At 34.6% G+C, this 62,821-nt stretch overlaps 3 protein-coding genes across 3 annotated transcripts in view; 2 read left to right on the top strand and 1 right to left on the bottom strand.

Moving 5' to 3' along the window:
* The first annotated feature begins 7,575 nt into the window (after nt 1-7,575).
* Nucleotides 7,576-20,009, top strand: LOC142344231 (hydroxyacylglutathione hydrolase, mitochondrial-like). The gene is made up of 4 exons (XM_075395784.1): nt 7,576-7,932; nt 16,057-16,271; nt 17,160-17,258; nt 19,763-20,009. The coding sequence occupies exons 1-4, from the start codon at nt 7,614-7,616 to the stop codon at nt 19,931-19,933; spliced, it is 804 nt and encodes a 267-aa protein (XP_075251899.1). The 5' UTR covers nt 7,576-7,613; the 3' UTR covers nt 19,934-20,009.
* A 4,657-nt stretch (nt 20,010-24,666) lies between these two features.
* Nucleotides 24,667-34,733, top strand: LOC142344230 (mediator of RNA polymerase II transcription subunit 7-B-like). Its single transcript, XM_075395783.1, has 3 exons — nt 24,667-24,985; nt 33,639-33,864; nt 34,356-34,733. Exons 1-3 carry the CDS (start codon nt 24,759-24,761, stop codon nt 34,653-34,655), a joined length of 753 nt encoding a protein of 250 aa, XP_075251898.1. The 5' UTR covers nt 24,667-24,758; the 3' UTR covers nt 34,656-34,733.
* A 21,220-nt stretch (nt 34,734-55,953) lies between these two features.
* The window catches only part of LOC142344886 (uncharacterized), an 11,959-nt gene continuing 5,091 nt past the window's right edge, over nt 55,954-62,821 (bottom strand). The window contains exons 2-3 of the mRNA XM_075396929.1: nt 61,093-61,247; nt 55,954-56,437 (exon numbers count right to left, since the gene is read on the bottom strand). Of these exons, the coding sequence (XP_075253044.1) occupies nt 56,226-56,437; nt 61,093-61,247 (367 nt within the window). The 3' untranslated portion in view covers nt 55,954-56,225. The remainder of the gene's footprint in view (nt 56,438-61,092; nt 61,248-62,821) is intronic.

Genomic DNA, 62,821 nt, shown 5'->3' with positions numbered 1-62,821 from the left:
GAGTCCACTATTTTTTTTATCGAATTCATTGAAACTGCCAACCAATTTAGATCAATTTTTGACACTTAGAAAAATAAGGCTGTCGTCAATTTTTAATTGCTCTGGAACGAAGTTCATAGCCCTTATTGTAAACGTGTGTGTCTTTTTTATGCAAAATTTTCGCTTGACGGTTTTGACTTTTCGAGTGACTTTTACGCCCTTGACTTTTTGCGTTTCGCGTGATCTAAACTTCTCTCTCAATCACAATTTCAAGCAGCTGAACTCAATTGGCGGCAATTTAGTTCTAAAAGTCAAATGAAAAGTGCGCCGAAACTGGTGCCATTTTCACTCAATAGTGGTATATGTTAACCTCTAATGTGGTTATTTGAAGCCCACCATTGAACTTCTTGGTCCCAATCGCATCTTGGTTTCAATCTCATCGTCGGTCAGTGGGGGTCAACAGTGGCTGTTTTCCGGTAGCTTGCCGGCTAACTTCGGGTTATCATACAGCGATGAAATCCTTCTGTCAATTTTTTACAATGCGTTGTTATAGTTCATTTTTTCTCATTTTAAGCTTTTATGGAGTTGTTGATCTGTTACTTCGATTAGATACAGAGTCTTGGCTCCATGTTTTTTGTACAGTGTTAACATTTTCTCTCTAGTTTTAGTCAGTCTATATTTTTTGCATCTCCCTAGTGTTGAATGATTTTCTAGTGTTCATTAATAGCCGCCCTCATCTTCTCAGCCGGCTATTATTGCGGACGTATTTTTTTTTTTACTTCGTCAAACTTTTTTTCGCTTTACCATTTTGCCGCTTTTTCGACATATTGCGTGAAATCTTTTTGACTTCTCTAGGCTAGTTTATCTCTTCTCTCATTCTGCTAAAAGTGAATTTAAACATCAGTTGCTAAGCAAAGCATTTCAAAATGAACAGAGTCGGTATAAAAAATTGAAGTCAGAAGTAGAAACGGGATAAACCCATAAAGCCCAATTTTAGATGCCCGCTATTTGAACGTCGTTCCTATAAGTCTTAGTTACCATCTCTAATGCTTATTGGTATTGACAGTAGCCCCTGTAGCCTCTCTCTAAGAAACAGAAGTATGTTCAACTACGAAATGCCATCAAAATAAATCGGACTTAAAAAATATTTTTGTACAAAAATCTTTTTTTTTTTCAATATATTCTATTCGTTCAATCCCAATCATGCTTATTGGAATCAACGGCGGCTATTTTCCGGCAATCTGCCGGGTATGTTTCCAAATTTAATTTGTAGTCATACGTTAATTGTAACCAATTAGAACTCGGTGGGTAAATTTTTGATCGGGTCTTTTCTAGTGTTGTTCAACAATATTTTAGTTGTCACAGGTTTTTACCTGCGTACGAATCTTGCTTCTATTAAAACTCTCCCACCCTTCTTTGAGAGCATTTGGCCTGATGCTATTCGGTTGTTTCTTTGGGATAAAACATCATCTATGAAACTATGTTAATTGTTCGATGTCTTGATTGGAATCGATAACTGTTTCTGGTATCTAGTGAGTAAAAGTAAAATAAAAGGTCGGAACGTTGTTCGAATGCATATTTATGAGAGATCTCGTTACTTTGAGGCTAGGAACGATACACGAGCTTATATCGGCTTATTTTCTGAAATTTGGAATTAATGTTATATTTTTTGTTTCAGGTTTGTTAAAAGATAATTTCAGGGAGAAATTCTTTTTCATTAGTCAGGCTATCTCGTATCCAAAAGCAAATTCCTGACTAATTTTTAGAAAGGCAATTTTTGGTCATGTGGACATCATACAGATAAAAGCCGAAATAGGTACTTTTGAATCGTCAGCAGTCTTTTTGAAGGTACATCGAAATTTTCCCCCATGCAATTTATTTGGACGAAGGTGTCTATTCTCGCTGAATCTGTGTCGTGCTGTTTAGCACTGCAAGTTGAGTTAGAAATCCATTTTTCCAAAGTTATTTAACTGTGCACAATTTCCGGAAATTATTGAACGTTTCGATTGGCATTTCTCAAACAAAATGGTAGCCATGTGCCCGGTAAATAATATATGCCATCGTTTAAAATGATGTTAATATTGTCACCGATCTATCTAGAGCTTTCAAATTTCATTTCCGCCATACATTGGATAGATTTGCGTTATACAAAAAGATGAATTTTTTGAAAAAATCTTGGATCAATAAAGAATGTCAAAAACAAACAAAGAAAAAAACCAACTCTTCAAAAAATGGATCAAACACCCATCCACGGAAAATCGGGATAAATATAAAACACAGAGAAACGTCTGTGATAAGACAATCAGAAATGCAAACACATGCTGTAAACTTACAGCGGATGATTTCAATGATTTGTTCTCAATAATAGGTGAAAAATTGGCTAATAAATTTGGAGAAAATTTAATCCAATTGGAGAAAATTTAATCTATTTGGAGAAAATCAAATCTAATAGAAATGAAAAAAACATTTGTTTTTAACCCCGTGATGGTTAACGAAACTTCAACTGCAATTAAAAATTTGAAGAACAGCGAAAGCGTTGATCATGATGGGATAAGCAACATAACACTGAAACAAGCACTATCCGTAATAAGTCAACCACTAACGGAAGTTTTCAATCAATGCTACTCTGAAGAACACTATCCAGAGGCTCTTAAAGTCGCACGCGTAATTCCAATTCCTAAAAACGGCTCAGTTAATGATCCGAGTAATTGTAGACCTATCAGTTTACTACCATCTGTAGACAAGGTTTCTGAGAAATTTTTACTCAACGGAATGATGTCTTTCCTGTGCAAAAACAAAATACTTAGTGAAAAACAATGCGGATTTCGGCCAATACATTCAATTGTTCATGCCTTGATAGATTCTACTGAAAAATTGCGCAAAAACATGGATGATAAACTAACAAATCAGGCCTGTTTTATTGATCTAAGCAAATCTTTTGATACTATTATGCATGAGAGGCTGATATCTAAAATAGAGTTTTGTGGTTTTCGAGGGAAATTTCTGAATCTTATCAAAAGCTATCTAGCAAACAGATACAAGTTCGTTGAACTTGATAGGTGTTGGTCTGAGAAAAAGATGGTAAAATATGGTGTTCCACAGGGATCCGTTTTGGGACTTTTGTTATCTACATAAATGATTTGCCCGCAAATATCGGTGACGCTGACTCAGTCCTCTATGCAGACGATACTACAATTTTTAGTAGCAAAAAAGATGAATTTCTAAACTCGCTCAAACAAAGTGAAGAATGGTTTCGCTAAAATGCATTAAGCATTAATCCAGAAAATTGTAATTTGGTTTCTTTTGGCAACAATGAACTCTCTAAAATTATCCATGCATTACAAAAAATTGAAAACATCCTGGAAACAAAATGCTTGGTTATTATTATTGATAAAAATCTTACCTTTAAGAAAGTCGCTAACAAGTTGCGAATATTCAATGGCTTACTATACAAAACCAATTTCACCAAAAGGCAGCTTTTGATGTTTTATGATGCATATGCTAAATCAATTATCGAATACGGATCTTTGATTTATAGCAGTCCCTCGAAAAGTGACTTAGAGACAATACACATAATACAAAAACGGATTTTAAGAACAATTCTAAGGAAAAAGTTTTGTGATTGGACACAAGAGGAAGTTATCAAATACAAAATCTATCTATTCCGTGTACGAACTCTATGCAGACACTTTTTTCAGGAAGTTTTTAAACAGATTAGGGACGACTTACTTATGAAACTATTAGATTTAGATGAAATGCATTATGTTAGAAAAACGAGATGAACAGCTGCCAATATTTTAGCAACCATTAGTTTTAGAACTAAAAAGTGGAAAAATCACTCACGCGAAAACTTACGATAGGTTACAACTTTTTAATGAGTAATAAGTTAATTCCCCCAAACGTCAAAAAATAACACAACCCCAATTTAAAAGTCTTTTCAAGAACTTCACAGTTAATTTTATCTTCGATAATAGAACTATTTTTGATTTGCTTTTTTAAGATGTCACCCAAAATCAATTTAGTTATTCTGGGATCCCCGCTTGATGAGTGGAACAACTCTTCGGTGATCCCTCCAGTTGTTAAATCTGAAGTTATTGTAAATTTATAATTTATTGTTACTTTTATACAACAGCTGTTACTTAAATAAAAAAAAATTTCCAAAACTCAAATTCAAATAAATTTCACCTAACAGATTTATTATGGAAACTTTAGGGTTTTTCTTTTTCGTCTTTATCTGAAATTGTCTTCGAGAAAACATGAAAAATAATTTATATATGACTGAAATTTTCAGTCGAATTTTGCATCACTTTAGCAAAACGTTGAGATTAATTAAAGATCCATACACTACCCATGAAGCAAAAAACCATAAATTGTCCGTAATTTCAAGTATGAATTCAAACAAAAATGAAAGCTTTCATTTAAATGAATGAGATTAGTTTTCGTTAGAAATTACCTGAAATCGAGGTTTACGGCTAGCCGAGAAATGTAGCAAAATTTTGCTCTGGTTACAATGTGAAACACTGTCAAGCCATTATGTTTCATATAAATTTTCAAGTTTTTTCGTTCAAGTTTTCAAATTTTTGAAAACGTGATACAATAATGTACCCTTTCAGCCTAGCAAGTAAGTTTTTTTGTTACTAACGTTTGAAATTCATTGAGTTATTAGATTGGCAGAGCAACTATGACTTCACAATTTTTCAAAGTTATTGGTGTTTTTTCCATACATTAGAATAGTCTTTTTCGAAAATGTGACATTTTTCTATCCTAACCAAATTTTTTTTTCTGAATTTCTATGAAACTCAAGAGTTTTTCAGTTAAAATAAATTTTCAAAAGCATGGAATTTTTTTGGTTAAGCATTCGAGTAAGTTCTGGGAATATGTATTTTTTTAAAAATCTCCTTTAATATCTAGAGAAATGTGATAGAAATATGCCTGAAATAGGTGTTGCTGATCACAAATAGATAATAATGTTCCTATCATGTGGTGTAAAAACAGCAATTGAAATTTCGTAGTTGGCTTTTCTTGTCAGTTTCTAAAATCTGTATTTTTTTCAAAAGTTTTGCTTATTGACTTTAAGTGATGGATTCTTATGACAGCCAATTTGTTTCCGTCAAAGTTGATTTTTCTATTCCTTATACTGTTTAATTGCTCTCAAACGGAATTTTGTAGCAATTATATTAGTCTTGTGTTTTTATGCGATGTTTTGCTGGGCCAATTTTTTGTGTGACCCTTTTGACTTTTCATCCTCAAAAATTAGATAATCAGCAGCGCGCGTCCGGAGGGCATTAAGTGCTCCGAGAGCCTCCAAGCTTACTAGACTCTGAGTATGCGATCAACCGAACATCTTTTGGAGATGGAGTGAAGGGGGTTCTTAGAGTTTGACACCCCCCCCCCCCCCCCACACACGGTTGTAGAATTGAGGATGTCACAACTGGCTGCAAACTTTATTTCGGCGAGATGTGACATGTCGTTTTGTTTATACATTTTCTTAACGATAGATTTTTCCTTTAAGCGTTGAAATTTTCGTTAAATTACACGTTTTTCGTTTTTGCTTCAAAGATTTTCTGTGAGTCAGCTCGATCTATTTGTTGTCACATTTTTGATCGAAAATTTACCAATCAGTCTATGCAGATTACTTAGTTCTAGTCTCATGTAATATTGAAAATAGAAAATTTCAATTGTTGTTTGCCATTGTCGTTTTCTGAATGACTAACATTTGAGATCGCAACGCAATCTCTCTGTTTTACCTCCTCAAAACTTACCTATTCATCTTAATGTTGTAAAAAAAAATGAGCTGAAAAGTGCTGATGGCAACTAACCGAACAATAGTTGCCAGCTGACATAAACGAGCCTCCTTGTTCAAGACTAGTGTGAGAACTATAAATGTTAAAATAATGAAAAAATCAAGCTCCTGAAAATTTTGGGGTTATAAAATTTCAACAAAAAGTTTTTACATCCTGATAAACAGAATGATCTTAGTTATAAAATGGGTAGGAAAACACATAAGAGTTGCCGTCCGGTTTCAAGGTCAAATGGCGGAAGACTTTCCGGATGTTTCGGAATTCTATTCGTCTGCTGTCGATCCTTCAGAATTTGAGAGAGCACAAGCGCAAATTAACAAATCAAACTCAGAACCTGAAAGTGAGGGGGGTCTGAACAACGCAGCTACTTCGTTAGACCCACAACTCGATATAACTTCAGCAGAGGTATCGTGGGAAAGATGCATAGCTCAGAAACAAACAGTTTTACCATGCCCGAATGCAGTCTTGAATGTGAATATTGTAGACATTGAAAGCGAAGCTGAACTATTTGCGGAATCCTTAACAAAAGAAGTAGAAAAGCAGAAAGCAGCCGAATTTTCAACCACAAAATTAGATAAAGAACGGAAAAAGAAACAAGAAGAACTTCGGCAATCGAAAAGAGATGAACGAAGAGTGAAGTATGAAAACTACAATTTGCTCATTTCTAATGTCAAAAGGAGAGGACCTCAAGCAGTACTTAGCAAGGCTTTAAAATCGCACCGGAAAGTTTGTGTGGTGACCCGATCTTTTAAAGGGATCCGCGGCTTTTGCGTGGGATTTCTACTAGCTTATGATCGTTACTGCAACATTTGTTTGATTGACGTTTGCGAAGTTTGGAGAACACCTTTATACGGTGATGCGTTTTATAAAGAGGAGCCTCTCAGTGTTTCGTTGCTGAAAAACTTGTTTTTGAAAAAAGAGCAAAGCTCTACAGGAAGACGGGAATTGCCTCTGAGATTACAGAAGCGAAATGTACGGCAGCTGTTCATCAATGGAAGTAATGTCGTTTTAGTTACTTTTTTGTCTCCTTGAAATAAATACTCAGGAATATATTTATTTTTATGAAGTGATTTGAGTTTATCCCATTATACTCCCCCCCCCCCCCCACTGGAAGTTAATGGGCAGGAAACATAAGTCCTTGCACACACCCCATGCAATTATCGTATTACTCTAATAAGGGGCTATAATTTCGCGCGTGTTAGTGTGTGTGAGGGGTCTATGTTACGAAATACGCAGTTTTTACAAAAATCTGAAAATAATTGTCAAACAATTAAAAGCTTTGTGAATTTTTTTTAATGAGAAAGAATGAGTTGTCATATTCAATCCATTCTAATTGACAGTGCACACATATGTAATGCATTGAGTTCGCGACAACTACATCAGAATACTTCTATTTCACTTTGAGTTTCGATCGATTTTAGCATCAACAAAAATTGTGTTGTCTAAAACGATAATGGTGAGCAGATTATTCTCAATAAAAGTTATCCAACCAATGTTGGGATGCAAGTTTTGAAGTCGGTTATGATCACAATTAATCTAGTTGCTCCCTTTGGATCAAATAAGCAAACTTTATTCGAGATCATAATTGGTCACCGTTTTCGATAGGTAAAAAAAACAGGCAGTTAAGTGAAGAGTGAGCTATCAATATCGACGTTTTGATCCGAAGTCGGTGCTTTCCGATAAGGCTATCAGTACCCATCACAACTAACACATGACGGTATCTGGCGACGTTATATGAACATTATGGTCTAGTATATAAGTACACATATAACCTAGATTAAACGGATAGGTTCAAGATGTGGATAGGAGAGGTTGACTTTTTAAGATCGTTTTATGATCAAAAAATTTGTTCGAAGTATGTCTATGCGGGTGAATTTCGTGCCTGCTTTGCAAGACAACCTTATGTATCTTCTGTACGACCAGTCAACAAAGCAGGTAGCAGCCATAGACCCGGTGGAACCCGAGAAACTGGCTCAGTCCATTGAGCCTGGATACAAACTGGTGAGTGCATTGACTACACATCACCACTGGGATCACTCAGGGGGCAATGAGAAGTTCTCACAAATGTTTCCTGGCATTCCTTTTTATGGCGGAGATGATCGGATCCCAGCACTCAGTCACAAAGTGAAACATGATGACGTGTTAAACGTAGGTGAGTTCTGTCGTGAATATAAATTGTGAATAATTTTCACCTGTTTGATTCATTGTCACATTTGGAACAGAATTGCGCATTCATAAACACCAAATTCATAATCATATGCCAATGTTTCCAACTACGACAAAGGATGTGAATTTTGTCTTTAGGTCGTTCAATAATCACCAATAACGCGTTGAGCAAGTTATTAATTGCTCTCGAACGAAGTTTGAAGCAATTATTGTAAACGTGTTGGTCTTTTTTTATGCAAAATTTGTGTTTGACGCTTTTGCGTTTTTGTTCTAGAATATTCTTTGACTTCTCGAGTGACTTTCTCACACTTTAGTTCTTTATCAGTGACCTAAGTTGCGCTCATTCTGAAGCTACACTCCCAAAATTAAAGTGCACTCGCCTGTCGTTCGAGAGCAATTCATCCTGTGTTTGTCGGTTTCTGTTAATTTTTGGAGGCCTTTGATCGTACTTAAGGAAAAACCCTTAAAATATTTGTTTACTTCTTGCGATTGTGAGCGAAAGGAAATCAAGAGGTATTGCACCTGAGTGGTTAAGATGTTGTGTTTAATATATTTACCATCTAACGGTAATCTTTGAGGGCACTATTTCGGTATAATATATTTTTTTCTACTTCTTTTGTATTTTTCATTTCGTATTTCAATTTGTGAACCCCTATCTGTAATGGATTATTAGAACAATTATTCGGCAAAGTCTCTTTCAGATTTAAGAATTTAGATGTTTTATCTTTCTAACAATTATTATGGTCCTGTTGATTTTTTGTGGTTTTTGATCTGAATAGCTCTCATTCGTAATATAATCGATTGAGTTTAATTACTAGCAGCAATTGATGGCCTGCAGTTTGAGTTTAATATAATTGATTGAGTTTAATTACTAGCAGCAATTGATGGCCTGCAGTAAATTGTAGTCGATTTCAACTCGTTTAGGCCGCACAGGATACAATGGTAATTAAAAACGCTTACACACTTACTTAAACGTGCGAAATGAAATCAAATTTGCACTCGACAGCTTGACTTCTTGATTTTTGAGTGACATATATTGCACTCATTCAGAAATAAGGTCTGTTGCTAAAACCAAGCCGATTGGAAGATCGGCTGTGACAAATCTTTGATAGCTGAGTGGTTAATGCTTCCGTCTCACCCAGGATGTCGGGGCTGGGAAACCCTCAGTAGTCGGAGGTTTTTGCACCCATAAAAGACTATCTAGGCTAATGCCGCCTCTGAATTAATTTGCCCCGCCTGTCGTTGGAGAGCAGGCGGGGCAAATTAATTTTTTCTTGAAATTAGTCGGTTTATGTTCTTAAGAATCAATGAATTTGAATTGTATAAGGCCCAGTTTTTTATTTCTCTATTCACATCCTTTGATCATTTTGAGGTTAAAATGTAGTAGTTATCTTGACCAGTCCGAATCAACAGAAAGTGACTGTTTTTTTTCGGAGTAAATTTTTTGTTTCACTCTAAGTCGTAAATATAGTGAGAAAGCAGTGTTCAAACAAAAATTTTTCTAGATTGCAGTTATGTGCGGCATTTTGTGACATGTTTAAATTTGTTTTTAATTTTGTGAACATTTCCTAATTGTTTTTCGAAGCTGTTCTTTGTTATTTCTAGGTTTAGTTTCCTTTGAAATTCTGAGCTGTTTTCTGTCACGCTTATTTGTTCTGTCACGCTCACGTTAAATTAGTTTTTCGTTCACTCATTCAGGCAATTTGTTGATTGAATTGCTTTTGGCGTGACTTTCTACGCTTATTGGAGAGAGTTTGTTATCGTCTGCGTGAATTTTTGTGCGATCACTTATGACTTACGTTACTCTCGAAATGACTTTTCCAATAGGCGAATTGTGGTTTGCTGTACGAGGCAAAACAATTGTCCCAAACCCAGCGTTTGCTTCAATAAAGTTCAAACAAATATTTAACGAGTCGGAGTCTCAAAATGTAGCGTTGTGGTTGCGTTTCGAAATACCAATGAGGAGAACAAACCTACTGAAACAAAATTATAGAAGAATTCGTCTTGTTGTAAATGAAAAAGACGTGATTCCTAAGCTCTCCTCAAATAGTTGACCGTTAATGTGAATTGTCAACAGCTGACATAAACACCCGAAATTAAAGCAGTCAAAAGTGATTTTTAGATTGAGGAAAATCATCACGCGTGACCAAAAACTTTTTTGCGTTCATGATAAAATTGGAAAAAATCTTGAAATCGGAGAAAAGCGTACGAAGTCAAAACCGTGTATAAATTATGGGCTGGTGAATTCGGAGGACGTACCAATGTATAGAAATTGAAGTGATTAATCAGAGGCAAGAGAGATAAAATAATACAAATTTAGTTGAACTAATAGCCTCGTAGATTAAAAAGGCAGCTGATTATCATAACACAAATAAGTAATTGAACAAATTTAGTATTAGACATGCAAAATTAATTCAAATTAACTAATTTATTTTGGGGCTTATTTGAGACAATCTCTGCCCAAAAAGAATTAGGGAATTTTATGCCTCCCTCATACAAGTAACTTGTTATTTCTTTGAACTGTACAAACATTTTTCTGCAGAGTTGATGATTCACCCTACGCAAGTCAAAGCAGTTCCAGTTTAGATTCTTGGTTTTGTCAAGGTGTTATTTAAGGTGTTCCGAAAGTTCGGGTTGCTTTCCTGAACTTCGCTGTTCCAAGTTCAATTCAAATTTTGGCACTTAGTGGTTCTCATTGTAACTGGACGGTCGATTAAGCACCACGTTTCTAAGTTCAGCTTTCGAAAAATTCTCGGCTTAATAAAAAAGTTTGCGATCCAACTGATTCTTGATTGTTTTTATTGTCGGTAAACGCAGGCATGACTTCCATTTCTTGTTTTAAAAAATTTGAGAATTTATATTACCAACTTTTATCTAAAAATCTGACTTGGACTTATAAAAAATTGTCAAATCCATCTGTTGCATTTTTCGGGAAATGCCTAAAGTGTAATGGAACCAGCAACCTAAATGAGTTGAATTTGAAAAGAAGTTTCTGGATATTTTTGATAAATTTCTTGGGTCTTCGAGCCAGGATTTGCCCATGTACCTGGGCATGGGTTCCGTAAATAACACATATTTGTGAGAATGGAGCAGGTGCTGTTTAAAAGGTATCGTTCCCATTGATACCAATATCAGTGGTAAGTATAACAAATCCAGGTTCATGGTTATGTAAAAAATTAGTCATCTAACAATTTCGTCATAATTCTCGATGAAAACCTCGTCGAAAGTCTTGAGTATTGGTGGCAAAGTTTTTTTTAGAAACAGAGTGCCCCTGAGATTTTTGTAACGAGGTGTAGCAATATCGGTGACTTCATCAAGATTATTTTCATAAGTTTCTTTCTAAGCGTTCGTTGGGCTTTGTTCAGTATCACTAAAAAGTTCATATGTAATTTTTCTTATTTTTTTAATTTGTATGGGAAAGTTATAATGGTAATCGGAAACCCTAATGATACTTCAATGTCACGAGCTCCTAATATTTGGCTATACAGCCGTGTTCTTTGCAAATGAAATAGGCAACGTTTTAAATGTCTTTTCTATACTTGAAACTGTTTTTCTCATTTTCTAAAATTCTATTCTTTTGATCTTGACTGTGTTCACTGAAATAGATAAATTGACCGCTATTTGGTTGGATTAATGAATGATTCAGTCATGAGTTTGCTCAGTGACTCACGTTGGATTTTTGCCTTGATCAAAACGAAAAACTTGAACAATCGTAAAAGCAATTTAAGAATAAGACAGCCTGAGTAATGGCGGTTTGAAAAGATGTGTTTTTTTATAAAAATATTGGCTCTTTACCAAAAACGAGTGGGACAAATGTTGAAGTTAAATAGAAGTTTCAAACTTAAAAATTGGCAAGCCGAACAATCTATTCCATTTTCAGAAAGTCAAACTTAGATTAAAAAGTTAATTCTAACAAAATACGCACGAATGTTCCAGAAAATTCAAAAGTACCGGAAGCACTGTCGCAAAAACATAATTATTGGAAATCTTAGTGTTAAATTTGATTATAGGATGTATTCCTATTTGCAATTATTATTAATCAAATATTTGTAACTATTAGTTACGATCAAAACTCGATGTCCTTATTTAAAAAAAAACACTCAATAACAGAATTAAAATGGAATCAGATAAAACCTTAACTACACATATGAACCAGTACTTCATTAGATACGATATGAGACTCGGTAACGCATCGACAAGGACGAGCAAAAGGGGCAAAGTTCAAAGAATACGCTTTAAATTGAACAAGAAAGCAGTGTTGCAACCCTTAAAACCATGAGCTATTCATGAAGAACATTAAATATATTCAATTGCGCAATTTGTCAAAGCCAATTGAGCCGACCCTTTATTTGATAACTTGGCAAAACGAAACAAAAAACAGCAATTGGAAAATATCCAAAAATCACACTTATGAAAATGCGCCATGCTACAGCCAAGAAAGCCTTAGCTGAAAAAAATAAAACAATTGTTAAGATTGGATATTCGTGACTAAGCTATAAAATTATTATTTAGCAAAGATTAAGCTAAAAATGTTACAGAAATAATTCAAAGTGGCCAAGCTCAAAAATCCACTGATTTTTCAAACAATATTTTTCAAAAATTCAAATGAACCATAACCTTTCAGCTTAGAACAAAAAGAGATCAACTTGCAACTGCTCAGGAAGCCAATTGTGCTTTTTATTAGTTAGATCGAATTGTAAGACGACGAGAAAAACAACAAATACAGACAGAACACAAAAAATATTTTAATAGTTTTTCGAAACCACAGTGTTGAAGCCATTAAATCTATGACTTTGAAAACCGTTCAAAAACTTGAAATTGACAAATACGGGTTTGAATTTTTTGCTTGGTTCTCCTTCAATTTTAAATGCGTCTTCGTTTTAAAGACTTTGTGAAAAAGTCAACAAAAACATTTTTAAGTTGATAGGACATTGGTCAAAATATAACTCACAGCAGAAATATTGTTTGGAGCAGCAGAAATTTGCACGCGACTAAGTGACTACCGTTAGCTACAAATCGAAATCACTAAACCGAATAATTTAAACCTCCGCAGAAGTAATTAAGGCTTTCGATTGTTAAGTACATGCCGTACGATTAAAAAAACGAACGAAAATTAGAGGCAAAAACAAAAAATGCTGATAACTTTTCGAGAGAACTGTTTCGCAGCCGTTAAAAATATTGAAAATTTTATTTGCGCATTCTCACAATGCCAATTGATGTTTCGTCAGTTTGATTTATTGAAGAGAGAACAATCTCAAATATAGGCAAAGAAGAGAAGATCACAAATGTTTAATAAAATTTTGTGAGAAAGCCAAGAAACGACTAATTAACTATAAAACGACTATAAAGAGTATAATTTACTATAAAGAGTAACTTACTTTACTTGTAATAAGTTTTGCACTGTCTATATTGAGACTGAGCTACATGTGGACAGAAATATTATTGCCAAACTTCAATATTTCACTGACAGTTTCTTAAGAAAATATTTAAAGTCATAACAGGCATTAGATGATAATTGAATGCTTTAAGATTGAAAGCTTTAAGCTTTAGATAACGATTGAAACTCGGCTTTACCAGATTAATCAAGTTTTTAGGATTTTTCCGCAAAGGACAATAATTTGGCCACAAACATCTTGACGAAAAAGTTTCCTTGGCAACACCGAATTTTGGGCTGGAATAATAAGTTTATCCAATTGAAGTTTTTTTTGAAGACAGCTTAGAAAACATAATTCTGTATCGCTAATTTAATTTTGAAGACAGCTTAGAAATTATAAATCTGTATCGCTAATTTAATTTCGGTCTCATTCTTTTTATTGTTTTTAATAGCCGCGAAGCGATAGTGGTTATTAGTGGGGACATAGTGTTTTTTACAATTCAAAGAATTTGAATTGTATTGGGGCGCTGTATTTTTAAGATGTGTTCACACATTTTTCAATGACTTTGATCTTTCAAAACGGGATAAACAGGTAAAGACCAACGGGCAGTAAGTTTCATTAGAGGCCCAAGGAGGGCTTTAGTAGTCATTCAAATGCTTAGAGTGGTACAGCTGCTGGGATGGCCTTAATTGAAGGTTAAAAGGTCGTTTTTAGGAGTTTTTGGGCTCAAAATGCTGCAATTTTTCATGTTTTTTTGTGATTTTTTTTAGTTTTTTGTTTGATTAGTCTTAGGTTGAAGTTTTTAAAAGTTGACGAAGGCTTTTTCAAGACAAATTAACCTTTTATGACTATTTTACGAGCTATATATGTTTTGATATTACAAACACAAACACGCAAAATGATACTAATTTTTGCTATTTTTTTCAAGTTTTTTGAGAATTTTTGTCATTTTTTGAGTTTCTTCAGCTTCAGGGGCCAAGGAATCTCCTTTGAGGTTTGATAATAGGGCACTGCATAGTTTCTAGTAACAATGGATTGGTTTTCAACATTTTAATGTCTCAAATTTTTGCACATTTTTGATAAAATTTGCAATTTTTTTCAAGGTTTTCTGAAGTTTTTGTCAGTTTTTTGTATTTGTCCATTCTCAAGTACCAAAAAAGCTATTCCACGGTCTGATGAAAGTTATTGCATGGTTGTTAGTTTCAATGGATTTGTTTTCAACAATTTAACCTTTCGAAATTTCTTGACAAAATTTGCAATTTTTAGTCAGTTTTTCTCACCTCAGTAGCCAGCTAACCTCGTCCAAGGTTTGATAGTATGTTATTAAATAGTTTCTAGGGTGGCAAGTGATTGGTTTTCTACATTTTATTTGAAAGAATTTCTATTTTTTGAAATTTGAAATTTTGTCTAAAAATTATTGCATATCGGTCTTTGAGCCCATGAATTTTTGAAGGCTTGGAATTGGGTTACGGGATGGCGTCTAATAACCTCTAGATACACTGAAACGATTCTGAAGATTTTAATATCACGATTTTCCGTAACATTTCATTAAAATTTGCAATTGATTTCTTTTTTTGAATTTTTCGGTCATATTCGAGTTAATCGATCTTCAAGGGCCAATGAATTTCTTTCAGTTATTGCAGATATAATACTGGACCGATTTCAGAAACAAACATTGGTTTTGAACTTATTTTTGAAATAGTATAATTAAAGAGATCAAATTTAGCAATGAGTATATTTTTGTTCAGTTTTTTTATTGTTTTAATTTCTCAGTTTTTTGGAGATGATTTTGTTTCTGTTTTCCTTGGCATTGTTCACGTGATCTGCTGGTCAGATAGAGTACTTCTAAGTTTTTCTTTCAATTCTTTGAATTGTATTTCAGGACTTGTCCTGCTATGTTTTTTTAATTCGTCGTCTCCATTGATGATTCTTATGACCTGACGTCTTGGAATTAACTTTTCAATGACTTCAGTTACTTCTATTCGCAGATAAAATTTTTGTGCGTGACGTCGTTTCTGCTTTCAAGTAAATTGCTTGACTGAACAAAATGACTTCTGAACTCACTTATGGAACTTTAAATTTTATTAACATTTATTAGTTAAAAATCAATGGTGTGTATCTAAATAGTGCCAAAATTATATGCCCTAATTCTTAAGTATTAGTCTTAAGTTTTTGATCTCAGATATCAATTTTGAAAAAGATTCTTTCAGGGTTTTTCCTTATAGACTGTATGTGTTATAAAATTGACAGTCCGAATCTAACCCAAAGAGTCTAGTGGTCTATTAAAGGAATGGCGGTCGATCTGTCTATTTTATTTCTTTAGTTGTTTCAATTCATGGAAAACCACAAGCGTCTATCGAGGCTTTTTCCGGCAATCTGACGGCTATGTTTTTGATACTAGAGCGCTACGAAGCTATCACAATTTTTGGATTAAATTGAATTAAGTCCATATGAAAAAGTAAATGGCAATCTTTTACGCGTTCCTTATGTCATTGGTGCAAAGCTAAGAAATGAGAAGTTTTTGAAGTGGAATGGACGACTTATTTCGAAATTTTGAGGGCGTTTTTCTTCAGCGAATCCTTCAACGAAGCACTTATTGTTTTTGACTCGATTGTGCTTGTCAGGAATTCAGTTATAGAAACTTAATCTAATGTTTTTAAGAGTAAACTGGTTTTAAAATGAGCTTTCAAAATTTTTGACAAATTGAATATCGATTTAAAATTGGCGTGTTTCAGGTAACCTGACAGTCCGCTGTCTGTTCACACCCTGTCACACTACAGGACATATTTGCTACTTCGTAACTTCAGACTCCTCTTCCGGCTCTCCACCAGCAGTCTTCACTGGTGACACTCTCTTCATAGGTGGGTGTGGACGCTTCTTCGAGGGCACCCCACAGCAGATGCAACGGGCTCTCAATGAAGTGCTGGCTGGGTTACCGGATGATACACTGGTAAACTTTTTTAATTGCTCTTGAACGGAGTTCATAGCAATTATTCTAAACGTGTTGGTCTTTTTTATGCAAATTTTTCACGCTTTCGTTCTTCATTTTTTAGTGATCTCTCTTGTCTCACTCCGAAGTAAAGTTGTTGCTAAAATAAAAAACGATTGCAGAATAGGAACAATCAGAGACTAATAGGCGAGTGGGCAGTACTTCTGGTGAGGGATCGGGTGGGGCGTGGTTCGAATCCCGGTGTCGTCAACAGTTTTTGCGCCCATACAGAAAAATTGATCTAGGCCCTTGAATTAGATTGCATCGCCCGTTGTTCGAGAGCAATTCGGTATATGACATTAGTCGGTTTATGTTTCTAATTGATTTCATTGTAGTTTCCTGTTCGTCTCGCAATCCTGTTAGATTATAGTTTGAGAGGCGTCATCTGGTCATCACTTTTCGGTAGGTCGATTTTGATGACAAATTATGCGAATATCTTACTGTTGCTTTTCGGTGTATCGAGTTTCGATTGAAATTGCGCGAGTTTCGTGCAATATGTATTATGTATGTTAATTGACAGGCTTACATGACGAAAAGGGTCCAATAACTCAAATATCCAATCACGACAACATCTTTTTTGCAGCAAAGTTAACGAACATAAAAATCAGATGTATATTTGTACCTTAATTAATGGTAATTTGGTCGAAATAGTACATGCTCTCCTCTTGGTGGGAACGTTTTTAATTTGCCTGCTATCTTAAGATAAGCAGATAGTCCACTTTCTGTACAAATCATTTGAAGAGGCTATAAATTTATAATAATTTTGTGTTTGAGTTGCCGAGAACTGCAGGTTAGCCAGAAGAGTTAACTTTGATAGAGACCGTATTGATATTCTGTTTTCTGTTTAAGGTGTATTGTGGCCATGAATACTCTATTCAGAATTTGTCATTCGGGAAGTCAGTGGAACCAAACAACCAACACATTCTCGACAAGTTACAATGGGCTAAAGTGAGTCACCGTTTTACTCATTTTTTTCAAAAAGCAATGCGGTGTAGTAATGTGACGTAACAATGTACAGAACGTGATTTCATTTTCTCGTATTTTCATACAAAATCAGGGAAAAAGAACATTTGAATTCCGAAGACAGATATAGTTACATGTCAATGGAAGTGTAGGGTAAATGTACACTGTAAAATCATTTAGTTGTGGAGAAAACGTAGTATCAATTATATCAATATTAGTAGAATCTAAAGTCTCCATGATAGGTTCCCATAACATAGGTTATGAGAAGTTTGAAATTGCTTAAAGGAATAGACCCTATTTTGTTCACAGTTTGAAACTTAAGATTATTACTAATTGGATTATATATGATGACGTCATTCCTAGATTCTATAGCTGTGGCGAAAAAGCAGTTCTTAAGGTAATGTGATTTGTATTTGATGCGTTTTTGTATTTTAAGTTTGTCAACTTTTCGCCAGAAAGTTATAGAACACGTGTTGGTTAAATAATATTTGGACAATACTTTTCGTAAAACAAATGAGGTCTGTTTTGATGTGTTCAGATTTGCACTATTTCTACCAAAGTAGCAGGCTATTATTTCCAAAGAATCTTCAAGGTTTTTGTTTGCTATGCCAAGATCTATATTGGAAGCGTAAACTAAAGTATCATTTGCGTATTGAACAACGTTGCGTTGGTTATTGATGTGATTACTCAATTCATTGATGTAATTATTGAACAGTAAAGGTCCACAGTCGTTGTTGAGTAAATGCCTGTTTCAATTGAAGAGCGCTGCTTTCGAAACCCAATGGGTGCAGTTTCTGGTAGAGTATATCATGTTTGATTGAGTCAAAGGCTTTAGATTGATCTAGCAAAGCAGTTGATACATTCATTGCTATCAATTTTGGAGCGTATGGTCTCCAAAAAAGTGTCTTGTGTTGAAAAAGATCTCCTGAAACCAAACTGCCTCGGTGATTAAATACAGTTTTCGTTCAAACGTTCTTTTTTTGGCTTAAAATCAGCTTTTCAAAAAATTTAGGAATGCGCTTGTAAAAGATTGGTCCACAGTTTTCAGGATTTTCTCGTTCTCCTTTTTAATTAATCGGGGAATTAAATGTTTTTATAAAAAAAATTCCGATTAATCGAAACTTATTTTGGTCAATACACTTGTTAACAAGCGTTGTAAGATGTACCAGGAGTTTCGCACCATCTTTTAGAGCCAATACTGAATGTTTTGAAGAGCTCTTTTTTAGGATTTAGTGATTGAAGAACACTGTGTAGTTCCTGCTTTGTAACAAATCTAAAGAACTATCTCTTGACTTTTTTCACAATTCCTTGACAGTTGTTTGTGTTTTTAGTTTCGAGTTATGTAATTGCCAGTTTCTGAAAATTGATAATTATAGTGATTGGCTTTTTCCTAAGATTCGTGACATAATTACCAATAGTTTTTTCTAGTCAAAGATACAGTAATCTGCTCTCGCTTGGTTGAATAAGGTGTGAGTTTCTGGATTCCCCGAACAGAAAATTCCTATAGGTCTCAGTTTTTAGCGTCCGTAGATAACTTCTATTCTGTGTTTCGGTAAATTGACAATAGCCAGTTAAAGTTTCGACTAATAGCTTTGCCCATTCGCTATTTTAGAAAAATTTCAAAGCAGCAAAATGTGAAAATGTGTAAAGTGGGTATTTTCTATATTTTATCACAGATAACCAAAATACTCTGCTTTATATTCAAGACTTTGAGGCTAATTACACAACATATTTATTTTTATGAGCCATGAGCAAACAAGTATTATAATTTAGAATTTTAATTCAGTGTGAGGAAACAGTTGTTCTTGTTCTTGACATGCGGCAATTTGACTTGGGTTTTAAGTTCTCTGGTTTTTGTTAGATTTATAAGTTAACAAGTTAACAGAAGTTTCTTCCTGTTATCTGCTCTAGAATAATTTTGCTCAGCTTTATTGAGCTTTAACTTTTAAATTTTTCATTCTGATGCTACCTGACTACAAATACAGCATACCTTACTCATTGGCCTTGTTATGCATGATTCTCTTATGTGAAGATAAAATTTTATATGTGCGTTTTGTTGTTGTGTTGAGTGAAGGCCCTCAGAGGGATCGGGTTAACGCAGCGGCTTTTTCAGGGTCTTTCCAAAGCAGCTCGGCGCTTTCTGCGTAGTTGCAGGACAGATAGTGGTTCACTGATTCGGCTTCGTTTTGGCATTTCCTACATAGGGGGGAGTCTGAGATTCCGATGCGGTTCCGGTAGTCGTTCAAGCTTGCTACAGAATCCGCTTCTCAGTTGGGCTAGGCGGACTTGCTCTTTCCGGTCCAGCTTTTGCTCTTTTCTATCTACAGAGTGAACCGAGGGGCGGGTGGTCGTTTAGGACTCTGTTTGGCTGGAAATTATTGATTGCTTGTTTGACGTATCCGGTGTGTATCTCGAAAAAACGAAACGCATTGTTCCTCAAAGAGAACAATGCGTTTCTTTTTTTCTTCTGTACTGTTGTCCTGTTTCAGCAAATGAGAGCAGAGAACAAGTATACAGTCCCGTCCACCATTGCAGATGAAAAGCTGACCAATCCGTTCATGAGAGTAATGCAACCTGAGCTGAGGAGTGTTACGGGTACAACTAATGATGTTGACTGTATGAAAGTGGTACGAGGAATGAAAGACAAGTTTAAGATGTAGATTTATTTGTATATAAAAGTTGTCATTGAGTTCGATAGTTGTCAATATAAGTTCATATATTTTCATATTTACAGTACATCTTTTTTCACCAGCCTGTAATGATAATGATAAAAAACAGTTTACCAGCTCATATCCAAATTCTTCGTTTGCTGTTGTTGATAGCCCGGATCAGAGAAGGTCTGCTTGCTTCCATTAAGACAGTAGGGATATTTTTTTGAAAAATGACAGGTTGTAGAGCAACTAGAGATCTCATTGTCCTTTGCGGGTATATGTTTCCAATAATTTAGAAGCAGATTCATTCAAGTTGAGTAAAAAATTTGCGTTTGCCTTTTAGAAACGCGTGAAAATTGAACAGTCTTTTGTAGTTGTGACAATATTTTTATAGCTGCGAAGCTGTAAGCTGAGCGTAGCTAGATTGCGGTGCACTTGGTTTTTTTACAATCCAAGAATTGGATTGTATTGGTGCTCTGTCTTTTTTACAATTCAAAGAATTTGAATTGTATTGGGGCGCTGTCTTTTTTTACGACTCGAAGAGGAGTATTGGAGAAGTCCTTTTTTTTAATCAATTTTATTGGAGTGATTTTTGAAGCAGGAAATGAAACGCGTGAAAAAATTTGGAGTGATTTTGGTGCTGAACAAAAGTGAAGAGCGGAGCGAAAAGAGTGTGGTTTTTGTTCATACCCCTGTTTTGCCGGACGTGCCGCACTATTTTACCCCTTCTACTTGAACAATATTATGATAGCAATTGGTTACAGTTTTGTGGGTAAGAATCATTTTTTTGTTGAGAAATATGACAAAAAAAATGGCGAAAATTGGAACTATTTTTCTTAATTTTTTTTGCAGTTTTTCGTTTTTTTTCTGTTTTTAGCTAAGTTTCTTTGCCTATTATGACTTGCCTATTGTTTTGCGAGCATCTGGATACCCTATTGGCTGAAGGAAATTTTTAGATTTATATGTTTTTTGAAATATTAAAAAAATTAGTAACTTTTTCCAGTTTTTCAGTAAAAGTTGTTTTTAAGAGCTTTTTTTTCATAAATTTAGCCTAAAGCATTTTTTCAAAATTCGCATAAGTGGTTTTTGTAAGTACTAGTTGGTCTGATGAAGTTATTTTGGCAGAGATAGTTTTTTTAGGGATCTAATTTTATAACAAAATTTGATCAGATTTTTTATCATATTTTAACAGATTTGATTTTATTGTTTTTACTTTTTTGTTTCATGACTTTGTTTCAAGATAATCATAAATTAGTGAGGGCACGTTTTGTTTGATGCGTATTTGGATGGCGGTTAAATGGATTTTCATTTCGAGTCGTTTCCGGAATTCTTCCGGCTATGTTTTTTTTTAAGATCTGTTCACACATTTTCATGATTTTTGAAATCAAATTGGAATAGTGATTCTGGTCACGCCGAAGCAGGATGTGGAGTAAAAAAGCGAGTGGTTTTGCGGCGTGAAATTTTTTCGCTCTAAATTTAAATTAGAGTGAGAAAACGGTGGTTGAACAAAAATTCGCTTTCTCGCTAGTGGTTTTTTGTTCACATGCGGCAATTTCACTTTGATTTTGATTGTTTTTTTCGGTTTTTTGGATCGGATTTGTTTTCTAAATGGTTTTCCCAATCCATTCATAGTCCCTTCTAGGTCTAGTTTTCTGTACAGTCAATGAATATTCTTTGAATTGTACGTCAGGACTTGTCCTGCTAAGTTTTTTTGTTTCGTCGTCTGACGCTCTTTTTTCGTTTTACATTTGTTCACACAGTAAAGCTGAAAAAGTCAAATTTTCTGAATGACTTCTTACTCTCACTAACGGCATTTGCGCGCGTGACGTCATTTCTCACTCGCTTTAGCGAAAATTTTTAGGTTATTTGCGTGATTAGATTTTGATCATACGTGACTTACCTCACTCAATAACATGACTTTTGCCCTTTAAAACTTAAGTTTTATTTGAATTTGTTTAAGGTCAAAGGAACTCGTATGAGCAGTAAAGGTTAATTAAACAAGCTTTATTAACTTATCGCTGAATGTTTTTTAGCCTAGTTTTTTGAGCGGCGTCGATTTTTCAGTTTAGATCTGTATCTGTTTCTATCTCTATTATATGGCACGCAGGTCTATTCTTTCGCAGCTATTCCGGCAATCTGCCGGCTATGCTTGATTAATGTTGAAATTATTTTTTTCATAAACTGATTTGTTCTGTTAGTCCAAATAATAAACCTGATAAGTCTTCAATTACAAATCAGAGGAAATGGAAGAGTTGTGTAATTTAAGTTCATACTGCTTCATTGAGATGACGAATTGCTTTTGAAATTTGTAAAACTTATAAAGAATTGCTTTTAATAGCCGCAAAGCGATAGCTGAGGCTATTACTGGCCTTCTCGTGGTTTTTACAATTCAAAGAATTTGAAGTGCTTTTGGGCGCTGTCTTTTTTAATGCTTTTCCCAATCCATTCATGGTCCATTCCGCGTCGATTTTTTTGTTAAGTCAGTGAAAATTCTTTTGAAATTGTGTCAGGACTTGTCCTGCTATCTTTTTTTTTTCATTGTCAAGATTTTGTTAATACCACATGACGTGACAATCCTTTCAAATCAGCTTTTTGTTCATTCGATCGCACAATTTAACGTCATTTTTCACTCTTATCGAAGAGAGTTTTTGTTCATTCGTGTGATTAAGTTTTTGGTCACGCGTGACTTACCCCACCCTCAAAAATGACTTCCTCACTCTGAAATTGACTTTTCTCTACTTTAACTCAAAGAGCTAAGTTCAAGCGAGTGCGTGTCACCTTGATTGAAGGGTATTTGAGGGCAGCTAATAGAAGCAGCAATAGGTTTAACGGATTTATAATCAAAGTATAACATCTCAGCCTTTAATAAAACGAAGTTTCTTTTTTGGTCTGATACTTTTATTTTTTTGTTGAGACTGCAGATCTACGAAGCTATTGGGGCTATTTTATGGCAATCTGGTGGCTAATTTTTAGATTTGTTTTTGTTCTTCTTGATCTCTGAAATATTTCAAGTAATAAATTAAGCGTTCTGATATAAAACTGCTATTCAATTCAGTTCAAAAATTATGAAGTACAAATTTTGAACTTAACATCTGAACAATTGCTTACCTTTTTGCGCTCCAGATTTGATCCATCGCTTAAAGGCAAAAATGATTTTATGAATGCATTGATTGCAATTTTTGGTTTCAATTTGTACCAAATCAGAATGAGAAGAAAGCATTTCTCGTCACATTTCAATATTAATTTTGATGTTTTTTTCAAAATCAAAGAGTTATAGAGAACTTTTTCTGCGTTCAATTAAAAACCTTTTCTTTTCAATATTCAATATACGCGCTTCTTTGAGCTCTTGCAGCCAAGAAAAGTGATTTTTTAATCCAAAATAGTGGAAAATTTTGTAAGGTTTATTTTGGAGCCAACATGGCTTCAAGACATTAGGAGTCCAATCAAGCAACAATTCTTGGTACTTATTGAATTTTAGATGTTGACCAAATTAATTTTAATGTATTCACTGTTTTTGATGGCTAGGTAACCGAGAAAAATAAATTCTGAAAAAAGTTATCTATATTTCCCGCAAAGTTATGCGATTGGTTTTTCAATCAATTCTTCGATTTTATTCAATTATTGGAATTTGAAGCTTCACTTTGAAGTAGCTTTTTTGCCAAAGTGGAAATGGTTTATTAATATGATCCATTTAAATTAACACTTTCGCTACGTTATACAAATTAACGGAAAGTGACATGCTATATTATTTTATAGAATTTGAAGCTGTCCTTAATTTGGCATTCATAGCCATTTGCAATATTATGCGAGCTTTTGATTTTCGAACAAAACATAGAAAACAATCTTTTTAGGTTCTTCGTTATGCTTTTTAAGCCTGCTTTTGAAGAACTACTCAATCAACATTTTTCAGCAAATTTATTGGGAGCAATTTCAAGTTATTATTTGCATGATGTTGAATGAACATTGTAAACGTATAAACGCATTTTTATAAACTCAAATTAAATGCGCGAAAGTCTAAAATGTGCAAATATATGAATAGTTTTGACATTCTACTACAAGTAAAAATAAGTTCTAAAACCTTGTGCTTATTTATCTATTGGATTCGTTGATGTAATTTGTTCAATTTGCTATTTTCTCCTTATGCCAATTTTGTGTTTTTCATTTCCGGATTTCTATTGGTAAGTTGCTCCACTTTCTCAAGCAATTTCTGATAACTGATCGGTCACTCCACTTAAATTGGTACATATTTTTCGGAAAAAAGACGACAGTTCCAGAATTTCCATCTCATATGTTCCCAAGATTTTAAGAAGCCTTTTGGTTATTTGACTGCTTTCTTTATAGTGCTTAATTGAATGAGAAAACATTAAAACAGAAAAAGTAATTAAACCTCTCTGTGCAATATATCGGTAGGCCAATATTAACGAGGCAACACATTAGGTGACCACCTTAAACTACTAATAATTTACCACCCCTCACCCCCCCCCCCCCCCCCAAAAAAAGGAATGGAGTTTTGGAACAAAAAATTGGCTTGTTTGGTTTTTCTGTAGCTGTGCATGTTAAAGTAAAATACTTAAGTTAATTTTTGTTTCTCTGACCAATTAAATGTGCTGGTTTTTCAACGTTAGTTGTTTGTCTGTTGTCTCATTAGAGGCAACTAGAACCATTTAGGAGTAATTGTTCTTTTGGCCCCAACCGATTTCGTCAGCTATATATGGGTGAAAATTTCAATATTTAACTATAACACCTTGAATTGTCACCTTATCTTCGTTTTCAAGAAGATGAATGTATGAATACGGTAAACAGTGCAATCAAGAGCAGTTAGAAATTGCCCATAATGACTTCTAATCCTCTGTTGGGAAGCGAGCCCACAACAGTCTGTGCATTCCCTACACCTCCCATGTGCTACATATCCAACTACACAGACGCAGCTGTTCAGTCGGGGCAAGCCCCCAAACCCCCCACTCTACCTCCATGGCCCAGTTTCTCCATATATGGACAAGAGTACTCCGTGTCCACTGATGAGCCCATTGTGAGCTCTTTGGAGTCTCAAGGAATACCAAGGTATCGTTAAAGTTAAAAAGATAAATATTCGCTAAAATCGAGAATATTTTTGCTCATTGACATTGCTACGCAATGCAGTAATCAACTCAGACTTTTATTTAGTGGATGGTTATACGCATGATGGTTTTACGGTAAGTGGGTGGCATTTTTTATTGTTGATTGTTATGTTGATAATCCCTCCTGAAAACCCTGATAGGTTTTACTATCTCCACATGCGATAATAGCAATTGTAACTTATTAATTGCTCTCGAACGACGTATGAAGCAACCAATGTAGTTGTGCGAGTGTGTTTTGTTTGGCGCCAATTTTTTTAATGCTTAGCTAATTCGAACATGCGGAGATATTTTGTTCTAGAATATTCCTGCACTAAGAAACGAGATAAGCTGTTAGACCTCGGGGCTGTTCATTTAACTCTTTTGAGTTTTCAAGGCTCTAAGTAACCTTATCACAGGGCCGCTGATGAACTTGATGGTGTTGGGCAATTTGAACTGTGGTAGGTTGGGACACTATAATGCGACAAGAGTCAGACAATCAATAGCTAATTAGGTTTTAAAATGGTGGAATTTAATTGACAATAAAAAATCCCTCCCCTAAAAGGGGTAGTTAGTCTACTCTGGGGTGACAAGTCAACTACTATATTTAACGACAAATATCGGCTAATAAAATATTACAAGAATTAAGTTCTATGAAACGGCACAGATTTCTTTGATTAAAAGTTCAGTTATCCGATAAAACAATAAAATATGAATTATGGCCTCACATGAGTAATCCACTACCGATCGGTTTTTGAGGAATTCGCATAGTCGCAGGCAAGTGTTGAAAACTCCGCATGAGAGAAAAAGTGACAGTGGATAGTATATAATTAATTAATGGCGTCTACGTAGCTCTCCTGTCTTTTTAAGCTGAAATTGGGTCTAGAATAGTGAAAAACGGGAAATCAAAATTTCCACCTCTTATCAAGCTGCGTAAACCGAACTTATTGTCTTGCTCGTATTTTAATATTATTGTGCAGTTTTTGGATGAAATCATCAACAGTGATGACCATTGGATTATTTGCAGTATGCGCTCTATTTTGGATCTATGTGCAAAGCTGATCCAACTTATTAGGATAGTCAATTAATCAGTTATTCACAACATCAAAAAGAATCGAGAACGGTCACTTTTCTGCATGGAAAATGAAAAAAATGTGTTTAAAAAACTAATCAGTTATTAATTCAATCACTCAAGTCAGTTTCTAAGGTGTTCAATGTAAACAGTTTTTTTCTCTCAATTAAGAGTGTCTTTATTGTTCCGACCCACTTTAGTGGAGGAGGAACTATATACTCAAATGGGGTTTTTTTGTTCGGACAATTTTGGCCGATCGATATAATCATAAAAAAGAAGAAAAACATTGTTAATTCCTTTGAGTATGAACTATAAAATACAGAACATAGTTTAAAGGCAATGTTGTGTTAAGAAGTATGAATGAAACAAACGTCACCTATTGTGAAAGTTTAAAATTGGATTAAATTTACAATGTGCTAAAATATCGACAAATTAAGAGAGATGAATTATAATTGAGAAAAATTTTTAAAAAATGCTAATTCTACAATTATCATTTTCGAGAAAAGAGAAAATTTTAAAAAATGCTAATCCTCCAATTAACATTTCATAGAAGACTAAATGACGCCCTAAAACTAAGTCAAATTAAGATTGAACTTGAAAGATTTGAGATTAGAATTCAATTCAGAAACCGTTGGGTCTTTTAGAAACTTATTCCAGAAATGATTTTCTATTGTAGTTTTGAGAGCCCGCTTTTTAGGGATATTCCGCCTCAAGGTGAGAGGCAAATCGTTATACCGGTCAATTGTTTTTTTTGAAAAACAGTTTTGCATTATATTTGTTTTTTGGTTTGCTCCAAATGACAGCTTGTTTGTACGGTCATTCATTTTAGCACTTAGGGTGGCTAACTTGAGTTCATCGAAAGCTGGTAGATCTGCTTTTAGAAGTTTAATAAAATATATAATAACCCGATACTTTATGAGGTATTCTACTGGTAAGATTTTGTGTTTGATCTTGTGATCCTGTCAAATTTGGTTCTATTGAAACATGCCTTTAATCCCCAGTTCAGTTGTTTATTTAGAGTAACTCGAAGTGATTTTTTAAGACCTGAGAACAGAACAATTGGGTAATGCAGATGACTTAAAACAAGAGCGTTCAGTGAAGCAGATCTTGTTTTTTCTGGAAATATAATTTTGATGGAGTAAATGACCTTTATGCCAACAGCCATTTTTCTTAGTACATTTTTTATTTCTTCATCGAAAGAAAGATTACAGTCAATATGAACTCTCAAGTATTTCAACTTTTTTCTCGAGAAGTGTACATCCGTTAACAACTATTTCTTCGATTTTGTTCCTTTTAGGGGCTCAAAAAATAATGAATTCGGTTTTGCTTTCATTTACATTTAGCTCATTTTTCCTGAAAAAGAATGAGTTTAGCAATACTTTTTTCAAAATGTAACTTTGATTCGGAAATTGTTTTTCCACTGCAAAAGATAAAAGTATCATCAGCGTACTGGATTATATTAGAATTCACACCAGTATCATCTTTCATATCATTTACATATATGTTGAAAAGCAGTGGGCCTAGCACAGTACCTTGTGGTACTCCACGGTTAAGTGCTATCCAATTTGATTCATACTTCGAGAATTTGACTTTTTGCTCACGGTTTTCTAGATAAGATTTTAGAATTCTATTTGCTTGTTCACTAAAACCTAAAAGTTTAGTTTTGTGCAGAAGAGTAGGATGTGATATCGAATCAAAAGCTTTTGATAGATCTAAAAAAGCTCCTGTGACGATGTTTTTTTATTGAGATCATATCTGATTTTTTCAGTGCAATATAAAAGAGCATCTGTAGTTGACATTTTTTTCTGTATCCAAACTGTGTTGTTGCAAGCAGCTTATTCTTCTCTAAATAAGCTAATATTTGATCTCGAAGAGGGATTTCGAAAATTTTAGCTAGAGCTCCAGTAAGCGAAATTGGTCGATAATTAATCGGATCTTCAGGATCATCTTTCTTAAAAAGAGGCAACACGTGGGCACGCTTAAGGTCGTCAGGAAAGCGTTGTTCAGTTTAGAATTGGTTAAACAAAAACAGAGAGGTTCAGCTATGTGTTCTCTTGTATCTTTTAAAGCCCAAGCTGGAATGAGTGATGGACCCAACGGTTTTTCAACATTTAAATTGTTGAGTATACCAAATATCTCCTTGGTTATCGTATACCTGAATATAAATTTGTTAGTGTGGCGTGCCGGATTATTACGAAATTGATACTGTTCTTTTTTAACCAAAATATTCACCTAACGCTAAAAAATTTATAGTTGAGAAGATTGGCAATATCATTTCCATTGGTCAAAACCGTTCCAAAACTGTTTTTGAGTCTTGGTATTTCTGTCTGTGTTTTTTCACAGTTTCTGATTTCGTTGATGAAATTCCACCTTTCTCTTGCACTTTTTGAGTTTTGAAACACATCTAACAGATGTTTTCCATTTTCCTGCTTCAAAACATTTTTGTTGTTATTATTTGATGTCTTTGCCAACTTTTTACTGTATTTTTTGATATCCATTGTTGATGTAGCATTATTTTAGGCTTGTCATGGCGTATGAAGACGGTCTTTTGTGGAGCATGCTTTTTAATTACCGTTTCCAATGACGCGCAAAAGTTTTTATACATGATTTCAGGATTTTCTGATAAATAAAATGATCTCCAATTTATCTTTCCAACATCTAGGGAAAAAAGCATTTTTAGAGTAGTTTCTTTTATCAAACACCATTTTTTTGATAGCTTCTTTATTTCTAACGGTTTCACCAATTAAAGTAAGCGTGGCTAAGTGATCACTTTTTAGAATCGAGTCTAGTACCTGGGAACTTAAAAAATTTTCGCATATAACATAGTCTATTAGCGACTTCGTTCTTGATGTTTCTCTTGTTGCTAAAGTTGTATTTGAATTCAGTAAACCGTACGGCAAGATCAGAGTTTCTAGAAGATTTCTTTCATTGCAGTAATTAATGTTATAGTCACCTAGTAGAAAATTTTTTTTATTTTTAGTCGCTGCTCTATCTAAACCCAGGGCTAGCTCTTCCAAAAACAAATTTATTAGTTGTTTTTTGGACACTAAGCAAAATTTATCAACGTGGGTTTTTTATTTATTTTACACTCTACCCAAACACTTCTAAAATGGTCTTCTGACATTGTCTCTAGATCATTTCGTGCTTTTGGATGAAGTTTTTTCGGAACGAGCAAAAGAATACCACCGCCTTTATTTTTCTCTTGAAGATCAGTACGTCGGTCGCATCTGAAGGACACTAAGTATTCTGAGTGTATCGACCAAAACGGAATATCGTTAACTGATTTCAACCACGTTTGTGAGAAGCCCGAAATACAATTGTCACCTAGGTCAGATAGAAAATTCTTAGGGAGCAACCTTTGTCCAAGCACGCGTTGACAATTTTGATGTAGAAACTTCTCTTGATCGTTGTATTTTTTCATTAAGGTGGTAAACTGGGTGTAATTGAGAGGTGGCACTGGGTTTAATTCTACGTCACCTGACAAGAACAAAAGAAACCTAATGACAACCAAGGAGTAAAGAAAATTCCTTAAGATGCAGGTAAAAATGATCTTTTTTGGATACGCATTATTATTAGACATGCACGATGACATCCTCTCAGGATTTATTGGTGTAGTAGTGAAGACCCAGTTCCTTTTATGTCGTTACACACAAAATAAGAAGCAAAATAAAGTGGAACTGAAGCTTCATTTTGAAACTATACAAATAAAAGAAGACATGAAACTAAGAATATTCAGCAGAACAATTATCTCGACTAGTATTGACCTCCCATATAATTGTAACTCTGTCTCCAACGATTGCGGTATTTTGGGTATTGATTTTCATGAGGTCGTACACATTTGCAACTTTATTATTTTCATCACCTGCTAATGCATGCATTTATTTTATCATTAAAAAGTTTAATTCGCTCATTAATATGTTCGTTTTTTTTGGCAGATTACGAATTGGTGGCACTTGCATTAGTACAATATTCTCAGGAGATTGCGTGTTTCTTATTAAATCAACCAAATCTGTATACTTCTCAAACAACTCGTCTGTTTTTTTGTTTTTCTTTCGGAATTGAATTCGTCCCGTCCTGAATGAGAACTGTTTTGATCACTGTTTTGGGCAATTGTTTAACAACTTCAATTTTTTCACAGGTTGTTGAGCCTCGATAATCATGTACGCAGATATCTTCTGGCATAGTACTATCCCGCCACCAAATTTTTCACCAGACTGCTTCCACAAGATTTTGTATTTTTGTGGGAACCTCTTTTTGGCTCAAAACGTCTTACACGAACCTCTTGAATGAGGGGGGGTTTATATTGGTTCGTGATTTTACTTGATTCCTTTGGATCGTCATTTGACTTCTTTTTTTCTAGCAAAAATTGACTTGCCGAAATAACAAACTCTTTGATAATTGAGTCTTTCTTCAATTTTTTAAAATAAATCTACATCAATTTGGTGCAGTTCATTTTTATTATGCGAATTGAACTCCTCTTGGTTCATCATGTTGATAATTAAGATCTATTAAGGTTGTTAAAAGTATCAGATGAAAGTTATAAGAATTAAGAACAAGATAAAGGAAAGCTAAAATTCTGTTTTGTGATTTTTCTTCTTTAAGAACACATGAATAAAGCAAGGTCAACTGTTCGAAACGAGAGATTGCGCTTTTGTGAGATTGCGCTTTTGTGAATCGTACAGAGTTGTGAGTGGTATCATTAAAAATCACGTCAAGCGTAGAATATGGAATTAAAAAGATTTTTCAATTTTCACTTTTTATAGGGAGTTATCGAGTTTTAAATTTTGGGAATATTAGACGTATTTTAGCCGTTTTTATTCACTTTTTCGGTATTTTTGACCTAATTTTCGTCCATTTTGCTTAAATTTCTTAAAACTGTTAACTGGAGTGTTATTAATTTTATCTCTAAAGAAAGAGGAGGGTTGCTGAGTTGTTCGGTTTGAGTTTGTTGGCTTGAATTTACGCTAAATTTTTCAAAATTCATTTTTGGGACCAAATTTGCTTTTTCAGCAGACTTGCTTTGAATTTGCTGGGAGCAGATTCCTTAAAAATGCTGCCGTATTCTTTTTAAGCTGACAATCAAGCTAGTTGTACACCCACTGGCTTTGAGAGTCTTCTGGAGTCATAATTTTGCCAGTTTTTTGCAAATTTGAACTCGTTTGTCAAAAAAAGCATTTTTTATTTAATGAGTGAAAGCTTTTGTTTAAAAATTGATCTATTTTACAACCACTTGAACAAATGAGTATTTTGTTAGACTGGCAGCAACATCTGGGCTGATATTGATCTCGCCATGGATCCTTACGATAAAAAATTTTTTAGATTTTAATGGCGTCAAAATATTTCCGCTATGTAAATGATTTTTATGTATATTTTTTACAAGAATTTCAAATCAGGGCTCAATTAATGGCAGAAACATTTTACAAAAAACCATGACCCAACGAGATTATATTATGGTTTCAAAGTTAAGCGCGTGTTTTCTATGGCTCTGACCAATTGTTTTCGTAAAAAATATTTTTATGTACTTCTTGAATTTTGCTTTCATTTGTTATCTTTTTTTCCCAATCTTTAGGCCCAATAACCTATTGTCCCCTGTCAAAGATCCAGTTATTTTTCAGGAGGTATAAATGAACCTTGACACTTCTTTCAGTTGTTATCTATTGTCTGTTATGACATTGAATATATTTGTTTTAAGAAAACATCAGTTGATTTTGGAACTTTGATTTTTGAATCTCATTTTTCTCAACTTCGGGCGCAGGCTCAGTAACAACAGGCAAAGACCAATTTCCTGTGGGTTGTAAGTTAATGTCCGTAACGGTTTTATGTTCAACAAATGGTCTCTTTGTTTTGATACTACGCCTTTTCAGTTTTTTTTAGCATAACTGCATTATTTATGAGTTCAGTTTGTTTCCTTGTCGCATTATTGACCAGTGCAATTGAAAGAAAGTATAGTAGGGAAATGCACAGCGATGGAAAAACGCGTATCTGAATATTAAATTGTTTTTGTTATATAGTTTATGCTTTTTGGGCTGAGACACAGTTACCTCGCAAAATTTTATTGTTTTTTTTGTTTCTGCCTATGTTTGTCTTTCTTTTTTGTTGTTTTGCCCCATATACCTATCAACGATAGGTCTCAATTGCTTCTTCAGGAGATATAACTGAACCTAGTTAAAGAATTCAGTTCACAGCTGTCTGTTTTAATGACTTTCAAATTGAAATAAAAAAAAAATTTCAAATGTATCATTTTTGCTTCCATTTTCGTAACCATGTGACTCAATCTCACTAATTAGAGTTTTCAGTTAGGTTTATCGATTCAAGCAAATTTTTGTAAGTTTGGCTCTTGGTTATACGTTGTGATTGATTGCTTCGACCATTAATTTCATTAAAAAATTTTAGAGATTTCTATACTGTTTAATTTTTGGTTTTCTTTTTGCTGTCATGTCTACGTAATCCTTTTAGAAGGAAGACTCTCTGATGTTAAAATGAGGTGAAAGTGACGATATACAGTTCTTGCAGGTAACATCTTAAAATTAAAGTGCCTTGAACTTTGTGATCTCGTAAAATTGTTTGAAGTTTTGGCTTCTTTATTTATTTGTTGTTATTTTGAGGGGTCGTGACTTAGTCTCATTATTAACAGGCCCAATAGGCTTCCTGGGGTTTTGCTACTCAATTCATCGCTGTTTGTTGAAATCTCTTTGAAGTCTGTTGTTTCTTAATATTTGTTTTCAAAAACATAATTGGGTTTTTGAGCTTCGGCATTTTTAATTAATTTTTCGGTCAATTTGTAGCTCAGTGTCTGTAAACACAGATCACAACCCCTTTCGAGTGAACTATAATTTAATCTCTATAACGCTTATAGCTTCGAACATTTGTTTCTGGGCTTTGTTTCTGCTGTTACTACGAGATTTCTTAAAATATTCGAGATTTTTTGTTTTTGTACATTTTTAGTATTTTTTTCTTTTTATTTTATAACAATAATCGTGGGTCCCGTTGGCTTTGAAATTGGCTTTGAAATTGGCGCAATTAAACCTGGGATAATGACATGTCTCAATTGCTTCCTATGGAGATATAAATGAACATTTTTGGGATTTCAGTGTAATTAATTCTTTTGAAAAATCGAAACGTATTTTTGAACTTCGCACCTTTTTTGTCGACCTATTGACCAGTCGCATTGAGGACAGGTTCCATATTTTTTCTAATGATGTATAGGTTAAATTGTTTCGTTTAGATTTTATCTGATGCGAGTTTGATTTTGTTATGATTTTATTTATTATAGAAATCGAGTTTTGGTCGTAAATAGTGATTGTTGTTTGATATTTATTATTGTCCTTTCTAGTAGTCATATTATGAACAACGTTCGTTGGCCCTCTAGGGTGACATTATTGTTTTCCATTGGCTGTTTATAGAACGATATGTACGTTTTTGAAAGTTTTCTATCTCTTCGTCATTTGGTAGCCAATTAAATCAAGAATGTGGATGAGCGGGGTCGGAACCCTATGTGCGTACGCACATTAACGAGCCTCCTTGTTCACAGTTTAATATTATTTTTCAGACTCCACCCTGAAGAATTCGATCACAGGGACCAACTGAAGAAAATGAACCATTCTCTACTTCTAAACTTCCTCGACCTCATCGACATCCTGATTCGAAACCCCTCTTGTGACCTTGCCAGAGAACAGAAGCTGGACAGTTTGAACACTTTGTTTGTTCACATGATGCACCTGGTCAACGAATTCAGACCACATCAGGCGCGAGAGACTGTCCGAGTTATGCTCAGGGTGAGTATGTTTGGTGTCAATGAGCAGATAAAATTGCTATATATATATATATATATATATATATATATATATATATATATATATATATATATATATATATTTTAAGTCCGATTTATATATATATATATATATATATATATATATATATATTCATATTCAAGAAAGTCGAGCCATATAAGTATAGGTTTTCGGACTCTGCTTGAAGTCACGGTGAACTTCTGCCGTTTAACGAGAACCACGTCGGCTTTTGAGATGTTACGCCAGAATTGCAAAGTGAATTATGCAGTGTCACGTAACCTTGATTGAAACACGCAACTTGCAAGCTTCAAAATGTCGATAGTACATGAAAGTCAACTTCTGGCTATGTATATAGGAACTTCTGGCATTTTGACGTCTGGCACTGCACACTTTCGGCCGACTTTAGCTCATGTAAACAGAGAAAGCTGATCGAGTAATTTAACAGCATAATACTTATCACATTATTTTTCAAGGCACAATTGAAGCAGCGCTCTGAAGTCTGTGACAGATTGCAACAGTTCTATGACAAATTGGAGCTGCAGTTTGCCAACTACCTCGAAATGGTTCCAGATAATATAAAGTCACAGGTGGAAGGAAACCAAGCAGAATCAAAGGAATCCTCTGACACAAATTCCACAGAAGTTGAACCAAAGTCGGAAATGAGAAGACCTCAGACTCTTGAATATTCAAATGGAGTCGAAGTGCAATCAAAGAGAAATGATTACAGAGATCACGATGAAAACATTGCTTTGGATTTAGATTCTGTTGAATGAAATCATTCTTATGTTTGTATCATGAGTTTTTGTCCTTTTTTTGTCATATTGTGATATCAAATTTAATCTGCCTATTTATCTGTTATCTTTTCGAAATTGAGAAGCAATTTGTGTTGTTTTTCTATAGATTAAAATCAGTATGCTATTTGGTCAGGCATGTAATATGGTCGGACATTGAGAAAGGGATTTTTGGTAGAGACATTGTCTAGGTTATTATAACATAACCGACTAACGTCGGGTGAATTGATCTCAAACGACCGGTGAGTGGTTGGCTTTGTCAGTAGCTAGCCACAGTTTAGTGAGGCTAGCTTCAGCTTAATTGAAGTGGCGTGAGGTAAGGGTAATAGATGATGACATCCTGCTACATAACAGCAGCTGAAGTGCGGCATCAACAAAAGAGTTGGGGAGAGAGAGAGAGAGAGAGATTGAGTGTGCGAGAGATAAAATGTGAACTAGAAAGAGAAGGAAAGAAACCCAAATCAACTGAGAGGGAGAGAGAGGTAAGAATATTTTCCATTACGGGATTCGAATCTTAGCAACTTTTAGTTTTCTAGCCTTGTTTGTAATTAAAACATACCCGGCAGATTAACGGAAAATACCCGCCGTTGATTCCAATAAGCATGATTGGGATTGAACGAATAGAATATATTAAAAAAAAAGATTTTTGTACAAAAATATTTTTTAAGTCCGATTTATTTTGATGGCATTTCGTAGTTGAACATACTTCTGTTTCTTAGAGAGAGGCTACAGGGGCTACTATCAACACCAATAAGCATTAGAGGTGGTAACTAAGACTTATAGGAACGACGTTCAAATAGCGGGCATCTAAAATTGGGCTTTATGGGTTTATCCCGTTTCTATTTCTGACTTCAATTTTTTATACCGACTCTGTTCATTTTGAAATGCTTTGCTTAGCAACTGATGTTCAAATTCATTTTTAGCAGAATGAGAGAAGAGAGAAACTAGCCTAGAGAAGTCAAAAAGATTTCACGCAAAATGTCGAAAAAGCGGCAAAATGGTAAAGCGAAAAAAAGTTTGACGAAGTAAAAAAAAAATACGAGCGCAATAATAGCCGGCTGAGAAGATGAGGGCGGCTATTAATCATAAAAAAACAAAATTCAAGAGAAAAGTTTCCCCATTTCGCGGTGAAAACGTTCACAGCGGTTTTTTGTCTCTGGAGTTCTGTCATTTAACCCATCAGCAAGACTTAAAAAGTTCTGTTGGCCAGTAATGATCGTTAAACTCAGAAAAGGACAAAAATATTCAATAATTTTAAAAACAGTCGTAAATCTTAACAAAATCTCGCTAAACTTCGTCTTATAATACCTTCATTGTCTCAAGACACTATCGAGGAGCCGTTTTTTGCTTAATTTTATTAAATTCTTGAAAAACGATCTTCATCTTCGTAGCACTCTTTCTGCAGTCAGGTTTTTTATTTTGAGAGAGTTCAACGAAAGTTAAACTCTTTCTTGTTGCTGCAAAATGAACAGAAAATTATCCTCATTTGCAAACATCTCCCCCACTCTATATATTTCTCATCAATAGTGTAATTATCACATTGAGCTCACGTTTCAGAATTTTGCATTAGTGTTTGACATATTGCAAATCTGTATCAAAATTTGGTTTATCCGATGGAAAGTTTTGAACTTTTTACGCGCTTTCCCGTGCTGCCGCAGCGTAACGTAAAATTTGATCAAGATTTTTTCACTCTGTTTTGCACTCATTTTAGTAAATTTAATTTGCTAGTTCAAAATGGCTCGAATTGGAACAAAAGTTAGTGTCAGCCTCTGCTACTTTTGAGTCAGAATCATGTCTAAATACTATTTCTCGACTCAAAATTGGTGTTATAGAAAACCATATAAATTAATCTGTCTGATGAGATCAAAAAGGCATGACGAATTTCGCATTATACGGAATTCCAATATATTCATCTGCAAATGCGACCCCCGATCATTTTTAATTCAAATGCTGGCGCTGAGAAATTTTGCTTCCTTGTCTGTCGTTTTTTTAGTGTTTGCCTTTTCAATATGCAGTCACGTCAAGCAATCTGACAATATCATATACTAAAAACGCCCGGATTCAATTTAAAAAATGAATTGCAGGAGTTTTAATTAACTTTCTGTTTACTGCAATTCTTGGATATTTTACCTTAATTTGACGATGATTTGACTGAGCCTTACAATTGGTATCAAATTCACGTGTATCCAATATGACTAGCTTGGAGTATCAGTGATGTCATTTTCTTCCCGTACAAGTAACCAAAATTGGTGTCATTTCAGATCGAAAAAGGAACTTTTTTTTCAACAATTTTTAAAGTGCTTCGTTTATTTTAATGGGACCGTTTTTGGTTTGTTTATAGGTGGCGGTCAAGCGAGCCCAAAGGCAAGCAAGCCGAATTTCGAAAATGAGGTCATGTAAGCCGAAAAATTTTGGGATAACCGTATTTTAAGTTGCCCTTCATTACGACGCAGAGGTATACCCAAATCGTCACGGGTAGATATGCCCGATGCGTGTATCTAGTGTTCGTTTTTACTATGTTAATACATTGAAAGTGGAAAAATATTGCGGAAAATAGCTAATTTAGCAAAAACCGGCAAAATGGAAGGGAAATTAGAATCCCGTGTTCGCAAAAGTGTCCTAATCCGAACCGCGAAATACAAGAAAAAACTTTATAACCTATTTTTCGCACGGTTTTTATCACGCATCTGCTCTATTTATGCATCGATTTTTCGCACGCAATGTAGCTCGATTTTGCATATAATCCTCAATTAAGCCTAATTTAATCACTACTTATTTAATTAAGCCTAACTTATTACTACTAGTAGTGTTTTATTACTACTTTATTACTACTTATAGTACTTTATTACTACTTATAGTACTTTATTACTACTTATAGTACTTTATTACTACTTATTACTACTTATTAGTACTATTTATTACTACTTATTGAAATCGGCCAGTCCCACATTGATATACAAAGCCTTTGATGTGCGAGGGATTTTTCGGAAATCATTTTTTGTAGTTGCATGTATTTAAAGCACTTTGAAGCTTTGAAAGCTTCAATTAAATCTTCATTAAAGTGCTTATTGCATGCTCAAAATGCGCGAGAATAGTAGATACCCAAATTGAGCGGAAAAATGCTACAAGATTTGTAACCTACTTTTTGCACCGAATAATCTTTTATTTCGCAAAATTGGGGGAACCCCTTTTGCGAAAAGTAAGATAAAGGATGTCTCCTAATTTCGTTCATTGTATGTATCTAATTTTCGAGCCAATTTTACTAAGGCGAAAATTTTTGGGTATACCTCTGCGTCGTAATGTTGGCGGGCCTGTGGCGATAACCAGTCCGTGTTTCCGGATTACATCCCACAGCGGATGAGAGGCATGGCGTGGACAGCGGTCCACTGAGGCCCGTACCCACTAGATGTCTAAAAATTGACATATATTTGTTTCTTTGGTGCATTGGAATACACTACTGTAATACTATGCGCAGTGTTGATTTTAACGGCTAACATTGTACTATTTCTTATAGATTACATATAACCATTACACAACTTTCTGCTTGCTTTTATGTCGGCTTGCTTTCACTTCGGATTACTTTGCGTTCACCTTGTTTTGAAACAAATTTGGCCGTGCTACTCAATAAAAAAGATTTTGACTGCTACAGCTAGACCGTAATTTAAAGAAAATATGAGTGTGTGTGAAGGTATGGATATTTAGAATAAAAAACAACATATCATTTCCGACTCATTTTGAAAGTGTTTCAATGAAACATTGAGGGTTGAAAAATGTACTCTCGTGAAATAAAAATTTCTAGAAAATAATTTCTACACTACGTGTTCGTTGCAATCAATACAGCTTTGAAAATTTTATTTTTAGCTAAAAAATTTTGGAGCCACCAAGGTTGTCTTTCCAAGATAGCATGGCAATTGCCTTTTCTTTTAAAAATATGCTGATGAAATGAAGGGTCTTTCCCATTATAGCCTCCCCCCACGAAATTATAGCCCCCTTTATGGAATGTTTGCCATAGTTTGGGGGGGGGGCTATAAGTTATCTGACCACTAAGTGGGGAGCGGGGAAGAATTGGATAACACTAATATACTGTTTTTGAAGATGAACTGTTTTTCAAGATAAATTTAGATATTTATTTATTCGTGTTGTCTTGAGTTGTAGTTCTGTTGCAGGTAAACAAGTTGTTCAGCAGCCATAGATTGGCGCAATTGCTCAATCTTTTTCAACTTCTGTCGCCTTTCCTGAATGACCTCTAGCCGACGGTTCCTTCTTCGTGTCATCTCCTCTTTTATAGCTCTTATTGTTAGCGGCACCAGAATGACCAGAAGTGAAAGTAGGATACCGATTCTTGAATCTACACAATTTTCTGTAAACGATAGCAGCTCGAATATCGTTTTTTGCATGTCTGATAATTAATAGTATGACACACAATATCAACTTATTCTGTTTTGCCCCAGTGTTTTTATATAACCCCAGTGACAAATGTTGTGTTGTTATATAGCATGTTTCTATTTAAAAAAATAGCATGTGCGCCGGGGCGTAAAATTTATAAGCCCAATGTGCTGAGGCAAAAATGGAATAGATCCACAAAATCCTCGATTTTTGTTCAAGTGATTTCTAACGAGAACCATCATAGATCTTAGTTCACTTCTAAATAGATAAGCAACTAGCTCCATCACCATAGCCAACATAATAAAATTTTCAAATGCGTTAATATAATAGCTTAGTCAAGTTTAAAAGGGCTGACCAACAGTCAACTAGAAAATGAAGCAAAAAATATATCCGGGACAGAGTAAATGTTAGAACATAAATCTTAGAGGACCGAGGTACTTAGTGCCCTGAGACAAGTGCTTTTAAGCGCGAGTATTTATATTCGTGCTTATTTGCGTATCCCCATTATGGTATATTTACCATATGCAGGGGGGCTATAAATTATCTGACCACTAAGTGGGGGCAATAATGGAAAGACCCAGTTTCTTTGCCCTTCTCAGTTGTCCTAGCTTAGTCGCAACCTCGCACAACGAAATCCGACTTTAAGAAGTTTTTGTTTTTGAAATCAAAAAGACTCTTAAAATGTAAAAGGATACCACTAGATTGATATAAATAATTTAAATTCAATTTGCAATCAGCCAATTATCCAATTTTAACATTTATTAAAAACCACTCGGTCATTTGGCCCTTATGTCAGGGCTTTAACTTATTCCAGAATTTAGCATGATTTATACGCACATGAGCTCCATTATTTATAATTTATATCCGTGTGATTCCATTTGTGTCGGCACTTTTTTGTTTAAGCTCAATTGACGAGGAACATATCTTACTCAGCCGAAGAGAATAGCTGTTTCTAGTGACATTTTTTCAACCTCTTGTTAAAAATTGTAAGAGATCCAGTGTTGAAAAACAGTGAGGCAATACAATCATGAGTTGTTCAATCTAGTCTATTAGTTTGTGGCTAAGTTTTAGAAAATCACGTTGAGAAAACTCACGATATAGGAAAACATGCTTTTGCTTTTCAGAAACTGGTCATTTGTCTTGAGTTCTTTTTCCGAACATGGTTATCCTAATTTAGTCGCCCTCTCAAACTAACACTTTCTTTTTACACTTCAGCTCACTTTAGCTAACGTTCAAGACTTTTCTGGCTCTCAATAATAGTATATTTTTACGGAAACTTTCCTTGGACTGCTTTGTTTAGTCATAATTTAGTTGCCCTCTCAGATTCGCATCCCACTAGTTCAACTTTTGATAAGTTTTTAGATAAAGGAGCGTTGAGAGAGCACGTGTTCAAAAAATGTTTTCACAGAATATTTGTCCAATTTTTGTACCAAATGTAGTTACTCTCCTTAGTTTAGGATTTTCGCCCTAATTAATCTAATTTTTTTCTTTCTTAGTTGCTCTCTTCTCTTGAAAAATTTCCACTTTCAACTATCTCGGTTTTTATCTAGAAAGTGTCACATTGCTTCTCGTTGATATTCAGGCCCCAATTTTGCAGCTAATACGAAGCATTAATGAACCTGAGCTTAAACTCTAAGTTTAGGGATTATTAGGAGTATTAGGGTACCCATTTTGCTGATGTTTTCATTATTATTTTCACACTTAGTTACACCTGAGGAGTACTGCAAGCTAAGATCTATAAGCAAAATTATTGTAAAAGTTCCCTTACGACAGAACTGAATTTCTTTGTTTATGTTGCCTATCCATTCAAGATTGACGCTTACACCAAACCAACTGATAAAACTGACATTTTTGGCTATTCTAAATTGAATATTTTTTTCAAAGAGAAACATGGCGGTAGTTGTTTGTTTTGTCGTGTTAATGAGTCAAAAAGAACAAACAAAATACGTGAATCTGAGACTTGAAGCTGCAAAATTCGGGTCTTTCCCATTATAGCCCCCCCCCCCCCCAGCTTAGTGTTCAGATAACCTGTTAACCTATAGCCCCCCATTCATGGTAATTATACCATAATGGGGGGGCTATAATTTCTTGGGGGGCTATAATGGGAAAGACCCCAAAATTCTGATCTATAGTTTAAATAGACCACGGAATCCTTTGTCAATTTGAGTTTGGCCTTGGGCGCAAGCACCCTTGGTTCTGATCGCTTATTGCCTTGGGATTCCAAGAACTAAATTTGTATCTTTTCCGTTTGTGCCCCCCCAGCTTAGTGGGTGCATAGTATTTGCACCCCCGAGACGCACGTGAACTGTTTTAACATAATGATTTACTAATTAATGTCACCTGCTCTATAACTGGGGGTGCATAACGTACGGGGGGTGGAACAAACGGAAAAAATCCCTAATTTTTAACATATGCATACGATATGAATTCTGTTTGCTTAGACACAAAATCGTAACATTCATCCAAATTGTGACATGCTATGCATCTCTCGGGTGGCTAATTTTTTTTACAAATGAGAAGATTCAAAAAGACAAAATTTCGTTTGTGTGAGATGGCAACAAATGTAGGACATAAAAGTTTAACGAAATTGCAAAGTGAAGCATCTTGTCCAAGAAATTTTTTATACGTGAATATCTATGTATATAACAAGCATGTAGATGTTACAAAATGCCAAATATTTGCAGTGCCATATTTCAAAATTTCAGAAGTTTTAAAACAAGCAAGAAATGTCTTAATTTTGGTTGCGTGACTAAGCAGATGTCATTTGGTAATTCTGCTAAATATCTCGAACCTCTACGCCGTTCTCGATAAACGCCAGAAGTTATCTTTACACTCTTTTCCCAATTATTTTCGCAGCCCAGGAGTGACCTCAATCAGAGTTACTTAAAATAAACTTAAAGCTCAACCTCGATCAACAGGATTTTATATCTTTGACATAAATGAGCTTATTACCGACTTTTAGCTGCAAATCCTAATATTTTTTCTTAAGGATTCAAAAGAGCACACACGTGCCCATAGCTAACCCTTGTAAGAGTATGTCACGGGCATCTGGAGATGCAAATAATATGCAGCCACTGAGCTGGGGGGGAAGAAAGGGAAAAGATCCCATTTTTTTTACTTAGATGGCTTTCAAATAAACTAAAGTAGAAGGCTTTAAATTTGCTCTTCATAAGGGTGGCGGATTAACTCCTGCTGTTCATCAAAAAATGACTTTTCTTCAAACAAAAACAAAAATACAATTAGATATTACAAGACAGTAGGAATAGTGAAAATTTAATAAAGACAGCTAAATTGACCTCAACAGAGATAATTTAGACGAAAGGGCAATTTTGGACTTCCTGGGATCGCTTTTTTTCTTTCACTGGCTGATAAATTGGATAATTCTTGAAAATTACGTTAAAATGGATAGATGGTCTCTGTAAACAAATATTCATACTCATGTTTAATAAAAATTGACAAATTTTTCATATTTTTATTGGATCTTTAGCGCAGATTTTGGTTAATTTTGTCAATACAATTATTTTACATTTGAATTGCCGAATTTAGAGAAAAGGGCAGTTTTGGACTTCTGGGGATCTCTTTTTTTCCACTGGCTGATAAATCGGATAGTTCTTGAAAACTATGTCAAAGTGTGACGACGGTTACTGTTATCAAATATTCATACTGATGTTAAACAAATATTGACAAATTTTTCATTTTTTTATTGGATCTTTAGCACAGATTTTGATTAAATTTGTCAATACAATTATTTGACATTTGAATTGCCGGGTCGTTTTCGTTTGTGCCCACTAGTACATTATGCACCTCCAGTTACTGAGCTCTTGCAATTACGTAGTAAAGCAAAACGACTAACGTCCGAAAAATTGCTCTTGAATGACAGAGGGAGTAAATTACTTCGGGGATTGTAGCCTATGGGTGCGAAAACAACAGCCGAAGTTAAGATTCATACCGACCCGCTGATTTCGATTCCGACTCTGTAACAATCGGTTTTGAACAATTTTGGACGGATTTCAGAGTGAGAACAACAAATCGGTCAAAAATAATGACGAAGTGCGTGAAGAAGTCACTTCTGAAGTCAAAGATTATCCTAGAAGAAGAGTGCAAAAGGTCAGGCAAAAAGTTACATTTTGCTGATGTTTTCATTATTATTTTCACACTTAGTTACACCTGAGGAGTACTGCAAGCTAAGATCTATAAGCAAAATTATTGTAAAAGTTCCCTTACGACAGAACTGAATTTCTTTGTTTATGTTGCCTATCCATTCAAGATTGACGCTTACACCAAACCAACTGATAAAACTATGACATTTTTGGCTATTCTAAATTGAATATTTTTTTCAAAGAGAAACATGGAGGTAGTTGTTTGTTTTGTCGTGTTAATGAGTCAAAAAGAACAAACAAAATACGTGAATCTGAGACTTGAAGCTGCAAAATTCGGGTCTTTCCCATTATAGCCCCCCACCAGCTTAGTGTTCAGATAACCTGTTAACCTATAGCCCCCCATTCATGGTAATTATACCATAATGGGGGGGCTATAATTTCTTGGGGGGCTATAATGGGAAAGACCCCAAAATTCTGATCTATAGTTTAAATAGACCACGGAATCCTTTGTCAATTTGAGTTTGGCCTTGGGCGCAAGCACCCTTGGTTCTGATCGCTTATTGCCTTGGGATTCCAAGAACTAAATTTGTATCTTTTCCGTTTGTGCCCCCCCCAGCTTAGTGGGTGCATAGTATTTGCACCCCCGAGACGCACGTGAACTGTTTTAACATAATGATTTACTAATTAATGTCACCTGCTCTATAACTGGGGGTGCATAACGTACGGGGGGTGGAACAAACGGAAAAAATCCCTAATTTTTAACATATGCATACGATATGAATTCTGTTTGCTTAGACACAAAATCGTAACATTCATCCAAATTGTGACATGCTATGCATCTCTCGGGTGGCTAATTTTTTTTACAAATGAGAAGATTCAAAAAGACAAAATTTCGTTTGTGTGAGATGGCAACAAATGTAGGACATAAAAGTTTAACGAAATTGCAAAGTGAAGCATCTTGTCCAAGAAATTTTTTATACGTGAATATCTATGTATATAACAAGCATGTAGATGTTACAAAATGCCAAATATTTGCAGTGCCATATTTCAAAATTTCAGAAGTTTTAAAACAAGCAAGAAATGTCTTAATTTTGGTTGCGTGACTAAGCAGATGTCATTTGGTAATTCTGCTAAATATCTCGAACCTCTACGCCGTTCTCGATAAACGCCAGAAGTTATCTTTACACTCTTTTCCCAATTATTTTCGCAGCCCAGGAGCGACCTCAATCAGAGTTACTTGAAATAAACTTAAAGCTCAACCTCGATCAACAGGATTTTATATCTTTGACATAAATGAGCTTATTACCGACTTTTAGCTGCAAATCCTAATATTTTTTCTTAAGGATTCAAAAGAGCACGCACGTGCCCATAGCTAACCCTTGTAAGATTATGTCACGGGCATCTGGAGATGCAAATAATATGCAGCCACTGAGCTGGGGGGGGGGGGGGGGAGAAAAGGAAAAGATCCGATTTTTTTGACTTAGATGGCTTTCAAATAAACTAAAGTAGAAGGCTTTAAATTTGCTCTTCATAAGGGTGGCTGATTAACTCCTGCTGTTCATCAAAAAATGACTTTTCTTCAAACAAAAACAAAAATACAATTAGTTATTACAAGACAGTAGGAATAGTGACAATTTAATAAAGACAGCTAAATTGACCTCAACAGAGATTATTTAGACGAAAGGGCAATTTTGGACTTCCTGGGATCGCTTTTTTTCTTTCACTGGCTGATAAATTGGATAATTCTTGAAAATTACGTTAAAATGGATAGATGGTCTGTAAACAAATATTCATACTCATGTTTAATAAAAAATGACAAATTTTTCATATTTTTATTGGATCTTTAGCGCAGATTTTGGTTAATTTTGTCAATACAATTATTTTACATTTGAATTGCCGAATTTAGAGAAAAGGGCAGTTTTGGACTTCTGGGGATCGCTTTTTTTCCACTGGCTGATAAATCGGATAGTTCTTGAAAACTATGTCAAAGTGTGACGACGGTTACTGTTATCAAATATTCATTGTTTCATTTTTCATTTTTTTATTGGATCTTTAGCACAGATTTTGATTAAATTTGTCAATACAATTATTTGACATTTGAATTGCCGGGTCGTTTTCGTTTGTGCCCACTAGTACATTATGCACCTCCAGTTACTGAGCTCTTGCAATTACGTAGTAAAGCAAAACGACTAACGTCCGAAAAATTGCTCTTGAATGACAGAGGGAGTAAATTACTTCGGGGATTGTAGCCTATGGGTGCGAAAACAACAGCCGAAGTTAAGATTCATACCGACCCGCTGATTTCGATTCCGACTCTGTAACAATCGGTTTTGAACAATTTTGGACGGATTTCAGAGTGAGAACAACAAATCGCTCAAAAATAATGACGAAGTGCGTGAAGAAGTCACTTCTGAAGTCAAAGATTATCCTAGAAGAAGAGTGCAAAAAGTCAGGCAAAAAATTGGCCTTACAAGACACATGTTTGCAATAAGCGTTTCTCTTTTGAGAGCGCTTAAACAATGTAAAAATACGGCACGCGCGTCTTTGGGGAACGAATAATATGCACTCACTAAGCTGGGGGCACAAACAGAAAAAATCCGAATTGCCTTAGCCGAACAATTTTTTCATAGGTTTTTTTTACCAAATTTAGTTCTTTTTAAAAATAATTTATAAAGAAAGAAGGTGAGTTTACTGCTACAAAAGCTCAAATTATAACCAAATAACGCTGAGTGAATTGCTCTCAAACGATCCGGATGCTGTTGGCATAAGGATTTTAATATTGGGGGGGGGGGGGGGTGAGAGAAGTGGGGGTCAAACCTTGGGTGGAGTAGGGTTGTAAGAAGAGGTGGGTAGTGAAGAAGCGACCTTAACTTTAATAAATGTATAAATGCTGCCTAAAAACTCGGTTTGAGAGCAATTAAAGATCTATTATGCTTAAAAGATGCTTAAAAATGATCTAGGTAATTAAGATTTTGGTAAATTATATCTAAAAAAGTTTCGTAGGAATTTCGGGAATTTACTTAAAAAATGTGTTGATTTTGTTGCTATTAGACGGCTAATTTCTGTGGTTTAAGTTTGACAAAATTACAAAGATTTGCTTCAAAATGTGTAGAAATTTTCTGTAAATTGCACTAAAAAGTGGGCTTTAAATTTTTGAAAGCAATGAAACTATAGTTATTCCTATAACGTTTCAAAATTTCAGGTCTGTGCAGAACAAAAGAAATGATTTTTTTTTGTGATCAACTGACAAAAGCAATGAAAGTTTATCAACCGAATTTCTTAATTATAGTAACTTAAAAAGTGATTCATAAAATCCATGTTCTCAAGAGCCGTTTTGTTGACAAAAACTAGTCTGCAATTCATCATCCCCAATTAGAACTCAAGAGCTTTTTATGCAGTTGTTCACAGATTAGGCATTTTTTTTTATTTACGTCTCATTGAAAGGTTAAGATCAGTCGTGAACAAGTGACAAATTCGGGTACAATATTAAACCAATTGCACCTTTGGCAAAGTAATGCAAAAAGCACACCAAATGTTTTCTGTGGATATCTGGAATATCTCATTCCAACATATTTCTGGCAGAAAATGGGATCTATTCTTTTCCGGCCTCATGAGCTTAGTGAGCAACCAACTTTTAAGCTCGGTGCTACTTTACATAGTAACGCGTTATATAACAAGACAAAAATTGTAATGGGGGCATTAAAAAACGGGGGTGGGGCAGAATAGATCCGAAAAAAGGTGCCCGTGATCTCATTTCTGCAGAATTTATGCTGGTCTTCAAATTTCGCAACTTTCGCTTACTCGGCTGCAATGTTATCTATTTTTCAACGATGCTACTCTTATTATTTTTCTAACCTCCACACGGGCTATACAATCTGAGGGCAAAAGACGGGGTAGTGGGTTCAGACGACATTGAAAACAAACTTTATTAACGCGATGATTGCGGAAACATATATCGAAGTTTGTTCCATGCTCATCATAAGAGGAGTGTTTATACGATTTATTTCTTCAATTTATATTTACAATTATCATGTAAAATCAAACATCAAACTGTTTTGCTTCTGCACGACCAGAATCAGTGGTTATTTCACAATCTGTGGTTTTTAATGGCACGTTAAGCTTTAATTATACACAAAAACTTACTTTTTAGTCAGATTTTGAATTTCTCAATTAGACAACTATGCACAACATGATTACAACTAAACCAGGTTGAGGTGCCAGACGGAAGCGACCTCTGACCAGGTTTGTTTCCAGACCAAATTTACATGGTCTGGGATTTGGTTCGAGCGCACAATAGTATGATCAGAGGTCATTTCGATCTGGGGATGGTCTGATTAGAGGTCACTTCCAGATGGCACCTCAGCCTGGGAAGCAAACAGCTGATTGAGGTCTCTATTTTTTCCCTGCAATTTTTCCGAATTTCGTCGAACAAAACCTCATTTCAAGGTAATCGCTTAAAAAACAATAATTTTAGATAAGTAAAATAATAATTTCTCATAGTTTTATTAACGCAGATAAGATTGGTAGTTTGTAAATAAAAATCGCATCAGACAAACATTGCAGAATAATTTTCAAACTTTTTCAAGCAATAAACGGCAGTCGAGAAAAGATGAAGCGATAGCTTCATTGACTTGGAGTCTCAAAATACAAATAAAATGAATGAGCCTTAGTATTAATTTTCAGAAAAAAAGTTATTAGACAAATTGTGAATTGTGTATCGCAGTCCAAATATATGAAAAGGACTAATCATCGAATATAAAAGTTTTCACAAAAAAAACTTTGATACCTTAATTGTCGACCCTTCATACGGAGTTGTACCAAAAAAAGCACCAGAACAATAATAAAAGTTCCTTTTTCGGAAAATAAAAATTTCGAAATCATCAAACCTAATAAAAATACGTTAGATGACAGTTCACGGCGTTTGTTTCTTTGGAATGCTTGCCCTACTTTTTGGAATGCTAACGGGAGACAAAGCAACGAAACAAAAGTGATTTTTGTAAAACAATTTTTAAAAACTGGTGACATCTTGATCAAAAAACAACAATATAATAAGATCTGGAACAACGAAACTTTCATTGTTGTGAAGCTCTTTGCATTGAATACTATTTCTACCAAAAGAGAACATGACAGAGACGACAAAATGAAGACCAGACAAAATGAAGACCAGATTTGGTGCCTAATTGAGTAAAAACAATTAGCTATGATTTGAAATCATAAAATGTTTTTATACTTTACCGCAACTGAATGCCAGTAAGAAGGCCAGATATCATTGAGCGCAAACATAAAAGTGGCAAAAAAGTAACAGAAGTGAAACAAACTCAATAATCCACTAATGGCTTTTGCAAAAAGTTTAGTGTCACGCTGTCAAAAACATTTGCTGTATATTGAAAATAATAAACGGATTCACTTTTGCCTCCTGAGGAGCATAGGCCAATATAATAAGACTGGGCACAAGAAACCAATGTCCGTAATAATAAAAGTTTATCAAAACTAATGCCGTACCAGTTTTATGTGTTTATACCATTTTTGAGTTGGCAGTGGCCAATAGTTGGTAGTAGCCAAAAACGCATTGAAGTGACCAGCATGTTTAATGTAATTATTGAAAACGTTATTTGAGAGCAATTAAATACATTAGTTTATGCTTTTTTAGAGAGCTAGTGGACTAGAGAGCTAGCTCTGTCATTGAGAAAAACCAGAAGGAGTACAGTACAAAAAGAAAAGGAACAATGTCTAAGCTCAAACTATCGCTAGTAACTCAAGACATTAATTACTGTCATTTCAATTCGACAACGCCTCGTTGGGAGGTCAAAAAGACCTGTCGATAAAAAGACTATATTATAGGGCATCAAAATCTCAAAATTCGTTAGTATTTTAGAGAGGAAATAGTGTAAAATGAATAAAATTGTCAGGTATAATTTCAAAAACATAATGCATGATGATTAACTGATGCCTCATAATGAAGATTATGAGACCTGTATTAGCTGAGACCAAGTGACTAGACAGAAAAAGAACATGTAATATAGGTCGAACCGAAGTCAACTGTTTACGAAAAACTTTCTTGGGGTTCTCTCATCAGAGGTTGCTGTGTTAAGTACGTGACGCCGTAATAAACGATGATGAGGATCAATGTACGGCAATCAATATTTATATTCACAGTTTTTGGCGTGAGCTATACGTTAAGTCGTGTTGTCTTTGCGTCGACAATCTTTTTGCGATTCCCAAAGCTTTTTGGGAAACGGTACTTCGGCCGCTCGCTCCTTGTCACTCACCCTGGTGGTTGGGGAATAATATCACTTTCACAATGCCTATCGTGGATATATATGCACCAAATACTTATTGTCTTCTGCCAAAGATGTCAATCATGCAGAAAAATTGGTAAGAATCCTAAACCCACTATATCAGCATCGAAATAGCAACCTCATAGAAATTGTTTTGAACCAAATGAAGAGATCCGAATTGTTTTTGGTGGTCCCATTTTGAGTTAAAAAGGGGTAGAAATATAGATTTTGGCATGCATAAATTGTCGCTGCAGAGGTCTTTGACAATGTTAATGGTGGAATTGTATTAAAATTTTTGCAAGATTATGTTCATACTCACGGTATTCCACGCAATAGTCGTTTGGATAAAATTCGTTGTTTAATCGTAAAAAGAATTCATTTTGTGTTCACAAAAATATTGAAATTTGTGAGACGGCTGCTAAAAATCACAAAGCTATTGGTGTTGTAGAGCGTGCGATACAAACAGTTAAACATCGTCTTTTTTGCATCAAATTAGCTACGCAATATAAAAATTTTAATGTCAAGTAAAAATTTAAATCGATAATTTATCAAATGCGGATATGTTAACAACGAACAATAAAAGCTAGTCCATTTGAATCCGATTTTGGGAGACGTACAAATACTCCTCTGAGTAACATCAAAACGATGCCAAAAACTCAAGTTTAACCTATACAAATAGTTCAGAGCACTGTGTAGATCAAGAAACAGTACCCACAGAAGATTTTCTGGATGATATGGGATAGATATTTTTGGAACGTATTGACGAAAAAGTTGAAAAAAGCAATTTGCCAAGCTCAACAGCATAACGGCCACAAACAGAAGAAGGACGCAGGTGACGATGAAACGCACTTCATCATACACTCAAAGGTCTCTAACCCGATCCCGAGGACGAAACACACATTGAATGTCAAATATGCCCGCACATTCTTTGCCAATATGCGTTCGAGTAACAAAACTCGACCAGCTGTATGAGGTCTTGCATCCGGTTCTTGAGCTGTGGAGATTTTGCCAATGACATCTATTTTATGGAACCCGGTAAATAGGTGGTAACGTTGAGAAAGAGCGATGTTGCCAAACTTGGAGCGTTCTACACCTCTAGGGATATATAGCGGACCTTGCCCTTCAAAAAATCCATGGAGGTGAAAATTGCCAAGCATGTTAAAGATATCTAAAGAAAAATGCAGCGCAGTAGCAAGATTCGTTGCAAGAGCAAGGAGACAACATTGATCGCCTCGCCTATAAACTCAACTTTGCTACGCGCACTTGCGTGTTAAAAAACCGCAAACGCCAAATTTCACACTAAGAACCCAATCTTCCACAACGGAAATTCCACAACCTCCCCAACAAGCTCTTCAATCTACGGACAATAACAATTTCACTGATTCGACTTCAAACGGGTGTTCAACCGCCCCCGAATTTTTACGGATATGACGACAATACTTATAACAATAGATGACAGCCAAAACGTGAAAAGCTCATAAACTCAATGGCAGCGCAATTTCAAGATCAAAGCATCCCTACTACATCTGCACCGAAATCTCTCAGCGTTCATTTTGTTCCTGCACCCGTATCGGAACTACAAGAAAGTCAATAGAGACGAATGGAAAATATCTGGCTGATAAAAATCAGAACTAATCTGATTACGAATATGAGTGAGGACAACAGATTGGGATGCTGAAAACCAAATTTAAAACTTTTGATTATTTAAGACATTTGACAAGCTATTTTAAGTCTTTTATGTTATTAATTATTACTAGTTATAGTAAGCAGCCAATATAAACAGTTTTAGTTATGATAAGCAGCACAATTTTTTAAGTTAATATTTCCTTTTGTTTTTATACCTAATATACTGTAATCTCATGATCTAAAGTCTTATCCTACCCGGATTGAGTATAATTTCATTTCTCACAGTTATTCCACTTTTGTAATTTCAATAAGCATTCGCACTGCGAATGCTCTGGTACATTTCTACTTCACCACAACCGTGTACCACGAACATATGAGGCTAAATTCCTTCAACACTCTATCAACGTGAGTCCAAGACGACACTAATTCTAAAACAGTCTGTATCATAGTAACATTGTAAATAAGCGCTGAATCAGAGTATTTCTCAGTCTTTATTTATACTAGGAACAAATTATGTTCATGTCACTTTTTATTTTGTTCAGATAAGAAAGGACAGTAAAAAGGCCCTTCTATTAAAAAATAGAGTAAAAAATTTGGGATACTATAATTTACTATTGACTTTAAAATTTATAATAAAGGAAACTGTTGCACTATGCTACTAAGGTCCAGGAGAAAGTGAGAAGATTTACTTTAAGTGAGCATGATTCTCACGTCTAGAACATGGCAATTTATCAGAAGTCCGAAAAACAGCATGAAAGGACAATGCTCCTTCAAGTCTCTCATGCTTTAATCCAGATCATTAAAACCACTCATTCATGGCAATAAAAATTTCGTGGTTTGACAAGTTCTGTTAGTGTACCATGACTAGGGTGGACAACAACGTTCTCCAACACCAACTATTTCGTCAGAGTCAGCGAAAAATATGCCATAACTCATAAGTAGGAAGTTGCACAAGCAATATTGAAAAATTTTACCTCTAGTTTCTCAAGTTTTTATTCTCAGTACTTCTACAAAATGTTACCATTTTTGATTGTCAAAGCGAAGCTGAAATCAACTTATTTTTGTGTTTCAAAGGAAGAAGACGCGTCAGAAGATAGAGTCTATAACAGAATAGATTTATAATGTACCTATTTCTGTTTATCAAGTTTATTTTTCTTAATTTTAATTGCATTAATATTTGTTTTCAGGATAAAATTAGAAAAAAATTTTCTCGGAGCAATTGTTTACTTCGGACAATATTAACTAATGTCAATCTAATTTGTTCTTAAGAAAAACTTTGAGACATCACACAACTGTCTCAAGGGAAGAAATATTACTAAAACTAAACTAAAACCAGAACGTTAAAATTCATCCCTCTATTTTTACGGGTGATTAAAAGCGTCAAAGTCTGTTTATTACTTTTTGTATCACTTTGTTGTAAAATTCGATGCAGAAATAAGAGGCTTGCACAAATTGTCTGCTATTATCTGTCTTTATTTTCTTGAGAGTAATTTGGCTGGTTGGTTTCAAGGAGATTTTTTTAGCATGTTTTAATAATTTGCAAAGTTGCGTCATTTTAAAGGACACGCTGGCCAAATTGTTTCTCTTCCAAAAAATTGCCCTCCACACTATTCAAAATTTCAAATGTCAATCAAAATTTTTAAATTCAAGCTCCTATTTTTTAGCATCTGCAAAGGTTTCACATTTTCTAATGAAAAAAATTGAAATTTGGTTGACGCTGAAAATGAGAGATTTTTATTACTACAAAGCTTTTAAACAACTGTATGAACCAAAGTTAAAAATGCATCGTAAAACAAAATTAAAAATGCTTTAAAAAATGCTTTAAAAATGTATCAAAAAAGCTTTAAAATTAAAAATTAAATAACAAACTTTTGTGTGAGTTTTTTATACGAAAAAAATGCACCTTAACCGGTCCCAAGAAATATCTTTCAGTTCTAAATCAAAAATGCAAGGAACAAATCACTGTGTTTAAGAAACATTGAAGCATTGGGGTTTACAGAGTTTCTTAATTTACTCGAATCAACGTTATCAAATCAAATTAATTATCAGACAGACAGTTTTTGCAACGACCACCGGTTTATTGTATCCAAAACGGTTTAACATTTCTTACCGCTCAAGATCCAAATATCAATTAAATCAAAACAAATAATTTTCGATAAACCCCTTTAAAAGAATAGATGCGCCCAAAAGTCAGAAATAACACTGCTATTAAGCCAACAAAAAGCCCACTTCTGCTCAAAGATTTTGATACCTTCAGAATAATAAGACTAGTAGAGCTCTAAGACAAATTTTCAGTGATTTAATGCCCCAATTTTGAGAAAAAGTTAAAAGAGTGTGACAAAAAGATTGATCAAGCAAAAAAATGTCAAAGAAACAGCACGACCAATACAATTGCTACCAAATTTTTTTGAGCATTTAAAAACGAAGAAATTTACAGAATATGATCTTCCTTCTTCCTATTAGCACCTGATTCCTCGTAAATTTGCTTCAAAAACAATTTTTTGGCTTCCGCCAGCAAATTTTAGAACAAAGTTTGCGATCAAAATCAGTGAGGAATTTAACCACTAAGATCTGACTATTGATGAATTTGTAAGGAGCTTTTGTTAATTTTTTAAAGATTAATTTCTTCAACAAACAGATAATAGAAACATAGCCGACGAACGTCGGGAAAATGCTCTCAAACGACTGGCAAATGACTGGCTTCGTCAGTAGCTAGCTACAGTTTATTGAGGCTTGTTTTGCTTGATTCGACTCCGCAACTTTTAGTTTTCTGGCCTTGTTAGTAAATAAATCAAATAATAAACCAATATTTTAAAAATTTGCAAAATATCGCAAAATTTAAAAAGCTTCCAGATTTTGCAGCGAAAATATTTAAAGCTATTTTTTTCTCTGAATTATGTCAGGTAACCAATCTGAAGGACTTGAAAAGCTTCGTTGGTCAGTAATGATCGTTAAATTCAGAAAAGGACAAAAATTTTCAAAAATTTTGAAAACAATCGATAATTTTCACAACATCTTGCTAAGATTCAAGATAATAAAATCTTCAAAACCATTTCATTTTCTCAAAAGACTATCCACTATCCCTATTTCAAGCTTTAAATAGTTTCAGTGGCTCCTAAATATTCCTGAACTTGAAACATAAGAAATTTCCGAAAATTTGAAAAAAATTAACTTTTATCAAAAAATCGCTAAAACTGGAGTTATTGGAATACTGATAAGCACTCCTTTAACTCCAGAAACTATGCGATAGCTTACCATCACAAGTTGGAGGAGGTCCCTAGAACCCTGATGCCGGAAAAAAACGATAAAAATTCCAGAAGACATGAAAAAATTGAAAAAATTGCAAACATTTTTTAAAATATGCTGATAAAATCTTAAACAAATTTCCATTACATCTAGAAGCCATGCAGTAACTTATAATCAAATCCTAGGGAAGGTTATGTGCCTCTTGATGCTGGAGATCCTAAAAAATTTCGAAAACTGAAATTATTAAAATTTATTTAGAAAAATTGCTAAAAGTTGTAAAATTAAAAAATGAAACCTAATCCATGGCAAAAAAAAATTCCAGTAACTTATAATCAAACCCTAGCGGAGGTTTTCTTACCACTGAGGCTCAAAAAACCTGAACAATGACTATAAATGTCAAAAAAAATTGAGAAAAAATTCAAATTTTGTCAAAAACTGCTAAAATTCGCGATGTTGAAATCTTGAAAAACATTCCATCACATTTAGAAAATATAAAGTAAACTATTATCAAACCTCAAAAAGACATTCCTTGGCTCATGTGGCTGAAGAAACCTAAAAACCGACGAATTTTTTCGAAAAAACTTGAAAAAAAATGCTTGTTTAAACAAAAAAAATCGCTAAAATTGGTCATATTGAACAATGAACGCCATTCCATGTCAAAAAGTTTTTTTCAGTAAATAATTATCAAACCCTTGAGGACGTTATCTGGTCCTTGCGTCTGGAAAGACGTAAATAACGAAAAATAAATGTCAAAAAAATGAAAAAAGTTGCACGTTTTGCCAAAAAATTGCGAAATTTCGTGATGTTAAAATGTTGAAATCATTCCACTACCACTAGAAACTATGCAGTATCCTAATATAGAATCCTAGAGGAGTTTCCTTGACATTTAGGGCTTAAAAAACTCAAAAAATAACAAACATTTTCAAAAAGCTTGAAAAAAATTGTGAAAAATTAGTATAAAATGGCGTGTTTTCAGCGATCGGTTGTTCGAACGCACCCCCCCCGGGGGTGATTGGGAGGGGGTGGTCAACCGTGGGGTGGGGCGTAACAACGCGGCGGGGGCAATAGAGGGGGAGGGGGTCAAAAGTGGGGGTGTCTTCAACCTCTAAGAACCGCCCTTCACGCCATAAGTATAAGTTTAAGTCTCCAAAACAGTTTGAGCTGAAACAGAGCTGAAAGGCTCTAAGAGCACTTAATGCCCGCTGGGCGCTACCTGTTTATCCCGTTTTTGAGGACGAAAAGTCAAAAACCGCAGACAAAATATCGGTCAAGCGAAAAATTGCATTAAAAAAGACCGACAGGACTATTGTAATTGCCACCAACTTCGCCTGAGAGCAATTAACAATGAGGTGGAAACGGTTTAAGAATTATAAATTGACTCGTTACATTCATCAGATGTCAATTGAAGATTAGATTGTGGCCAACGGTTAGATATTATTATAAGTAGTGTTCAATCATGCTTCTCTTATTCAGTTGGCATAAGAGTTTTATTCCATTTTTTAAAAAAAACTTTTGTAATTTTCCAATTCTAAATATATACAATTAGCTAGAAAGAGATGCAAAAAAATAACAGAAAAACGTTCTGCTTTGTCGTCTCTACTACAATTAGTCTAATGTCTGTGCATATATGATCATGATTCGTAACCAGCTGTTTGCACAGATTTCTGTAATGCCAAGGTTTTGGCGGAGTAATTTGTCCCCGAGTAATTTTTCCATCTTATGCTTTAAATTTAAATAAGAAAAATGCCATTAAATGACGAAAAAAATGACAAAAAATACAACCCCAATTTCAAATTTTGCCATCAAGTGACACTGTTCAAAGTAAATGTCTTCAATTTGCCGCATGAGATCGTAACTGTCACAATTGACATCATTATCAAGGTAAACATCAACATCAACAACAACGCTGAGATGTGTCACACCCGTTTCTTTTTTCCCAGTGGTTGTCTGAAGGGATAATTGTTTGCCAACGCTACGTAGAAGTACTCGTATTCCGCTTCTACTCTGTTGAATTGGGAATGTGAAATGACAAATCGGCGACGTCTGTTTCGTCTGTTTCGTTCCTCCATTCTGAGTTTACGAATTTCCAACAGTGGACCAGCAATCAGTCCCATCACAAGTGTCAGTACTATATAAAAAATCTCAGTAAATACTGAACAAGTACTGACATCAATTCTACATTTATCACTCTTTGTTTAAGTGTAGCAACATTTTTTCTTTTTCTCTAATCAAAGCATCTAATTCAAAACACACCTATAGGTAAATTATGACACGTCGTCAAATAAATAAAACACAATAAAATTTGACATTTTGTCAACATTGGTATACAGTTTAAAGTCCGTTCTTCATGTCAGACTATTTTTAAATTCCTATGATGATTTTGAAAAGCACATGTATCTTTCGTTCTTAGTACTGCTACTGGCATCACTTGACGAGGACCATCGGACCTTTTGATGACCTATCAAGTAAGTGGCGGTTCTGTGGGGCCTAGTTTGTACAGCAATGCTAACTTACTTGAAAACAATTTATTATTATTATTATTATTATTATTATTATTATTATTATTATTATTATTATTATTATTATTATTTTAAAGATTATTTGTCGCTGCTCTGGCATGATCGGATTGTTTGTTTACTTTGAAAGATTTTATTAATAATTGATTTGTAATCCGATTTTAGCTAGTTTCTCTTTTGCTCCAATTGTATCGTGATAGACGTCTTAGAAATTTTTGATGTTTTCAAGTGCAAAATATTCTATTTTGGGCTTCTCTATAATAATTTTTATGTAAATGAAGAAATAAAATGACACGACAGTGGTTATGATTTTTAACCACATGACTGATTTTTATACACCTTTATTGATTTTTTGCAATCGAATTCAGATAATTTAGGCAGAACATCATGTTTTTAAAGAAAAAATTAACAGTTTATTTACAAAGGCTAATTTCAAATAAACAATTGATGTGAAAGTTCTATGACTACCCAGACCCGAGTATCATAAATTTTCATTGATGAAAAAATATTTTCCAATAGTAAATCGACGATTCAGTACTGAATCAGGGTGACTCAAGGGTACTTTGTTGGCCAAGTATGTGCAATATAATTACAGAAAGCATTTTTTCTGAAAAAAGGACGCATATAATGTTTTGAATTTTTCATTATGTTCATAGAATTTTCGGGAAAAAAATGAAATTTTCGAATTGCGCTTTGGTTAAACGCTATTTTCAATCAAAACCATACAGTTAGTTCTATTTCCGAATGTAGTTTACTTATTACCTTAAAAACAATACAGAATGCCTTCTATTGACAGTGTTTGAATTTTTATATATATATATATATATATATATATATATAGATATATATATATATATATATATATATATATATATATATAGCATTGAAAATTAAAAATTATAAATATATATAGTGTATTTCTTTATTTATTTAATTATTTATTTATCTGTATATATATATATATATATATATATATATATATATATATAATGTTATAAAAACTTTTTTCAGTCAGATTTGCTTTAGAATCTTCTTTACAGTCTGGAAATTCTTTTTCAATCTCTTGATCATCTGTGTTGACGACGGGACAGCGCCAAATCTGAGATGGTGGCAGGTGATGAAGTCTGGGGCCATATGGGCCAACGGGTGATGATGGAAAACTTTCAGTGAAAACCGTGAGGAAGTATTTCAGTCCGTGAGGAAGTATTTCTTTGGAAAAAGAAATGAGATTTTGCAGCCCCTAGACTTTACCTCTATGACCCAGTCTAACTGCAGCGACATGTATACAGATGAAACGAGAATTAAGAGTGAAAGTGTCAGTGATGAAAAATGTCAACATGAATGAAACTTGCCAGCGAAAATGCCAGCGTTGAAATGTGCAAACTGAAATGTGTCAATATGAAACGTGTCAATAATAATTAAATAGTTCTTTTTGATTAATTAAACAGTTGACATTTTCAAGATTTTTTTGTGAATCCATCGTAATTTTGATGAATTAATTTTTGCCATTGCCCATTTTTTTCAAGTCTCAGTTGATAGCAACTTTTCATTCTGTTCATTTGAAAAACAGGCAAAAATTCATTAGGTCCAAGATAAATACAGAAATGAAGATCATTATGTTCATACTCGATTCAGAATTTTACTAAAAATTTTACTATGTCTAATAAGTGCCATGATCAGAACTCTGGTCTTAGTAAAAATCATAATGGAAATTCTATGATTCAGTACTGAATTGTTATGACACGCAGGTCCAGGTATTTCATTACCCGAATGGAAAATGAGCTCAATATTTTTAAAAATCAAATAAGTTTAAGAACATCAATTTTCATTGCAAGAATAACATGATCGACTCGGAATTTTTTTGTTCTGGTAGCATCATATCAAGTTCAACGCCTCGCTGCAACAGGGCCATGGGTTTGCTGCATGGCCTAATGTGCTAACTCCGTATACAGGCCCTATAAATGCGCGTCCCATTTATTTTTGCTTACAGCTGTTATCTCACCAACTGTTTCTAATTTGCCTACTTTTTAAAAAAAATTGTTGGGTAATTTTTACCTCTGCTATTATTACAGATACCATTGTGAATTTTATCAACGTACAATTAAAACAAATGGCGAATGAAAACAGTCGTCTTCTCATTATCTACGGTGTGTGGTCGGTATGCGCTCCACTCAGCTTCTTCGTTACCGCGAAACTTCATGACGCTGGAGGGGGAGATTTCGACAATTAATATACCTTCAAATCGCTATTTTGTAAGTACTTTTTCCACAAACAAGTGCTTTAAAAGTAATGAGTTTGAGATCAACCAGTCAGAGCACGGGAAACATTCGGAATTAAAACTCATTTTATGACGTTCTTCTCTGCGCTAGTTTGGCTTTATCAGCGTCCTCCGACTTTCTTGAGTGGTATCCATTTTAAACCAACCAAATAATTTTTTGCCGACTGTACTATGTGTCTATAGCATAGATTGCCGTGCGTTTAATGACATGTGTATATAAAAATGACGGCTGCTTCTTGATTACAATACCAACTTTTGTCGGACGATTTGCTCTCGAACCAAAGGATGGGTTGCTGAAGTCAGAGAAAGGAGGGATGTTTCTAAATGGTCAAACCTGAGCAAGGTTTTTTAAAAAAAAAACTGGCGCCAGCTGAATTGCGGGCAACTTACATAACGCAAAACGCAAAAATTTGTGAACGCAAAAGGGTCAAAGTTAAAAGGATCGGACTGAACTATTCGAGAGCAATTGATTTAAAAAAATCATTGATACTGCCCTCAAAAGTTTCTTGAATATTTTTTGAGTATAGTTTCATAAAGCGCGTAATAATAAAATATTAATCAATTTACTAAATTAAATTTTTTATAAAATGTCACAATTTATAAGATATTTAAGTTTTTTGTAATCCCTCATACTAGTATTCGAATGTTTACTATTTCCCACGAACACCTGCCATGTTTTTGCATTTTGGTTTATTACGTAATGGCACGTGCTCTGTATCGGAGGGGGGATCCATAACATATTGGGTACATAAATTAAAAACATGCACAACATATAACCTTTTAGTAATATACTCACACTGTGCTGGCATATATTCACTTACTCTTACTAGTAGAGCAGGGGGCATCATCCCTGGTCGAAGTTTTGGGGCAAAATTTTGTAAGAAATGCGTTGATTGCGGTGAAAACAATAATTCACCGCGCTTCACCGCATTTCATACAATAATTCACCACATAAATTCACTGCATTTCTCAGATTTAAGTGACAGATTCCGCAGTGGAATAAGAAGTTGTAGACATGCAGGAGGTGACAGGTTCAAACCCGTGCTCGGAAGTTTCTTTTTTGTGAGAATTCCGTTGAATGCGGTGAAATTAAATAATTCACCCCGATTCACCGCATATACTATTTTTTTTTTCACTGCATTTCACCGAATTGCTTACGAACAATAACCCTGGATGTACTGTAATGGCCAGAAATGGGGAAAATCCATTCTGAATTAATAAATATCTTAAACAACAAATCATTCATACTAATTTTTCATATAAAATCTTAATAATTTTGATAGCTAATAAATTTCTCCTCTGAGATCGTAGATGATGAACTCAAAAAATCATCCAAAACTTCTGGCCCAAATATTGTCTGCTTCACTTTGTTATTACCGCGCCCAATGAGGCGGGCAATGAAGAACGGAAAAGATCCGCAGTATCAATCAAAGTGGACTTCGTGGATTAAGTATTTCACTTTACGCTAACTGATACTAAGATTGCAAGTTTCAAATTGGTTATAATGGTAATTGTGTAAGAGTGTAATTTTTTATCATTCAATCCTAAATTACACTCTTTGCAAAGAGTGTAAAAAGAGCGGAGAAAAGAGTGTAAATACAGTGTAATTTTTTGAAATTACACTCTTACACTCTTTTCCCCAATAAAGAGGAGTGGAATACGCATTACACCTATAAGTGAGCGCAGCGGGAGGGGGGGGGGGGGGTTCATGATGGGGTGGCAACAAAGAGGGGGTGAATCCCTAAGAACCGCCCTTCGCATCATAATTATAAGTCTCCAAAACAGATTCTGTGAATCGCATACTCTTGAAGACTAGTGAGCTGTCCACTGGACGCTACCTCTTTACCCCGTTTTTGAGGACGAAAAGTCAAATGGGTCAGACAAGAAATCGGTCAAGCGAAAAATAGCACAAGAAAAGACCGACAGGACTAATATAATGACTACAAACTTCGTTTGAGAGCAATTAAACAGATGGTGTTTTAGTGTTACCTGTGAAGTACACAAGTGAGACCATGACAATCATAGAGGGACAGTTGTGAGGTTGTATCAAGTAGCAATTGTCCACTCTCTCATCCAATCTAGACTCACCCATCATCAACTTCTTACTTCTTCCCACCACAGAGGAATCGTATCTGATTTGACTGCTACTCCAAAATTAACACAGTTAAAGCAAATCATTTCCCATTTTGAAACTCTACTTATTTTAATTTCCAATTTTCTCAACAGAAATAATAATAATTTGTCCTCGAATTTGAACTCGAGTGGTATAAATCGTGTAGCATAATATGAAATTAGTCCACAAGTCCATCAATAGTCAAGTACTATGTGTGGTGTGAAAATTATACCCCCCCCCAGTTTAGTGGTCAGATAATCTATAGCCCCCCCCCATCATGGTAATTATACCACAATGGGGGGCTATAATTTCATGGAAGAGCTATAATGGGAAAGATCCAAAATTTTTGATGATTACCGGGTTTGACAATCATAAAAAATTCCTGGCAATTAAATATGGACATATATGGTCCTTTGTAATCACACAAGGTCATATATGATTTGTATGGAGTATATAAGTATTGCTGTATTGTGTGGATAAGTATTGATAAGTATTGTGTGGATAAGTAATATACAGTTTCAGAACTATGGTGTGTGGTGTAAAATAATTGTTTTTTGTTTTAAAAAATCCATATATTGTTCTTAAAAAACATAGACAAAAAGTTCGAGCTTGCCATTAAAAATTGTCCTTGAAACCCGATAGGAATTGGTTCAGATTTCTTGCGTCCAACAGTTGCACTTCTAACACAAACTTAAAGAAGAAATGAAAAACGAGGTTTAGTAGTCTTCGTATTCTCACTCCTAGTATTTTAAATCAAAGCTTTTAATTAGAGTTTTTCAGTTTTTAGTTGCTCTAGTTGTAGCCGTTCTGCTTGAAAGATAGCTATTTTTTTCCAAAATCAAATTTTTAAGACGATCAGTTTTGCCTTCTGGCCGTAGAGTTTTAGTAAAGTTTGGAAGCAGCTCAAAAATGTGCATTAGTTTTCAGGAGTAAATTTGAAACAATTATTTTTTCCAGGCTAGTGTACACATATTCAGGCATAACAAATAAATTTATGGCTATTTGTTTGATTTTTGACTCTATTGGCAAAAGCTTTGATTCATTGCTTGCTCAGCATACTAGGACATCATAACTCAAAATTATGGTATTGAAAGGTAAGTTATTGAAAGTTGTTATTCGTTTAGAATAGATCTGAGTTGGCAGAGCACTCTTTAGAATTTGTTCAGTTTTGAACAAAGTTTTTAATTAAGATTAAGACGAAAATAAAACTACCGTGCAAATTTGTCCCTAAGTTCTTCAGTGTTGACCTCTGTGGTAAAAGTTGACTCTCAATAGTATTTGTTGCTGTGGAGTTTTCTGTCTTGCTCTCATGTTCAATGTTTTTTCCTCATCTCGTTTTGCTTTCTTGTATGTTCGTAGTTCATGGTTAGCTTGTTTTCTGTGAACTAGTCAACGACCAGGTCCAAAAACTGGCTGGAAACTTCAGTTGATGATTTCTCTTTTTGTTTAACAATAGCATCGTCAATGTATTATGTCAAACAGATCTAGATGCAATGCTCATCTATACAAGTTATAACATTAGAATGAGTTGTTCAACTGCTGATTCTTGTGTTACAACATACTCCACTTCACCGACATTGCAGTATACAATTCCTGAACTAACGC

This window comes from Convolutriloba macropyga, chromosome 8 (genome assembly GCF_964194025.1).
Source record: "Convolutriloba macropyga chromosome 8, txConMacr16.3, whole genome shotgun sequence".
In the NCBI taxonomy this organism is placed as follows: domain Eukaryota; kingdom Metazoa; phylum Xenacoelomorpha; order Acoela; family Convolutidae; genus Convolutriloba; species Convolutriloba macropyga.
This window is presented reverse-complemented; position numbering and strand designations above follow the sequence as displayed.

Bases quoted from the DNA above. Each gene is read 5' to 3' on its own strand.
- LOC142344231 (XM_075395784.1), top strand. From the start codon at position 7,614: ATGATCAAAAAATTTGTTCGAAGTATGTCTATGCGGGTGAATTTCGTG. The intron at 16,272-17,159 runs GTAAACTTTTTT...TTTCTGTTTAAG, and splicing joins GGTTACCGGATGATACACTG to GTGTATTGTGGCCATGAATA. The intron at 17,259-19,762 runs GTGAGTCACCGT...GTCCTGTTTCAG, and splicing joins ACAAGTTACAATGGGCTAAA to CAAATGAGAGCAGAGAACAA.
- LOC142344230 (XM_075395783.1), top strand. From the start codon at position 24,759: ATGACTTCTAATCCTCTGTTGGGAAGCGAGCCCACAACAGTCTGTGCA. The intron at 24,986-33,638 runs GTATCGTTAAAG...ATTATTTTTCAG, and splicing joins GAGTCTCAAGGAATACCAAG to ACTCCACCCTGAAGAATTCG. The intron at 33,865-34,355 runs GTGAGTATGTTT...TTATTTTTCAAG, and splicing joins CTGTCCGAGTTATGCTCAGG to GCACAATTGAAGCAGCGCTC.